The sequence below is a fragment of the Camellia sinensis genome, chromosome 12 (genome assembly GCF_055761805.1).
Source record: "Camellia sinensis isolate YWXY chromosome 12, ASM5576180v1, whole genome shotgun sequence".
Classification (NCBI taxonomy): Eukaryota; Viridiplantae; Streptophyta; class Magnoliopsida; order Ericales; family Theaceae; genus Camellia; species Camellia sinensis.
The window spans coordinates 89,472,507-89,540,000 of NC_138972.1; the positions used below are offsets into that span (position 1 = coordinate 89,472,507).

Sequence of the window (67,494 nt, forward strand, 5' to 3'; positions counted from 1 at the left end):
AGTACCTTTTGGACTCTTCTCAATGTTTAGGTTAGTTTTAGGTGATTCATGACTTTAAGTATTAGCATATAAAACCAATTTCACTATCTTATTTTGAAATTATTATGGACCTCATTTGTTTCTACTTACTTATAATTTATTTAGTTTAAATTCAAAAATGGTACTTAAGACATTTTTCACCGTTAAACTTTGAGTCAAATTCATCTTCTAATTACAATAATTAAGTCTTCAAATTTCAATTGTCCTTCGGTGTGGTTCTCCTGACACCTCTACCGCTTGAAATTTGAATGAAAGTTTAAATATGAAGGACCAAACTACAATTTGAATAAAAGTTAGAAAGTGAAAAGTGCAAATTTTCATACAAATTTTTCCTCTAATTCTCCTCAAATATGTTTACATGCCTCTCACGTGAACACTTTCGGTCCAAATTTTTAATGAAAAGTGATGGGAAGATCGCATTAAAACACTAGTTAAAGTCTGAAAACTTAATTGTTGCAATTAAAATATGAAATACCACAATTAAATTGGCATGAACAGTGTAATTTACACAATTTAACATTATATACTTAAATAGTTGTACTTCAATAAGATAAAGTGTTTTGTTATGCTTTTTTAAGTTTTTTTATTCTTTTTTTCTTTTTTTCCAGCTTAAAAACCTCAAAAAACTCACTTTGTGTAAAGCTGAGTATTAATGTTTAAAAAAAATAAATCTAAAATCAACATATGGGGCCAACAATCAACTTGGATAATAACTTTCTTAAACCAAACTCTTTATTGTTTTCCCTTGTTCCTGCTTAATATTATTTATTAATTATATAATTCGACCAAAACATTATTCTTAAGGTGAGCTATTAAATATTTATTTGTTAAGAGAAAATGGGATTTGATTAAGCCTTTAAGGTGAGGTTGTTGGTGATATTCATTGGATGTCAACATCCAACTTGTAATCCAAAGAAAAGTCCAAAGGTAGTTGAAGAAAGAAGATCCCAAACTATAGAAAAAAATTTATCTTGCTTTTTAAGCATAAGTTACCTAAAAAACTGTATACGCAAACTATGTAATTCAACTTAAAACATCTAAAATTTCATTGATCCAAACATACGCAATTAACACAATTATTTTGGGAGTGTGATATTCTTTTGGCTTTTTATGTTCTTTTTGTGATGACGAGTAAGATCGACAAAAGATAAATATAAAAAAGTGAGACGTTAAAAAGAAGAGCGTAAGCATCATTTGTTATTACTTCGTTTCTTTCAATTAATTAATATTGATAATCTAAATAAGTATATTTTTAACTTTTTATGAAAAAATGTGTAGAAAAATAAAGAGGTAATGTGATCTAAATAAGCGTACTTATCAAAATAAATACAGTTATTTAGTTTATGCCAAATAATGCATGCATTGATTGATGGATCGATGCTAGGTAGAGTAATGAATTTTTGTTGAGTTAAATAATTTTTCTAAATGCTTTGGTTGTTTAACTCATGTAATTTAAGGGAGTGGTTTGGTCATTCCAAAATCAATAAGGTATGGTGAGTGCAACCTCAACCCATTAAGATGAAATAAAAATGATTGTGTACATTGAGTGATTTGGTCATGCCAAAATTAATAAGGTAGGCAAAATCGAGATCAATTTTTCATTTGCATATACCATTTTCCATCTATTTGAATTTTTTTGATTCATAAAATCAGTTTTGTTGATATGAACATTCTGATGACCAATAACAAGTGGAGTGATGCTAGGTAGTCCTAATTTTTGTGGCTCAACTTAGCTCAAATAATGCAGCTTGATGATGTTGAAAATTATTATTATTATTATTATTATTATTTTGATTAATTAATTTATTTATTTATTTTTATTATTTATTTATTTATTTATTATTATACTAACTTAGTTGTTCTTGATAATATATGATTTCTTCAGATATTTTATCAACTCTTTTTCTAATAATTTCTATACCTTTAGTAGTACCAGTACTTAGTTGATTTTGTAAAAATTTACGCGTTGGTGACAATTTGCTATTAATATTATTACTTGATTACAATCTAACAACAGGTCTTGGATATAAAAATGATGATAAAAACTCATAAAAAGGAAATTTATTTTTATTTTTTTTTTTATAGGCCCATTATGCTTCCAAAATAAGAACAGTATCTAAAGATTTTGACCATTACCTAAACGTAGTCGACGTAGGGCTCTGGCATTGGCAAGTTTCCAGTTTACAGAGGTAGCTACCCTCAACCTTTCCTTCCTTAAATCAGGCTTAGTACAGATCTGTTTCGTTTCCTACCTCAGACCGTAACTTCAAAAACTGCTTCTGTGGTTATACAGGAGACCTAAGATCAACAATTTGATATATAGTAATAACACACTCTCTTTTAAAAATGAAAAACTTTTTTATTTATTGAACAAAGATTTACAAGAAAATGAGTGTCTATAGACTGTTGGATTGATAAAGTATTGTTTGCTCTAAGAGGGCCTGAGAACCAGATTTCTTTCTTAGTGTCAAGTATACTCTTTCATAATCTGTCCCCTTTTTCTCTCCCTCAAGGCCTTTATATAGGCACCTTATGGACTTCTTGTTGGAAATGGTTAATTTTTTCCTCAAGTTTGGTCTATTTTTTAGGTGGGCCCCGAGTGTCGATTTACTCGGGTCAAAGTGGTAACGCGTTCTATGCCGCGTTGTGATTCACGTGGTATATTTGGTTGCTCAAAACCATTACCGAGTGAATTGGAAATTGAAGCCAAAGTGTGCTCCATGGAAATGGAGTTTTGGTGGAAATTCCTTAAGGTTGTAAATTGGCTTGTCCCACATTGATTTGGTGGGAAGTTTTGAAAGGGTTTATAAGGCTTAGGGTGAGATACTTGGGGTGTGCCCCAAGGGGTACCCAAGTGTTTTAGAGGGAGAGGTTATGGGCAAAATGGGCTAGACCCATTGGACCCAAAAATCACCACACGCGCGCCGCCGCCCGTCCGGTCGGGCGGGCTGGGCTTGGGCGCGGGTGTGTGGTTGGGTTGGGCTTCTAATCTTTTTGGGCCAAAAACATTTGAATTTAATTTTATTTTTTATTAAAATAAAATCCATAATTCAAATTAAATTGGTTTGGATTATTTGTTCATCCAAACAGGGCCCTTCCCGGTTTCAAACAGAAATAAACTGTTTTGGAATTAGTGCACACCCAAACAGGGCCCTTCCCGGTTTCAAACAGAAATAAACTGTTTTGGAATTAATGCACACCCAAACAGGGCCCTTCCCGTTTTACTATCTGTTTGAATTGATTCAAATCTGTTTGAATTCAAAACCCAACAGGTATGATACCTGTTCAATTCAAAACCAAGAGCTACATACCTGTTTAATTCAAAATGAAGAGCCACCTTCACATCTATAAATAGGACCACCCTCATTTGATGTTTGCATTCAGAAATTTCGTATTTCACTTCTGCTATTTATATTCTTCATCTTGCTGCATTTTATTTTCGAAAGAAAGAGTGTAAACACTTAGTGTGTTCGTAAGGCAAACAATTTGTAGTGCTGCTATTGTTTGTGGTAGATCATTTCATCCTGGGAGATAGACGTCCAAATTCTGAAAGCACCGTGGAGAGGACGAATCTGTCTTAAGGACACAGTGTTAAACACTGGACTTGATCAGAAAAATAATTCGAAGAAATTAAATCAAGTAAGTTATTTAATTACTTTCAGTGTTGTTTTTATTTGTTTATTTATTCAGATTTTAATTTTGTTTTTGTAACAAAATAAAATCTGTTTTGGTTTTTATTTATTTTTTTTTTTTTTATTTCGAGTTTGATTTTTGTAATCAAACATATTCTCTCCTTTACTCTATTTCTTTTATTCTTGTTGTTGTTTTGTACACAACAGAATTAAATCCTTTTAAATACAGTGAAGATTGTCCTACAATCTTAAGACAGAATCCTTTTTGGGTATCTTCATTGTATTTAATTTTCTGTGTTTTCAAATTAATATTCTGGTTGGAAAAACAAATAGTGATTTATGCTATTTGACAGATAGTAGTAATATACTGTCTCTTTTCTTTGACAACAACTAGTAGTACGATACTGGTGTCATTAACAATTCAGAATATTATTTGGTATTACAGAAAATTCTTGTGATATTTTATTTTTCTAGTTTTAGTAACAAGGAAAATAAAATTATTTTGTTGTTATAATTTATTTTCTGGTTTTAGTAACTAGAAAATTAATTTGTGTTTTAATTTGTTCTGATTTTTGTAATCAGATAGTTTTGTGGTATTTTATTTTCTAATTTCAGTAACAAGGAAAATAAAATTGCAGTATTTTCTAGTTTTAGTAACAAGAAAAATAAAATGATTTTGTGTTATAATTTATTTTCTGGTTTAAGTAACTAGAAAATTAAGTTGTGGTTTGGTTTTCTGATTTTTGTAATCAGATATTATTTCGGTATTTTATTTTACTAGTTTCAGTAACAAGAAAAATAAAATTATTTTGTATTGTAATTTATTTTCTGGTTTTAGTAACTAGAAAATTAATTTTGTTAATAGATCATGTAACTCTGTGACTCGGTCACAATCTGTTATTTTTGTAAGTAACTTATGGTTTCGTTTGGTAGACCACTTATTTTTGAACCCTTTGTGAAAATGTGTTAATTATTTTAACTTTATCATAGTTCATCGTGAGTATACATGGAAGAATTTGTTTCTAGAATAAAATATTAGTTTTACAAACTAATTTTATTTTTATTACAATGTGGATTCATAGTCTTGAATTGTTTCTGCACTTGAGTCGAAATATATATATATATATATATATATATTCACAAGAACATTTTAATGCATATTTAATTTGTTTATTTATGTACAAATCAAACTTATTAAATGATAAATTGTTTTGTCATTTTGAAGTTTAAAGTTTAAATGCGTTGGATTTTATTTATGATTTGAGAATCCTTTTTTTTTTCATGATGCAAGTGATGGGATCGTGCATGATTAATTTATTTTGTTAATTCATTATTTTTAGTTGATGCGTTTGATATGCATGTATGATATCAACTCAAGTTATTTCTTAACATTAATTTCAAGTGATTTGGAATGCTAAATTGTTATGTCGACTTTGGACATAAGCATGTTAATTTGAATATTTCTAATCATTGAATGGGTGTTTATACACCAAAGAAATTTAAACATGAAGATGTATGCATTATATCGGTCTGTTTAATTGGGAAGTAATTTAAGAAATTTTTATGTTGATTATTGAATTATGTGACATGAGATGTCATTAATAATTATTTTACTTGCGTAGTAGAATTTGTTAAACTATGAACCATTTTATTAATATGGGGGTGTATCTCTTGCATTAGTTGAGATAATTTAATTTTCTTCTGTCACAAATATTTTTATGACAGTGACATTTATTTGTTATTGAGTTGCAAGAATGTATACAATCAAATGGGTTTTTGAATTGTTCGATTCTTAGGCAAAATTTTTATGAGGATATGATTTTGTCAAAACATTAATTCTGACTTGAGTAGCCATAATTATTTTGGTTTTTTCTTGAATTTGTTTTAAAATTCATTGATTTATATCAGAAGTGATAGGGGTGGTGAATATGATGCACCATTAAATGAATTTTGTGCACAACATGGCATTATTCACCAAACTACAGCCCCTTATTCTCCACAGCAAAATGGAATTGCTGAAAGGAAGAATAGAACCCTAAAAGAAATGATGAATGCCATGTTACTAAGTTCAGGCTTACCACAGAACTTGTGGGGGGAAGCAATATTGTCTGCTAATTATATTCTTAATAGAATACCCCACAAGAAAACCAAAAGCATTCCTTATGAAATTGTGGAAAGGTCGACCACCTTCCTACAAATACTTAAAAGTGTGGGGGTGTTTGGCAAAAGTTGAAGTACCTGTTCCTAAAAAGACTAAAATTGGACCAAAAACAGTAGATTGTGTGTTTATTGGTTATGCTCAGAATAGTAGTGCATATCGGTTTCTGACTTATAAATCAGATATACCTGATATAAATGTGAACACTATTATAGAGTCAAGGAATGCTGTGTTTTTTGAACATGTCTTTCCTTACAAGAAATGACAGGAATTAAGTTCACAGAAAAGAACTTATGATTGTACACAAAGTCAAGAGACTAGTGACAATCAAACACAAGAGACTAGTAATAGTCTCGACCAACAGGATTTAACTAATGATGAACCAAGACGAAGTAAAAGAGCGAGAACATCAAAATCTTTTGGTCCAGATTTTCTGACATACTTGTTAGAAAATGAACCTCAAAACTTTAAGGCAGCAATGACAGGTCCTGAAGCACCTTTGTGGAAAGAGGCTGTTAATAATGAAATTGAATCCATTATGCAAAATCATACTTGGGAATTGGTGGATCTTCCACCAGGTTCTAAACCTCTTGGATATAAATGGATATTCAAGAGAAAAATGAAAGCAGATGGTTCAATTGACAAGTATAAAGCAAGACTTGTTGTTAAAGGTTACAGACAAAAGGAAGGTCTGGACTATTTTGATACATATTCCCCTGTGACAAGAATAACATCCATTCGCATGCTTATTTCTATAGCAGCGTTGTTTAATTTAGAAATACATCAAATGGATGTTAAGACAGCTTTCTTAAACGGTGATCTAAATGAAGAGATCTATATGGAACAACCCGAAGGGTTTGTAGTATCAGGACAAGAAAAGAAAGTTTGTCGACTTGTAAAATCCCTTTATGGATTAAAACAAGCACCTAAGCAATGGCATGAAAAATTTGATCATGCAATGCTTACTAATGGGTTTAAGATAAACGAATGTGACAAATGCGTCTATGTTAAAAACACTGACCAAGGATATGTCATAGTTTGTCTTTATGTGGATGACATGCTTATCATTGGAAGCAGTCAAAACATGATCAAATCAACTAAGCAGATGCTTAACAAAAGATTTGATATGAAAGATATGGGGGTCGCAGATGTTATATTAGGAATGAAAATTACTAAAACATCTGACGGATATGCATTATCTCAATCTCATTATATTGAGAAAATTCTTGATAAATTTATCAAGGATGATTTGAATTTAGCTAGAACATCTGTAGACATCAGTCTTTATTTATCAAAAAATAAAGGTGATGCAGTGTCTCAGTTAAAATACTCCCAAATCATTGGAAGCCTAATGTACCTAATGAATTGTACTCGTCCTGATATAGCTTATGCTATAAGTAAATTGAGTAGGTACACTAGTAACCCTGGAGAAGACCATTGGAAAGCGATCATTCGTGTTCTTAGATATCTAAGATTTACTCGTGATCATGGTTTGAACTTTACTCGATATCCAGCAGTACTCGAAGGCTATTGTGATGCCAATTGGATATCGGATACTAAAGATTCAAAATCCACTAGTGGATATGTCTTTACTCTAGGAGGCGCTGCTGTTTCTTGGAAGTCCACGAAACAAACTTGCATCGCACGATCCACAATGGAATCCGAGTTCATTGCTTTAGACAAAGCAGGTGAAGAAGCAGAATGGCTTCGTCACTTCTTAGAAGACATTCCAATGTGACCAAAACCTGTGCCAGCTATTTGCATTCATTGTGATAGTCAATCTGCAATAGGCAGGGCACAGAATCACATGTATAACGGTAAGTCACGACATATTCGTCGTCGACATAATACCGTAAGGCAATTATTGTCAAACGGAATAATCTCAATAGATTATATAAAATCTAAAGAGAATATTGCGGATCCGTTAACAAAAGGTTTGACAAAAGAGCTAGTGTATAGTTCATCGAAGGGGATGGGATTAAAGCCTATTACATAAGAGTCGTCATAATGGTAACCCTACTTATATGACTGGAGATCCCAAGAACTAAGTTCAAAGGGACAACTAAGTTATGTATGGCTCGCCAGAAATCACCAAGGGATTAAAATTCCTACCCATTCCTATGGTGAGAGTGATATCTGCAACATATGTTGTATGCAGAGGTATAAGGATAAGCTTTGCTTTTAATGATTACTTATATCTTGATTAAGACATAAAATCAAGACGAGTATAAGGAGATACTCACAATAAGAATCACCTATATGAGTGTTGAACTGGGGCCGGTTCTATGAGAATGCAAAGGCTAAATTCTCTAGAAACACTTATGAAAACCAGGCGCGTTCAAGGCCAAAATGAACACAACAGTGAGAACCACGATGTGTTAGAAGATATTTTGTGTGAAATCTATTGTCTTGGCTTACACAAACGGCTGAACAATTCAAGGCATCGCGTCCATTGGTTAGCCAGTAAGTCCGATAGGTTATCACTAGGGAAGGTTCAAAGCCGAAAACTACCTATCCTGATGCAAGATATTTTCGACTTATACTCTTTCGTTAAGTCTGCATATTGTTGCATTTCCGTTGTCATCAAATTCCATTCATGTGGGGGATTGTTGGAAATGGTTAATTTTTTCCTCAAGTTTGGTCTATTTTTTAGGTGGGCCCCGAGTGTCGATTTACTCGGGTCAAAGTGGTAACGCGTTCTATGCCGCGTTGTGATTCACGTGGTATATTTGGTTGCTCAAAACCATTACCGAGTGAATTGGAAATTGAAGCCAAAGTGTGCTCCATGGAAATGGAGTTTTTGTGGAAATTCCTTAAGGTTGTAAATTGGCTTGTCCCACATTGATTTGGTGGGAAGTTTTGAAAGGGTTTATAAGGCTTAGGGTGAGATACTTGGGGTGTGCCCCAAGGGGTACCCAAGTGTTTTAGAGGGAGAGGTTATGGGCAAAATGGGTTAGACCCATTGGACCCAAAAATCACCACACACGCGCGCCGCCGCCGCCGTCCGTCCGGTCGGGCGGGCTGGGCCTGGGCTTGGGCGCGGGTGCGTGGTGTGTGGTTGGGTTGGGCTTCTAATCTTTTTGGGCCAAAAACATTTGAATTTAATTTTATTTTTTATTAAAATAAAATCCATAATTCAAATTAAATTGGTTTGGATTATTTGTTCATCCAAACAGGGCCCTTCCCGGTTTCAAACAGAAATAAACTGTTTTGGAATTAGTGCACACCCAAACAGGGCCCTTCCCGGTTTCAAACAGAAATAAACTGTTTTGGAATTAATGCACACCCAAACAGGGCCCTTCCCATTTTACTATCTGTTTGAATTGATTCAAATCTGTTTGAATTCAAAACCCAACAGGTATGATACCTGTTCAATTCAAAACCAAGAGCTACATACCTGTTTAATTCAAAATGAAGAGCCACCTTCACATCTATAAATAGGACCACCCTCATTTGATGTTTGCATTCAGAAATTTCGTATTTCACTTCTGCTATTTATATTCTTCATCTTGCTGCATTTTATTTCCGAAAGAAAGAGTGTAAGCACTTAGTGTGTTCGTAAGGCAAACAATTTGTAGTGCTGCTATTGTTTGTGGTAGATCATTTCATCCTGGGAGATAGACGTCCAAATTCTGAAAGCACCGTGGAGAGGACGAATCTGTCTTAAGGACACAGTGTTAAACACTGGACTTGATCAGAAAAATAATTCGAAGAAATTAAATCAAGTAAGTTATTTAATTACTTTCAGTGTTGTTTTTATTTGTTTATTTATTCAGATTTTAATTTTGTTTTTGTAACAAAATAAAATCTGTTTTGGTTTTTATTTATTTATTTTTTTTTTATTTCGAGTTTGATTTTTGTAATCAAACATATTCTCTCCTTTACTCTATTTCTTTTATTCTTGTTGTTGTTTTGTACACAACAGAATTAAATCCTTTTAAATACAGTGAAGATTGTCCAACACTTCTAAGTCCTAATTTCAACCTATTCTATACAATATTTTATATATTATATATTTTATTGTTACTAGAAAACAAACATGAGACAAACAAGCAGGTGGCTTAACAAGAGACACCTGGTAGGGTAGTCACATAGAAATGTAGTTTTCAACCCATGGTTTGCCAAACTGCCTATGGTTTTGTCAACCCATTACATTGTCTATATTCCACACCCCTTCATCACCCATGATATTACTAAGACCATAGTTCTCATCATACTGTTCAAACATCTCATCACATCCTTCTAGATCTTGTTCCATAAGATATTTCTCCAGAATTTTACATCCTCTTTCAAATAAATATGCCCCTGATTCTACTCATTCCAAATAATCATAAAGTACTTTTTATTCCACTGATTATGGATCTTTCAAAATTTTGTTGTCTAATATCACACAAAAATGCATATATATCTATATCTTGTCCTTTGTCAAATAACGGTATTATTTGTATTTGTACACTCCCTATATGCGTATATTTATATTTATTATCTTTATTATTCTTTAATATATTTTCATAATTTATTAAATTTATTTCTCCTACATCATATTCACAATCCTTAATTTCAATATCTCCTTCCATCCTTTCACATATATATTTACTTTTTAATTTGAATATTGATTTCTGATATATTTCGTCCTTTCGTATTATTAGTAATATCCAATCTTTTTCTATTTCTTTTTCTTGAGAATTTTCTATGACAAATTGTCCTCTTCTCAAATTTTCTATACTTATTTCTTCTGTCATCATAAAATTTGACTCTTCCTCGGTGTCGCTATAGACTTCGTCTTCTATTTCTATTTCTTCTTCAATTAATTATATTATTCCTTTATTATTCTCTAAAACTAATTCTAAAGCTTCTTCTATATCTAATTCCACATAATCCAGACTTCCTAAGGCTTCTATTATTTTATTATTCTTTTTATTTCTACATTGATTAGCAAAGTGGCCTATTTCTCCACATGCCCAACATTTACAGGTCTTTTATCCTTCTGAACAATAATTATTTTTTCTAAAAAACATTCTTCTTTTGTTGAAATTATAGGGTTTTTTTTAATAATATTTTCTTTTATATTTTTCTCCTCTTTGTTTACTAAAACTTTTTCTTTTATAAAATGTTTTCTTTTTCTTGTTATATGTTTTTCTTCTTGAAGGCTCACATCCTCATGAATTAGATGTTTACCAGCAATGTAAATGTGGAGACATAATTTTTGAATGACGACACACGGCCGAGGTGTCATCAGAGTGCCAGTCAAAGTACCACGTGTCATGTCATGATGCCGAGGTAATCTCGACTAGGCCAAGGTTATCTGTGAGAATACCGAAATCCGGGGTAAACGGATAAGGGACAAGAGTCCTAGATTGGGAGAGGACTCCAGTTTGGGTAAGGATAAGACTCTTAGAGAGTTTAGCCCAATCTTACTGAGAGTCTAAGATTAGTAGTAATCCAGAATCCATTGGAGCTAGGCTTCTATTGGGATTAGGTCAGTGTTGGCTATAAAAAAGAGGCACCCTCTTGGGTCTAAGGTACGCTTTGAATATTCTGAATAGTGAGTTAAGCACTTTTGCTATCTTTGAGAGATAACTGACTTGATCGTCGGAGGGCCCCCGGGTGGACGAACCACCACCAAAATCTCTTCTTTTTGTTACAGGTCATTCGGGCTTAATCTATTCTACCAGTGTTCTCTTGCTGAGTACTAGTTTGGCAGTGTGGTCAGAAAACGACTCACACAATAAATATTGTTTTTTCATTTTTCTTCTTTGATTCATTTTCATGCATTCTTACTTTACCCATTCTCTTAGATATTTAATTCTATGACCCAAGATGTCACTTGTGGCATCTCCTAATTCTTTTAACCATTTTTTGATAATAATAATAGGAGTATTCACATATATAATTTTCTATATATTTCATATTACATATTTCTATGTTACTTAATTTCCTGACTCATTTTCTTTTTCTTTTATCATCATCCCACTCTTTTCCTACAAATTCTTCTTCAATATATTTTACAAATATATTTAAGATACCTTTCAAGGTAGTTTCTGTTGTTATTTTTCTTTGTCACTTTCTCTTAGATTGTCATACCAACTTGCTACTATACCCGTAAGGCTATGTTCAATATAATTTAAAAAACTTTGCGCGCTCCAACTGCTGCTATGGATATTTAAGACATGGTGCATACCTCTTTTCCATGGTTTTATTACCTCACTTGTGTTTGTAGCACAATCAATATCTAATAAATACCATGTATTACTTATTGGCTTTAATGCTACCTCCCGTAAGAATACTTCCTTCCTAGGGGCAAAATCAGCATAATTTGATGTTCCTCTAGCAAAAGACCCTCTATTTAGATAACTATAATGTCCTGTTCTTCTTCTATATTCATAATTTCTTGTATCATTTTCTAGCGGTTGTCTAGTAAAATTTCTAAAATCTGGATGATTTAGATTAGGTAGGGCAGACGAGCTACTTCCTTCTTGTTTTACTACTGCCATATGCATATCATTAACATTATTAGTTTCTTCTTCTAAGGCATTATCTTTTTCTATGTCTTCAAAATTTTCTAGTACATTTTTTCTTTTTCTGCATCATTATTTCCCATTACTTGTTCTAATTCTTCAAGGGAAATGTGTTCTATTTCTTCCAAGCTGATTAATCATAACTGTTTATAGATATCTTCTTCTAATTCTATTCTTTCATTATTTATTTCTTCTATTATTTCTTTATCTACCATATCTAATAGTTCAACTATTTGTAATATTATTTTGTATTTTATCTCATTATCATTTTCTTTTTCAACCATTTCTTCTAACTGCTTTAAGCTATTGTTACTTAACTCCATTATCTTTTTGTTTTGCAGGTGAGATTAATTCAAAGGGCTCTTCCGGATTATTTCCTTCATATGGATGGGGATATAAGTCTAATTCTTTTTGTTTTTCTTCAAAAAAGACTACTTGTTTTTCTGGATCTTGTACGAAATGTCTAATTTCGTTTATTATTTCCAATTGATTAGTTTTAATTTTTTTCGTTAATTTCTGTTAATAGCCTAGTTAAGGTATTATTTTGTTCTATTATTATTTGTAAATAAGTATTGTTATTTAAATTATCAGATTCTACTTCTTCACTATATTTAATACTCATGCAAGAGTTATTGGCAACGCCGAGAAACCGAGCTCTAATACCAATTTATAATTTTTTTTTTCTTTTTTACTGGATCTAATTTAATATTAACTCCTATAATAATTTTCGTTGATAATTTACACTTTCCTTTTCTAAAGATATTTTATTTTTTATACTAACAATTCTTTGGCTATAATTTATTATAGATTGTCTAGAGATAATAGTCAAAAGAGAATTTAATCTATTTAACTCACTCTCTAATTTAGAAAATAATCTAAACTATCTTTTATTTCAGCTTTAAGGGTTGTAATTAAATGCATATACTGATGAATTTTTAATAACTATTTATATTTTTATAATTTTGTAAGATTTTTGTGGTCAATTTATAATTTAATGAAACTTTATTGGTGATGTGGCTCTGAGTTGGTTTTTGATATGTTGATTTGACCTTCCATCTAGGATTTGGGGCAATTTTGAGCCAAAGAATTCGACCTCTTAGTAATTTCTGTAACAAGTGCATAGCAAATAATGAGAAATAGAATAAAATTAAAAAATTAAAAAAAAAAGAAAGAAAGATAGAGCAAGTGATCTAACGGATTCAGATCTTGTCCATCACCGTAACGTCCCGCAAATATAACAATAAACCAACTCACAATATTAATTAGATAACAATATGAGACAAAGTAATTATCTTTTATTCATATGATTCAATTGTATAAAAGATGGCACATGCAACTATGCATTCATAAGTTCTAACCTTGAACTTATAGCATGTGTCATGAGTAAAAGATATGAAATAAAACATAATCAAATAAAGTGATGCCCTATTGACTACAACTTTCCAAGACGATACTTGGTTACAACAAAAGTGAGTTTGAAAACTCAATATAGATAAAGCCTTAGGCTTGTACAAAATAAATACAACAAAAACAAAACAAGAAGCTCTCGACTCCAAGTGCTCCCAAGCTATGGCCTTGGTGGAGGCATATCATCAGCACCTGAAAATGGTTTTCCACATAGGGTGAACCAAAACCAAGTAAAGATACTCTAACATAGTGTATGAATCTTAACAGAGTTATAAGGTGAATGCATATGCAATGCTCAAATCAAAATATTTTATATCTCTTTCCAAAACCATGCAAGGCCAAGTTTATGTCATAGTTCATGAAATCATTTCTTTTACAATAGAAAATAGGGCAGTGCACACAACACTGGGAATCTCTAGGATGTGTTTGCAAAGACTACAAGCACTACTAATTGTCATTTTTACCAATACTAACCGGAAAGCTCGGCACCTATCCACTCGGATTTCTAGATTTTCACCAATGACACACAGGCCAACTTAATACCACCACTACACTCCTTATCCAAATTCACTAAGGTATTCATCCCTTTTTTCAAAACAATAAACATTTTCAATGTGTTAAATATGTTATAATTAGGGCTACAAACGAACCGAGCCGAGCTGAGCCGAGCCGAGCTTTGCTGAGCTCGAGCTCGGCTCGTTTACTTATCGAGCTCGTTTATTGAGCTCAAGTTCGGCTTGATAAGGAGCTGGGCTCAAGCTCGGCTCAGCTCGGCTCGTTAATTTTAATGAAACTCGAGCTCGACTCGGCTCGGCTCGGCTCGATAATTTTTTTTTTAATATTATTTATATTATTTAATATATAAAAATGTATTTATATATAATATATAAATTATATATTTATTATATAATTTAAATAAAGATAAACGAGCCCAGCTTAACGAGCCCAGCTTATGCGAGCTCGAGCTCGGCTCGTTTACTAAAGGAGCCGAGCCGAGCCGAGCCGAGCCCTTAACGAGTCAAGCCGAGCCGAGCTTGTTCATGAACTGCTCGGTTCATTTGCAGCCCTAATTATAATGCTCAATGCAAATAGATAAGAAATTAGTTTCAATTTACCTAATTATCATGCAATTTCTACAACAATCATAGTCATCCTCTACCGATAGCCCAAAACTAGGGATGGCAATTTAAACCCGGCCCGATGGTGACCCGACCTCCCGACCTCGATTGGAATGGGTTTTCTCTGAAAATTATCCATATAGGGCCAGGGATGATATTGAAAATTAAATCCCCGATGGTTTTCGGGCCGGGGACGGGGATAGGTTCCCTAACCCCGGTCCCGGTCCGGCCCCGCCCCGCCCCGACTTAATCCCCGACTAATCCCCGTATATATATATATTATATGTTTAGGGTTATTTTATCAATTCTCTCAACCTTTCTCTCACTCACATCACACTCACTTCTCTCAGCCTCTCTCCCTCTCTCTCTCTCTGTTGTGTAGTTCTTGTGATGAAGATCAATAGCGGACGTGCAGATGGGCAAAACAGAGACGACGAATCAGACCCTCTGACGAAGCAAAGAGCAAAGACAGAGAGAGAGAGAGACCACCGAATCAGACCCTCCGACGACGACGATGAGCGCCACCTCCGACGACGACGACGTTCCCTCTGCCACGCCAGATCTGAGCAAATGGATCTCTCTCTCTCTCTCTCTCTCTCTCTCTCTCTCTCTACTCAGATTTGTGTGTTGTTGATGTTGTTTGATGATATTGTTGTTGATGATGTTGATGTTGAGGATGTTGTTATTGCTACTGTATTTTTTTTTTTTTTTGATCTTGGGAATTTTCAGGGTCGGGGAAACCCGATCCCTGTTAGGAGACGGGAACGGGGATGGTAATAGGTTCGCCGTAACGGATCGGGGCCGAGGACGGGGACATTTTTACCATCGCGGATCGCGGACGAAGAGGGTGATCCCCGACCCCGCCCCGTCCCGTTACCATTCCTACCCAAAACAGATATCTCTAAATAGCTAAATAAAGGTATACTTTTCAACATTTCAAAATATGAGTGATAATTCTTATCTAACTCCACTACCATCATCATCATCCTTCCAATTTCATAAAATCAACATCAATTCCATTTTCTCTTTACAAAATTCAACATTCACATTTTAGGGTAGAATCCCCTTTCTTTGAAAATCAATTTCAATGATGAAAACCCATCATTTAATCACAACTTTCACAATTATTTTCAAGAATCCATTTGAAAACCCCTATTTCAATTTCAAAACCAAAACCCTAGATTTTTATTGAAAATTCCCAAATCACAATATCCTTTTTAAAAAGACAAATAACTAAGTTAAAAATATAAAAAAAAAAAAAGAGTCTAACTAATCCCTACCTCAGAGAAGAAGACACAAAGGAAATATGGGTAGAACTCAATAGTACCAAAAAAGTGAACTTCTTCGATTAAAACGAAACCCTCAACGTGCTCTACCTTTTTGTCAAAGGGACTAGGGTGAGGAAATTTATGGATCAATAGTATTGGCTCAAATGTTCAAGAACTAAAGAGAGATCTAAAGTTTTGAATTGTTTAGAGAGAGAGAGATATATATTAAAAAGTGACTCAAAAAGTGACTTTTCAGAACTGATATACGCGCAGACCGCTCGAGTGACCAAAACACCACTTAAGCAACCAAACACAAAAAGTGAGACCGCTCGAGCAAACAAAGTACCACTTAAGCACATAACGACATACTCTCAGATGTTTTGCAGACAAAGGTTAACCGCTCGAGTACAAAAAGGACCACTCAAGCCAACACTGCTCGAACGCAAAAAGGATCGCTTGAGCTAAAAACACTACCCTCCCAGTAGTTTTGCAGGCCTGCAAAAGTACTGAGAGTTTCAACCACTCAAGCGCAAGAAGCACGACTCGAGCCAAGACTTCCCGAGCATAAGAAACATCGCTCGAGCGAAGAATGCCATACTCCCAGTAGTTTTGCAGACCTACAAAAGTGCTAGAAGTTCTCAAAGTTCGCTCGAGCACAAAAAAGTTCGCTCAAACGAACAAGCCAAAATCTAGGCAACACAATTTTAAAAAAAAAAAACTAACTCCCAACCTGTTTTACAACCAAGACACTCTAATAACCAAACTCAACAAGGAATAAGATGAAAAAAGACATGAACAACCATTAAGACAAAAAATCCCGGATCCAAAACAATGAAGGGGTCGAGTTTAAACCAAAATCGTTATAATTACATTACCCTAGTGCTATCAATCAGTCATGTGCAAACATTAATAAGCTTTTATTTTATTTTATTTTATTTTTTTGGTTAAAAGGGAACTTCATTGAAAATTAAGAGTAGCAGTATAGTTCTAAGATAAATAGCTCCACCAGCATCATCATACAATTGACTTATAATAAAATGTGGCTAGTAGTGGAAAATGTGCAACTTGTCAATAATTTTTGCTCCATAATTTGCTAGTGAGTCCGCACAAGCATTTGCTTCTCAAAAGATTTGATCAATTGAGCGGATGCTCAACTGCTCCAACAGGTACCTGCAATCATAAACCAAGTTATGAAGATGGTGGTTCTCGTTTGATTTACCCATGATCAGTTGAATGAGGTTAAGGGCATCAGTTTTTACTAGGAGGTTGTTAATGCCATTATCAAGTGCCAATTTGAGACCATCATGAAGTGCCCAGGTTTCCACAGAAATACTGGTTGTGGTGCCAATATTTCTACTAAAACCTATCACCCAATTACCCAAGCTATCTCTTATGAGGCAGCCACCACTAGCAGTTCTAGGATTGCCTTTAGCAGCCTCGTCGGTATTGAGCTTGTACATTCCAGGAGGTGGAACTGTCGAACCAACGTTGATGGTTTTGGGGATTTTACTACCGTGAGTGTAGATAAAAAGATGTTTCCAATGGCAATGGAAAGAACTGAGGTAGGATTGAAAGGTGAGGGGTTGGTTGGGTTAAAGCAAATTAAGTTCCTAGGTTTCCAAATATTTCAGCACACAAAGGGAAAAAGTACAACCCAACGAGTTGAGGATTGGTGAACAATTTTGGACTAGTAATTGGTCTTAATCCAGTCGGAGAGTTTTGCGAAAGAGAATGAGGGATTATTAGGCAGGATCCCTATGTTGTTCAAAATGGTTTGGATGAAAGGACGTTCTCTAAGGAGGTAAGATATGGTTTTAGGGGCTTACAAATTGATGGGGCAAAGGTCAGATGGGGTGATGTTTCTATAGTGGATAAAAAATTGGGCTTTGAGTCTGTTGTGAATGCAAAGCCAAAAGAAATGGAGGATTCGAGGGTTTGCATGAGTATGCCAAACCTAGGACCAATTTGGAGGTGGAGAGGAGACTTCAAAGTGTTTTAAGATGAGGTAAGCAGATTCACTGGAGAAATACCCATCTAGCGAGTGTTTCCAAACATAAGAATCCTTAGTCGATGAGAACCAAGAAAAGGTAATGTTACGAATGGCAGTGAGAATGGTGGATGGTAGTGTGATGGTGATCTTAGAGAAATCCTAGGAATTATGAGTCTAGCAATCTCTGACAAAGAGTGATTCTTCAACTGATGTGAGTGGTCCTTGTATTGAGTTACTGGTGGGACCACTATCTAACCAATTATCAAACCAGAAAGAGGTATTAAGGTTGCTCTTGAAATTCTTTTAGCCCAATTTGATGATATTTTGACCTTTTTGAATGCTTTTCCAGGTGTTTGAGGCACAAGTATAGAGTCTACTAGTGTTGGGATATTTGGAGTGGACAATTTTGGTCCAAAAAGATTTCCCATCATTTTGTAGTCTCCAACCTAAGTTAGTGCCATGGTAACTTTGTTGGCTAGATCAAATTATCTGATACCTAAGCCACAGTGGCTTTTGGGTTTAGTGATTGTGCCAGATGATAAGGTGGATTTTTCTAGCTTTAGGTGTGGAACCTCAAAGGAAATCTCTCTTGAGTTTGTCAAGAAGGGTGTGGGTGATTGATATAGGGAGGTAGGTACACTACATGATGTAAGAAGGAATGGCAGCATTGATAGCTAGAATGAAGGTAATATGACCAGCAAATGATAGGAGCTTACCTTGGCTGCCCCATTCACCACTTTTGAATTTGAAACTCCTTATTCATTTTTATTTTTTATTTTTATTTTATATCATTAAAAATTATTTGTCATGATAGTGGTGGTGTAAAGATAAAATTTGGATAAAGCACCAGTAAATCCTAAGTTGAGATCTTATAAACCATTTAGTCCTACCTTTTTTCTTGTGGACTAAGAAGTTCCATTTTAATGTAAAAGACCCTTTTGTATATTGGCCCCTTATATTTTCTTTCAAAAATGTAGGGGTAGAAAGGGGTTTTTGATGATATTGATTTTACAAATTTGTACAAAAGCTTACTGTATACGTTTTTGGATTTCCCTCCCACCCGATCATTCCGAGAGAGTTGTCAATAGCAATGTTAGGGAATGGTAATGTTACTTCATAAAATGGTCCTGTAGTGTTCAATGATTTGGGAATGTTAGGTTGATATTCGAAGTTGCCCCAATTAACATTTGTCTTCCCTTCCAAAACCCTAGAAATACAACACTCCATTTGATGTGTTGTAACATTGAATCGTCAAAATCGAATGGGGCTGTGTAAGTTTACTGCATTCGTTGCGGTTTGCATCGTGACAGCTAGAGTCGTGAAGTTAGCCACGACCCAACATCTGTGTCTTTGATTGTGCTAGTGAACGATGGTATCAGGTATGTATCATCCGACTTCTTATTCTACTATGTTTTATGGATCATTGTCGGTAGTGTGTTTGAATGTGTTTAGTTAACGTTAAAGTATTCGATGTTAATGTTTGGTGGGTTGGGATTTGGGGGATGTATTCCGAGTAGTGTTGTTTTGGAGGGAAACTATGGTTGATGTTGCGGCGTTGTGTGTGTTGTGAGATATGAGATTGCTGTCAATTTGGTAGCGGTGTCATTGTAGGGTCTGTTTGTGTTTAGTTGTTGTATTAACACAATGCGTCCCCTATTTTTACAGTTGTATATGTGGCTGCAATTTTGTGGAATACGTATACCTGCACTTCCTACAACATTGTTCCCTTCTGATCACGTAATGGTGCATGGTATAACATTGAAATGTGATAATGTGTGACAAGTTTGCGGAATGTATGGTATAACATTGAAATATGATAATGTGTGACATGTTTGCGGGTTGTGTGTGTGGGTCTGTTATCTCTGTGTTGGCGATGTGTACATCACTCGATGTTTGTCGGTCATATGTTGAAGTGTGAAGTGTGAGTTTTTGGGTGTAGGTTTTGTCAATGTTTAGAGACGGTAATGGGGGATTTTTGTGGGCTAACAGTGGTGTAGATTATGGTTGTCGGTTTGGTAGCTTGGGAATGGTGTCGGTGTAATGTCATGTTTAGGTTAATGTTAACATGAAGCTGGGAGTTATTGGTTTTAGTTAGGTGTGTGTACATTGCTCTGTTGTTGTTGATAATGTGTATGTTAATGGGAATATTCGATGCGTTTGGGATGATGTTGTTGACATGGGTTTTTTGTTTTTTGGGCACACCATCTATTGTGTTGATGGTATATACTGAATGGGGTGTCAATGTCACCTAACGTAGGCGTTGAAGCACTTAATAATGTAGTGTTTACAAAAGTTTAGTCAATGTAATGATGCATGTGTGATTTGGTTATTCTGTATTAATAGTTTATGATATGGAAGCATGACAAGCATATTTTGATCGTGAACATGAGAACCCAAGACGGGATTGGTGGAGTTCGACAATGTTGAAGAGTATGTTTTGTTCTGTGGGTTTGAATTACATGTTTGACGTGTGGCATATGTGACATTTACAAATTGGAATCATGTGTTCATCCAGGTGTTATTGCGTGAGTTGATGATGTTTGCTTTTGGGGGGGTTCAATTATTGTGTTTTTGTGACATTATGTTTAGATCGTTAATTTTTATGGACAGTGTGTTTGATGTTTTGCGGCTGCTGTTGCAGGTAGCAAGCGGAAGCAATCACCACGGAAGAAAACCACCAACGTAGAATATGATGCGATGGGTGCTGATTTTTTGTCTACGAAATTGGCAGTTAAGAAACAAGTGAAGATATCATTTAAGAACAAAAAAGGTACTGTTCTGATGGTTAAAAAATCGATGGTTGAGGCAGGAAGACTGATGTATCACTCGAACATAACCGGGATCATTAAAACTGTTAGTGAGGTTGAATTGGGTGAAGGACACGTATGGCACTTGAAGAGAACAACTTTTTGGATGATGATTAATGCGGCTTGTAAGCATAATTTAGAGCCAAACTCATTCAAAAAGTGCGATGACATGGTGTCCTGCATTATACAAACATATAACCGTTCGGACGAGAAGTTCTACATTGATGGGAAAGGTGTGTGACTTAGAAATAGCGATATACGTCTTATTTTTGGTATTGAATGTGGCATAGACCAACTGGATTTGGCACATGGGTTGAGACCCCCTTCTGATTTGGAGTTACGATTGTGTTGCCCAAATGTAATAAAATTACAATACGTACATTTTCAATATGATAGTGTCATTTTGCGATGCGGTGGGTTATGTGTAATGTATACCGGTATGTTGGTTGGAGGGTCGTGCTTCTTGAGAGTGACAGTGAAGCATAAATGTCAACATCGATACATTTACTTTATATTTTGTGTTACACCGCAATGTGAGTGAGATTGAATGCGCAATTGATGGTGTCGTTTGGTGGTGACGTTCGTGTTGGTGTTCCTGGTTGGAATGTGTGGCGTTGACAGTGATGGTACGTGACGGACATAGTTGGCAATTTTTTTTTTTATTGAATGTTAGTTCCCATATTTGGACAAGAATGTACACATTACCTCCATCTCTGTCACGACCCAAACCCACCTCTAAAGGTTTAGCGTCGTAACCAACTAGTAATCCTTGGATTACCAAAAGCTTTTGAACAAAATTACAAATAATTAGGGCTGCAAAAGCAAATATACAAAATATACGTAGTCCATTGAGCTATGTTGACATACATGGCACAGAAATTTGAAACTTTATATAAAACATACATATATCACGTCATATTACATAAGGCTTATGGCAACATGCAGATACAACCAAAAAGGTACTTAACCCAATGTACAAATAGATAGAAACAAACAAAAACATCTTTCCCAAGATTCACAACTTGACTTATCAAAAGGGAATCTCCCCAGGAGGCATGGTGGCTGGTTGACTCAAAACCCTCCAGGCAGCAGCTTAGGCCTAGTCACGCGCTTGCTCACCTACATACATAATATAAATAGTAAGCAAAAGCCCAATGAATAATAACAGAGTAAAGGGTTAAAGGAATGATGTCCCATAATTAATTTAGTAAACAAAAACAGATTCATATGCACGTTCTTGTTCGAGTCATAAACAAAAATCAGAGTTCATGCTTAATCTTACATAGTACATCTGTCAGCGCTAACAGCTCACATATAGAGCATCAAAGGTCATACTTGTTAGTTCCATAAAGGAACCTCTGGACTGGGAACAAATAACTTGTCAATTCCATAAAGGAACCTTCGGACCAGGAACAGATAACTTACTTGAGCTACAGAATTGTTGCCACGAATACTTGTCAGAAATTGGACAATCATTCATTGTACAAAATATATATAACATGTCATAAAACAGATCTTATTCCATATATAGAAAATAAATAAAGTTGAACATAGCTTTACTAAGTTATTACTCACTGTTGGCTCCAAAGCAAACAGATAGAGTAGGCAAATCAGATATCTTATGGCGCGTGACCTACACAAATACTTAACGAATACATACTGAATTACACACTTGGAATCATTGACTTAGTTCTTTCTCATCTTGGTATGTTTCTACTTCTTCTCCTCATTACTATGTCTTAATATTGGCCTAGGAATGCCTAGGACGCAATGAGGATGCTAAAATGTACTTGAAAACACTTAACAAAACTTGTTAAAAATAGGGGTCTCGTTCGAGCGCAACTTTCTTCGCTCGAGCGGACGTTCCAAAATATGAGTGGACGCTCGATCGCAATTTCTGTCGCTCGAGCGGCCTATAAACTCTGCAAAAGTACTAGTTGCTTGATTTTTCCACTCAACGCTCGCTCAATGGTCGCTCGAGCGTGAGATTGAGTTCCTCGCTCAAGCGCAACTCTTGTCGTTCGAATAAGTTGTAAAAATTGAAAACTTTTAGGAGCATGCATTTTACGCTTGAGCTAACTTTTGGTCGCTCGAGCGGAGGCGCAAAATACAGAGTGGTCGCTCAAGTGCAAGATCTGTCGCTCGAGCGGAGAAGCAGAATCTAGAATTTCTAGATTGCTCTACCAAGCTTCAAACTCAAATTCCAAAGTTGTAAACATGTTCCTTTGGGCCAAAAACTCAAGAAATCACTTGTAAACTTGCAAAACATCATGAATTAAGAATCATTACTCAAAATCAAGGCTCAAAAGCAAGTGGATTCTTCAAATTCAAACTTGAATTATGAGTATACATACCATGCATATATTGACTTGGGTTTAAAACTTCCAAAACATAATCAAACGAGATAAGAGGATATAAAACATGATGAATTCCTACACCTAAGCTCAACTTATTACATGCATCATGCATGAGAGAATTTCTTAGAAAACAAGCTCCAAATGCAATGAAATGCATATGCATGTACGAAATTGATCTTTCTTTCCACTTCTTAAGCTTAATTTTTGCATCTTTTAGCTCAATTATCTTGGATTCATGTATGAACTAACTCAACTACAAAACTAAAGGTTCAATTTCTTACCTTATGTGTTCAATTGGATTTAAGATGCTTAATTCTTTGAGCTAGGAGGTCAAATTTCTAAAGTTCCTTCCAAATGCTAGCTTTCCTCCCTTGAGTTTAAACTTCTCTTCACTCTCTCTCTTCTCCCTCACGTTTTTGTCTCAAAAATGATGAAGAAAAGATGAGTCTAGGTGGTGTGGAGGTCTTATATAGGCTCAACTAATGAAGCTTAATTAGTTTGAGTCAAAGATAACTAAGTGAGATTATTTTTATTCTACTTTATTCGTTCTAAATCGAATTTCAATTGAACCTACTATAAAATTCTCAAAATTCTAAATAACTTATAAATCAAGTCAATTTCTTGATCGGATGCCGATAAAGCCTTCAATTCACTACATTTAACAGAATCTCAAACAGATATTCCTACGATAAACAAATAGAAACACAAATAATGCAACACATATGCAAATAATTCAAAATTTCATCTTAATTACTTATTAGGCATCTTTAATCGTGGGTTAGCAGTTAATCATAGGTCATGGGTGTTACAGTCCCTGTCGCTAACAGTTCGTTATTCTTCCGTAGGTGACAGGACAAAGTGAAATGTTCTATTTTTTTAATGACGATGATAGGGTGTAAAGGGAAAAACAATTTGCTTGTTATAATATAACAAAAGCGAGCATATACGTTTCATTAATAATTTTGTGGAACATCGAAGGATATTCGCAACAGCTTATATCATTCCCTTAATTAGGCGTGCTTATGAGGAAACTGTGTTTTGTGATATGCTGATGATATTTGCATTTGTGTGTAAGAATTGTAAATTTTTGAAAGTACATGTTATACATTAGTAACGTGAACTAAAAATATGGTGTACTCATACTGATAATAAATATTGTAATGTTAACTGTATTGATATTAATGAAATGTAGCGTCAGTATCATTTTTTTTATTTGTTGTGTTGTAATATACCACTTATTCTCCTGTTTTTTGAGTGTATGAATGTTGGTGGTGATATGGAATGTTAATACGATTTGTGGTAGTAAAAATGTAATGTTAACTGTATCGATGTTAATGAAGAAAACATTAGCAATTGAAACACATCCACCGTATATCACTCTACAAAAATAAACATACAAAAATGGAAATGTAAAATGTTACCATCTCAATCATTGCACACAAATGAGCAAAAAAGAATCTACCAAAATCATAACAAGGGTAAATGTGTAAACTCCACCCATGCCAAATCAAAAGAAAATATTCCTTATCAATTAAATAGGACCCAATGGTTTATAAGAAAAAACACAGGACTAAATGAATCATCATTCCCTAATTTGGGATTTACTGGTAATTTCTCCATAAAATTTTGTGTAACATTACATTGAATATATTTGTCCATCTTAAATTAAATTTAGTTACCATATGAAGAAATGAATTTAAATTTTTTTTATACCTTTACATTGAATATTTGACTTTTTAAATAAATTTAATTTAATTACCATATAAAGAAGTAAAGTACTAAACATTGTCAAACATTTGCAGTCAACAAAAACATTGTTAAACCCTTGCGTTTGAAACTCCTCATTCATTTTTCTTAATTTTTTTGAAATTTTTATATCATTAAAAATTATGTATAATGTTATTTGATTTGGATAAAGTTTTGTATAACTTTACACTGCATATTTGATATTTTAAATTAAATTGAAATTAGTTACAAGAATGAATTGGGAAAGTTTGCACTAACTAACATTAAATTTTTATACATTAAATATTTGAATTTTTAAATTAAATTAAATTTATTACCCTTCAAAGAAGTGAATTATAGAAACTTCCATTAATTACCGTTAAATTTGAAAAAATATATACGTCCCTTCTAAATCCGTTAAATTTAATTTAGATACCATATAAAACACGAATTATGAAAGTTTCGGCCTGACTTACTCCACGACACAAAATCCACTTTTTTGTACCTCTCTTTGCCTTTTGATTTTTGTATTGAAATGCAATTCCCTCTAATAATAAAGGATATGTAACTATTTTTTAGTAAAAATAAGAAGCATTTTTTCATAAATCATTTTTTACTTATATTCTATTTAATCTACATTATAACTCTTATAAATGATATAATTATCAAAATATTCCTAATAATATTCATATTTACAGTGTGAATGTTCTATGATGTAAATGTTCACGTCATCAATGTGAATATTCACATTGTAAAATATGAATGTTCACATTACTAAATTACTAACCGTTCAAAAAATATTTGTAAGGATAGAAATGTCCATAAAATATCTTAAATATGATAATTAAGATTTGATAGATTAAATGTTTAAATAATAAGACTTATTGGGATACAAATACTTGAAAAATGATTTCTACTAAATCTCCCTAAAAATAAAGTAAATTATAGTTTGTACCCTGTTCTTTTGGGAAGTTGCCAAAAAAGCCAACTTTTTGGCTTTTCAGCTTTTTTAGCTAAAAAAAAACTAGTTTTTTTTTACCCAAAACAACCCAATTTTTTGCCAAAAAAACAATTAAAAAAGTCAAAAAGTTAAAAAATTAACTTTTTATTAACTTTTCAAAACACTACCAAATCTCATTTTAGTTCCTTAATTTTTAATTGTAACAGTTATTCTTTTACATTTCCGATCAAGTTGCAATGACTTTTTCGTTAATTTGGTATTAGATTGTCTAACGTAATTTGTCATATGACTGAAGGCATTTTTTAAGGTGGAAATGTAATATATTTTTTATTTCTTATATATATATTTTTTAATTTTGTTTTCTAAACATACCAGGTGTTGGTATATTTAAAAAATATAATAAAAAAAATATTGTGAAAAAATATAGAATAAATAAAAAAAATATTTAAAATGTTCATAATTTTACCTTAAAAATATCTCGTGTGAGGGTCACATCACATAGTAATTTTTGTTAGAAAACGTCATTTCAACTTGACCAAAAATTTTAAAATAAACTTCAAAAATACAAAATGTAATTTACCCATAAACAATATAAAATAAATTAATTAATAAAAAAATGAGTGATCACAGGCAACCAGCCACGTTTGAATTCTCGATCCACCTCAAAAATTTTGATTATTAGCAAAAAAGATCTCAACCGTCCAGATATTATTGATACGTTATGAAGAATTTCAGAGGGTGGTTGGAGAGAAAAAAGAATGCATCAGACGGTCAGGATTCAGCAAAGAGGTCGTCACTGTCGGAATTTTGTTACGCAAAACATGTTTCTGCTTTTTTGCTTTTTTGCTTTTTTTTGTCGCTTTTATTTCTGCTTACGCATTGACCTCTTGTCTATAGCTTCCACCCCAAGTGCTTCTTTTAAGTAATAAAAATTTACACCAATTACTAATTTTTTTTAAAAAAAATTAATTACTTTTTTTAATACCTAGACTTGCTTTTAAGTAAAGTCTTAACATAATATTGTATTACAATGAGTCATGGTAGGGTTGTCATTTGATGTTTTCGAGAATTGAAACTTTTCATTTTATTACTATATAAATTAATAAATTTTATAAAAAAAAAATTATTGTTCTTGTGACGCTCTCTTTATTTAAAGGCAAGTACGTGAGAAAATATAAGATATGTAAGAGTTTAAATCGCTAAAGTCATGAGCCAACTCATATTGTTTTATTGTCGATTATTTGAAATAAAAGTCTGAATCTTTTTGTAATAAAAAGAATGGTGAGAACAACAACATTGTCGGTGGAACTCTTACAATTGAACCCTAGTATGTTGTCTACTAGAGATAGGTTATATAGTCATGATTCAATTCTAGGTCCACTTACTTTTAATTAATTTCTCTTTCTGATCTAATTGGAACAGCGGAGAAGTAGGAATCATAATAGATAATAATTTCTGTCAGAAAAAAAAAAAAAAAAAATGCCAAGTAGTACTCACCTTGTTTGGTTTTGAGTTTTTAAAAATAATTTTATAAATTTTTAATTTGTATTTTTAATAATTTTTTAAAATATTTTTATCAATTTATTTTTTTTAAAAAAAAATTAGATCTATTATTCTTAATATACTTAAAAAATAAGAAATTTATACAAAAATTTTAAAATATTCATTGAAATGTATTGAATTTTTGTTTATTTTTTATTTTTATTTATATTTTTGTTTTTGTATTTGGTGAATTTTTTTATATTTTTTTCATAAATATTATACTTTTTAAGTATATTTAGATTAAGTGTATCTAAAAAATTAAAATTTGCGTAAAACATTTTAAAAAATCACTACAAACAAAAAAAATACTAAAAAATTTAATTTTAATTTTAATTTCAATTTCTTAAAAATAGACTCAATTCTCTTATATTATCCAGAGATCACAACATAGGCAATTGATTTTCATTTCTTTGTTGTGATCTCTAGGTGACGTAAGAGGCTTGAGGAACATGAATCTCATTTCAAAGAAATCTCTATGCGTATGGGCAGCCATGGTATGCACAAAAATCTCATTTCAAATTTTTTTTGAAATAAAACACTCATATGAATATGACTTGTATTTAGAGAATTAACATTATCACATCATTGTTATAGTGTTTTTTGAACATGGCGGCACTGTTATGCATCAAACACAGCACAGCATAGTGGTGACTGTTGTATAGTTAGTGAGACTCATTTCAAATATTATTTTGATGATCTGAATTGTTCAAATTTTAAAAAATATCAAGAAAAATATACTTATAAAAAATCAAGTCAATCGAATATCAATAACTCCTTCATCAAAGCACATCTGTGTATATATAAAAAATAAATATGTATATATCAAACAGAATACAAATGTAATTCGATAAAAATATTGTCAATATCCGATTAACTTCATTTTTATAAGTATATTTATTTCGATATTATTTAAAATTTAAACAATTCACATCATTAAAATAACATCCGAAAGGAGTCCAACAAACTACACAACAATCACAGATGTGCAGTAAGCACAACAGTGACCCAAATCCGTTTTCTAACGTATGCTATATTATATATAAGTAACAATGAAAATTGAGAAATTAGGCATAAAGTAGGCCACGAAACGTGCACAAAAAATACTTTTTTTTGAGTCTTTTCAGAAAGTGGCAATTGAATTATGTTTTTAGATATTCTTTTGGAGTATTCATGATTTCATTAACCTAGGTTGGATTTTCCAAGGTACTTGCCTCATATCACAGGTTATTGTCCTATTCCATATTTCTGTTACCATGTCTATATTTGTATTTGTTTGATTCTCCTTTTTTGTTTTTATTATTTTTCAAAATACACCACAAATATCCCAAGTTTGATTTTATTTGAAATAATTCATACTGGACTTTGAGGTGTTGAATTCAATGTGAAAATTTATCTATAGTTATATCGAGTTGTACTAAATTAATTAATAGATTGACGGCCTCATTAGAGTTTTAGACTATTTTAATAACTTTTAACTTTTTATGAAAAGATATGTAGATAAATAAAGAGAGTAATGTGATAACTTATAGAAATTTTTTAATTTTTTAACTAAAATAAGTTAGCCCCAAACGAAACATGGAATATAATAAGAAAGTTTATTTGAGATGGGTATTAAGCAATAGAATTGATTACATGGAAATATGATTTAAACCAATTATGAGAACATAATCAGTAATTTATGTGTACTTCTTGTTTATTATATAATTATTAACAATAAAATTTGAAAGTTTGGGTTGTGAAAACCCAGATCTTAACCAAATTTTAATTTGGGTTCATAAATTTTAGCTCAAGCTTGAACAAATTTAAATTATCCAACACCTTACCAGTACACAAGCAAGACAACCGAATAAGTGGACTAGGTTGTGATGAGGAATATACACTTACCTCATGTTTGTTTGGGCGGATTAGATTAGCATTCTCTGACTAATAGTTCTAGGACTACGAATCCGTTGGATTATGTATCCTATTTTAACTAATAGTCAAGTTTAAAATAATTAGTCCGTACTTCAATTGTTTAACCAAACATCGGATTAATAATTTTATTGGACTATTAATCTAATCCCAATCTCATGTCCACCCAAACAAACATGGCCTTGGATTAATCTCTGAATCTGAAAGAAACCATAGTACGTAATCTATGAAACATCGGGTTCATGCTTCATCGGAGAGAAAATGAAACCTTCAAAGCCAAGATAATGCACGTATAGATAATTAACTATTGCACAAGTAATGACCAAACATGTGTTTCAAATGAAGTGGATTTTGATATGAATTATAATATAGACATTTTCTTCCCATCTCTTTCTCAAAAGGTAAACTAGGTTTTACCTGCTGCAATCCGGAAACCAATTTGATGACCTTTCCATTAAATGCCACGTATTAGAGGTAAGCATAAAATGATCAAACTATGATCTAACTCTGGCAAGCCGGGCCCTAATTTCTTCAAGTTCTTCCTCATCGTCAGCACCCTCGCCTGTTGCTTCATCCTACAAAAATCAAAGGAAATTCAGCTTCTTTCAGAGTAAATGATAGGCTAAAATGGAAAATGCATCAGATGATAGAATTGTTGCCTATACCTCCGGCACAGCTCCTGCGGGTTCCTTTAATTTCTCCTTCCTGACTGCTTCCGGAAGTTCAGCAGCAGTCTCACCAGCAAGTGTAGTCAAGACTTTGTCAACTTCTTCATCAATCTCCTCTTCCATATCCTCCGTATCCAGTGCTGAGTCAATAGCATCATTTACAGTCTCCTCAATTATCCCTGCCTATATATATATATATATATATATGCACGTGACTCAGATTATTTTGTATACTTGGAAGTTAATATTGAGACTCATTACCATCTGGGTTTAATTCTATATATAGATGACATTATTTCAAACCAACATTTATACAGAATTAACTAACAATGATATGTTTTAAAAACTTAAAAACACTAAAAAAGCTAACAATGATGTGCAGAAGAAATGATACTTCATTTCCTTAGCCTTCGCAATCCATGAATTTTTCTATTAAATTGAAGTCAACACCAAGAGGATTAGATAGAATGACAAAAAGTATGGCATTTCTAGTGTGAATTAGGCCAATGAATTTCAAGTAGCTGTGCACATCGACGTTGGAAGTGTTTTATAAGACATTATCTACATTAACTAGAAATAAGGTCATTTAATAAGAATATGCATTAAAATGCAACCAAAAACACAAAGGACTCAATATCTGTACACAGGCTCCTAAAGCTTTAATATATTAGGGAATGTGCAAGAATAATATTTGTCAGGCTCTCATATACTCTGTTGCCTCACAAACCCTCCCTCATGTGTGAACCCTCCTCGCACATGGAGAGTTAAATAGACAAAAAAAAAAATAGCTTGCAAAACATAGAATGGGGGAACATAAGCAAATATCGAGACCTGTACTCCACACAAACAAACATATAGACCTGTACTCAGAACCTCTAATAGCATGCCAGACAGTGCCCAAAGCTTAAGGTAATGATGCTGTTTGGTGTAGCTGTTAAAACAGATTATACATTATAGCTTAACAAATTATAGATTATTACTTTAATCAGAAGCTGTTAATCTGTTTGGTATAACTGTTGGATTATAGATTTAAGTTGCTGAGTAATGTTTGTTAAATAAGCTGTGAAGTAACTTTTTCAATTAATTTTTATTTTTTATTATTCACTATTTGTCTACATTTCTCATAAAAAATAATAATAATATTTTATAGTCCATTTGGGTCTTTTTCTATTTTTAAAAAAATAAAAAATAAAAAAATTTAAGAGTATAACCGTGAATTAACATCTCCACAGCAGAAGCTGATAATCAGAAGCAAAGGGTGAGCAGCTTCTCAGAATCAGCTTTTTTGACTTAAAATAAGTTGTTATAATCAGAAACTGTTTAAATTAAGTTTAACCAAACAGTCCAAAATAACTTTTTAAAAGCCAGAAGCTACAAGTTGGCTCAAAAAAACCCTACCAAACACCCCCAATAAATGGGCCAAACAATGGGGGTGTTTGGTGGGGCTTTTTTGAGCCAACTTATGGCTTCTAGCTTTTAAAAAGTTATTTTGGACTGTTTAGTTAAACTTATTTTAAACAGCTTCTAATTCTAACAACTTATTTTAAGTTAAAAAAATTAATTCTGAGAAGCTGCTCACATCTTACTTCTGATTATCAGCTTCTGCTGTGGATATGTTAATTCACGGCTATACTCTTAGATTTTTTATTTTTTATTTTTTTAAAAATAAAAAAAGACCCAAATGGACTATAGAATATTATTATTATTATTTATGAGAAATGTAGACAAATAGTAAATAATAAATATAAAAAAAGTTAATTGAAAAAGTTACTTCACAGCTTATTTAACAAACACTACTCAGCAACTTAAATCTATAATCCAACAGGTACACCAAACAGATGAATAGCTTCTGATTAAAGTCATAATCTATAATCTGTTAAACTATAATCTATAATCTGTTCTAACAGCTACACCAAACAGGACCAATGTTCATCAAGCTGTCATACTCATATTCCATCTCTCCCATCTTCGAGTTTGAATTAATAAATGTAAAATGGTAGTCCAAAGTACAAGAGAACTGCTAGATTTCTATAATATGTTCGCAAATTATTTTGGTTTCACATAATTGAAATATGTAATGGTTGTAGAAGTTCAACACGACGAAGTAATTTTCTAGAATTCCTGTAATTCATGATTGTTCCACTACAGAAATGCTTGTAGTAGAAGAGATTTTAAGTGGTAATATTAAATTTCTTCAAAATTTTTATTTTTTTTTCAATTGTTGGTAATATCAAATTTCTAAGAAATAGAAATAAAGGCAGATGCGAGTTTAATAATTAACCTCAAATAAAACAATCAAACTTTCAAAATTTAACTGAAGAAATATAACCAAACAGAACACAGGAAAGATTTTGATTGTGGAAAATGCACATTTAAAAGAACAACAAGTGTGCATTTCAAAAAGATGCAATGCAATAAATAAATAAATAAAAATTCATCCTTACTTCAATAAGACGCAATGCAATAAAAAATTCCATCCTCACAATTGACGAATCTTTGATATCTTTGGTTTTTGAAAAACACTAAAAGCAATACCTTTAGCATTTCCTTGCTGAATTCCTGCATTGTGATAGCAACTTCTGGGGCCTTCATGAGGTTGTTGACAAGCTTCATGACATCAGCACTCTTGGACAAGTGCCCCACTGTGCGGGCAATTGCTGCAAAATCAACCAACGATATTAGTGAAAGAAATTTCAAACCAATAATCAAGATAACTCCCAAGATTGGAAGAGGTTCAAACAAATAATCAAGAGAAAACATACAACATAAACAATCAAGATATTGGCCACTTCCCTATTATAAGTTCAGATAGTCAAAGCTGATTCTAGTTACTTATGATATCACATGTAGGGATGTGCGTGATGCGGTTCGAACAGTTTGAAAGTAAAATTATAAACCAAACTATGAATGGCGGATTGAAAAATAACCAAACTGCGGTTTGGGCAATTTGGGATGGTTTCAATTTACTAGTTAATGGAAGAGTATTCATAAACAATTATCAAGCATTTGCATAATATAAAACACTAATTTGCATAATATTTTTTTATATATATAATACAAACTAATTTTACATGACATTTTTCATATATAACTACTAATTTGCAACAAATTTCACATCTTAAATCTCTCTTATACTTTTACTTTAATATTTCATTAGAGGTTAAAAAAATATATGTATTAATTATAGCGGAGAGCAGATTATAAATTTCAAAATTTAATCCACGGTTAGCAGATTAATAGAGCGAATCGGTGCCGATTGGATGGTTTTAACAGATTGGATTATTTTGCATAGCCCTAATCACTTGTTAACTAAACATAATTTACCAAAAAAATTATAATAAATTAATAATCATATCAGACAAGGAATTATATTTAAGGTTGCAACTTGCAACTTATGATCGTGCAATTCATTCCGTGTGAATTAAATTTCCAATAAACTAGGTCAATGCATTTTTCTATAGCTCCAAATAAACAAAAAAATTGAAGAAAACCAAGCTTATAACACCACTAAGAGACTGATAATTTCACTATGCATCCACATTTGAGTCCCAATTTCTGTATGACAAAAAACTATAGCTAAGCTTGAAGTTGAAGGTCTCTTTCTATGCTTGAATCTGGATTGATTTAACTGTTTAGCAACCCGAAGCCGCTAAGTTCCCTTAGTAAGTAAGCTGTGCAAGCTTCCTGTCTGTAAATGGGCAAATGTCATTTTGCAATTATCCACCGGTGCTGCCTGTTAAAACCTATCACCTACTTCACCCACTTAAACCTACTCCACTAAACCTAACCCACTACACTACTACCACCTCACCTACTCCACTAAACCACACCCACTACACCACTACCACCTCACCTACTCCACTAAACCTAACCCACTACACCACTACCACCTCCACTTCACCTACTCCTTACCTACTACACACTCACCCTCTTCTATATATAGGAATCATGAATCATTGTAATAGATATCAATATATCAAAAAACATCAATAATAATACATACAATTTATTCTCTCTCTTTCTCTATACATTATTTCTTACATGGTATCAGAGCTGGTTTAAAACCTAATATTTTCGCTTCCCCGGCGGGCGGCAACCTCACCTTAGCCGCCCGCCGGACCTCAACCTATTCCGCTGATAAAATCAACAAAGATTTGTGCAACTGTAGTCATGTGTGAGGCTGATGGAGAAGAATTCTTCACCTCATATGACGAGACAGTCTGGAACTAGAAACACTGCAACATTCTGCTCTGGAATTCTGCAGCAGCTAGATTATAGCTTGGTTGAGTGCCAAGCTTTGGTTCTTCCACCCACTCTTGAACTTGCCCAGCAAAGTGTGAAGGTTCATGCTTGTGTTGGAGGGACTAGTGTGCACGAAGATCAGCGCATTCTCTCCAGTGGGGTTCATGTTGTTGTTGGTACTCCTGGTCGTGTGTTTGACATGTTGCGGAGACAATCACTTCGCCCTGTTTACATCAAAATGTTTGTCTTGGATGAAGCTGATGAAATGCTGTCACGAGGTTTTTAAAAATCAGATCTATGATATTTTCCAGTTGCTGCCACCCAAAATCCAGGTTGGGGTGTTCTCAGTTGCTGCCACCCAAAATCCAGGTTGGGGTGTTCTCTGCCACAATGCCACCAGAGGCTCTTGAAATCACCAGGAAATTCATGAATAAGCCTGGAAAGAGAAAAAGCTCATGCTAGGATTTGCGAAGTGATTCGCTGCAGGAATTTTGGCTTTGGATGAAACCCTTACCATACTCCACTCATTCTCTCCAACTGTTCTAACTTTTTATTTTTATTATTATTATTATTATATCAAATAATCAATGCACTCATGTTCCCCACTAACAGTGTCCACTTTTGACCCAAACCATTTTCAATCCATCATTTCTCCTTCACCTTTTGCACCCCACTCACCGACTCTCTCTCCACTTTATCACATGGGTTTGTCCCTCTCTCTCCTCCATTTGATTTCAAAAATCACTTATTTTTATTTATTTTTTCCAAGTCACTTTTCCTCTTTTTTAAATACCCCACTTTATTTTGAAACAATCGCACTGATGTTTTTCATATAATCCATCTATAAATATTTTTTATCTATTTTCTTTCTCCCTTGTTTTCTTTCATTTTATTTTTATTTTTTCAACAAAACACTCCCAAAACAAAAAAAAACAAAAAAAAGAAAAAAAAAAAAACAACATTTTACAAACTTGTCATTTCTTCATGCCGGGGATCAACCCCGATCAGCATTTTACACCATAAAAAAAAATAAAATAAAAATAAATAAAAATAAAAAAACACAAAACAAAACAAAACACAACCAACACAAATCGGAACAGTGGGATTTTTCTTCTCGCCTATTCCGCCGGTCTTTTCTTCTTGCCACCGTCTTGGGCGGCCCTTGCCGGTGTTGCCTCCGTGTTTCCCACTCCACTGGGCATGATCACTACTCCCTGCTCCTCCACTGCAGCATATGGCGGCCCTCCAAATCGGAACATAAAACTGGCCTTCCGCTTCAGCTCCTTGTTTTCCGCCTTTAGCACACTTATCTCTGCTCGCGCATCCTTATACATGCGTTGGAGCAGAGCCAGTTGGGCGTTTAACTGCTGCACCTCATTTGTCCTACTCTGCAGCCGGTTCGACAAATTTGTAACCGCAGTCATGGTTTCCACACATGACTTCAAGGTATACTGATTGGCCTCCACATCCGACTGCACCGCCATTTTTTGCTCCACCGACCGCATCGGAAAGTTCAACGGAGCAAAACCAGAGGTGTTTGGTTGAGGTTCACTGGCCACCGCACCAGTTATTTCTCTTGTGGACTCGTTCAGTTCTGGAAAGAGCGTGAGCAGACCACGGGAAGAGGAGGCCATGTTCTGGGTAGCTGGACGGGAAGAAGAGGCCATGTTGCTGAGTGTTTCAGAGACGGGTTGGTTACAGAGTATTACAGAGTTTCTTTCTCAGCAAAGGAAGAGTTGTTTTCAGAGGATTTTCAGAAGTTTTTTTGTCTTCGCTTCTGCCTCAAGCACAGCCTCCGCATTGGTTTATATCGACACTGACGACGCGGCCGACACGCCACTCTGTCGCTCACGTGCCTCGCTGCGTCTCCGGCTCACCTTTTGATGGCTCGACGCTTTCTGTCGGGCACGACTTTTGATGAAGTGGGCGCGCCTTTTGAGGGCGCAACTTTTGATGGCACGTCTTTTTATAAATTGGGCACGCATTTTGATGGCACGCCTTTTGAAAGATTGGGCACACCTTTTGAGGGTGCGACTTTTTAGAGGTCCGACAAGACTCTGTAAACTGTCCCGACATTGATTCCGGTTAGCTCCTTCATGGGTCCGACAAGACTCTGTAAACTGTCTCGACATTGATTCCGGTTAGCTCCTTTATGGGTCCGACAAGACTCTGTAAACTGTCCCGACATTAATTCCGGTTAGCTCCTTTATGGGTCCGACAAGACTCTGTAAACTGTCCCGACATTGATTCCGGTTAGCTCCCTTATGGGTCCGACAAGACTCTGTAAACTGTCCCGACATTGATTCCGGTTAGTTTCTACAAGGGTCCAGCAAGACTCTGTAAACTGTCACAACAACTGTCACAACATTGTCTGCTACAACGGTCCGACATGACCCCATAAACTGTCTTCTACATCGGTCTGACACCACCATACAGTGTCCTCTACAACGTTATGACACCCCCATACCGTGTCCTCTACAACGTTATGACACCACCATCCAGTGTCTTCACCAATGGTCTGACACGACCATACAGTGTCACCTATCCTCTTTTATTTTTATGTATTTTCTTGTTTTGTAACTCTCTCCAAACTCAAGTTGGTTAGTTCCTATCCCCCTTGAGTTTGCGGGGGGCTGTTAAAACCTATCACCTACTTCACCCACTTAAACCTACTCCACTAAACCTAACCCACTACACTACTACCACCTCACCTACTCCACTAAACCACACCCACTACACCACTACCACCTCACCTACTCCACTAAACCTAACCCACTACACCACTACCACCTCCACTTCACCTACTCCTTACCTACTACACACTCACCCTCTTCTATATATAGGAATCATGAATCATTGTAATAGATATCAATATATCAAAAAACATCAATAATAATACATACAATTTATTCTCTCTCTTTCTCTATACATTATTTCTTACACTGCCTATGGAATAAATTGACTTTGAGGGGTTTGAGTCAATATTTGGCTTTAGTAACCTTTACTGAGAATTGCAAAACCATAGACCGAAGAAAAGAACTATACGCCAGCCCAAGTGCAACCTAAAGTTCCAGTTGTTCCAACTATCGGCTACCTCTCTTACTACCGGAAGTGGAGGGCCATATTCTAATCCAGTGATCAAACTGGACGAGATTAGCTGAATGACTAGCTGACTTGACATGGCGGGTGCTTGAATGCCCTACTTGCAAGACAACAAAATACCATGGTTGGAGTTTGTGAACGTATGTTTAAAGACTGGACTTCCTTTTAAGTATTAGAAGTGCAATGGAAATCCAATAAGGATTTGGTTGGATAAATGACGCAGTAAAGGGCATTGGGAAGAGTCAACACAATATAACAAAGCCTTGTCTGAACTATTTGGACGCCTAGATGAGTCATGTTATGCCAAACAATATCAGTTACTTAACCAACTCAACACTTATCAGGCTGATGAAGAACTGTAAAGGATACAGACACTAAAGCACAACAAAAGCAAAGTCGGGCTTTGAATGTAGCATTTTCCAAAAATATTCCTTGCAGTTGGATTTCCCTTTGCTATTGTTTGTGATTGCATGGAGGCATCTTTTAGCAAGGTTATCCAGACCCAATCATTTCATTGGAGGTGGATTTAGAGGACTTTCTGCTCACTTTGCTACCTGAGACCTTACAATGTCATGAAATTATACCCAGCCAGATATTATTGTCAAGATATTGCTTTATTGGGTATTGACCTTTGCTGAGAAAGAGACAAGGCATAGATATATCATAAAAGCATTTTTTTGCACAAGGACATTTTATAACCTAAAACAATAGATAGCTTAGGGCCTTAGGTTACTGACGTTATAGAAAAGTCAATAAGTATACCAATATATGTATAGGACTTCCAGAGGACACCTGAGCTAGTTGAAAATGATAGATAATTATAGATATCTAAATATGACGAGAATCAAATTCATAGATATCTTTTGCTGGTACAAGATGCTCACTTAATGTTTGATGAATGTCTTCACTTACTATTTAGGCACTATTGGTTAGCCCGCAATTCATAACTGGAGAAACCCAACTAACAAATGTTTAAAAGGGAGCAGGTATAGTCAATATCATATTTTCTTCAGAACATAATGACTTGGGTGATATAGAAATAGGTGATGAAATGTTTCTTTACATTAAAAACAAATAAAATAAAAACATATCCGGAAATATTTTATGAAAATGTCAATTTTTTCACGAGAATGTAGGCATGTAACAATTGGGCAAAGATTACTTTCTAAGAAACCTAATAATATTTATTTCTGTTCCAACCTTATTGCTTAATGTATGTATAGTTGGATTTTTCCCTCATTGATGAGCAGCACAATTTTATTAATTAATCATGTTTAAAAGGCAGTGGTCTTGCTCCACTGTAAAGAAATGAAAGACTACTTCCATCTCCAAATTTACCTCAAACATAAATTCCTGCTTTTTTAATACAAAAACAAAAAACTTATAATAGTGATAAAATACACATGAAAGTAAACCATAAGCTTAGATATGTGAAGAATTGTACCAACACTCTCCCCAAGGTGCATTGATATTGAATTTAGTTGTGCCTTGTTTTCGTAAAGGCGGTTGACAGTTTGCCTAGACATCACAATCTCCTTAGCAAGTGCCTGAAATAAAAATTCACAATGAAAATACTAAATAAAGAAAAGAGAAAACAGAAGAAAGTTGAAATACAAAACAAGGCATTCTTGTAAGAAAAACAACAGCATTCAGTGGTTTAACATGTCTATGAGCTTAAAGAATCCACGACATTCAATACATGGACAGTGTGATGCAGTTAACAAAAAGGAAAAACCTAAAGAAAATATATCTTAAAAAACACTTCGTTTCAAGGAACCCACTTGGGAACTCCTAGAATCAAGTTTTGGTTTCAATGAATTCTATCTACATTTCCATTTAACCAGAGCCTTGTGCATTGGGTTGTCCTTTTTTTCCCCCTTTCCCTTAGGCTGTGTTTTGTTGAAAAATTTGATGAGGGAAATGGAAAGGGAAAGCAAAATAGAAAGAAAGGAGAAAGAAATGATAGGATTTGAATTCCAAGTTATGTTTGGTTGAGTTGGGAAATAGAGAAAGAAAATAGCCTAACACTAAGTTTGGTTGAGAGATTTAGGAAGGGATTTGGAAAAGGAAACGAAAAAGGTAGATGAAATGTGAATAAAATATACCAACATTTCACCTAGTTTTACCTACGTTTTTCCTTTTCCTTTTCAAATCTCTTCCCAAATTCCCCAACTAAACATAGCGTCAGTGAACCCAAAAGACAAAAAGTAAGATTACATTTCCCTCACACTTTCTTTTCCCCTATGTTTTCCATTATAACCAAACTAAAAGTGGGATTGCATTTTTTTTTTATTTTTCTATTTCTCTTATCAAATCCTCAAACCAAATACAACCTTACAAAATCTCAAAACCAACAATAGTTGTTGTTCTAGCGCAATCCTCCTAATAATTATTCGGGATGGATGAAATGAAGGAGTGCATCAAAAAGTGCTTACTTGTGATGGTAAGATTCCTATTGAGTTGAAGGGAAAAATTTTGTAAGACTACTACAGGACCTGATAAGATTCCTATCAAGTTCAACAGTGGGTGGGTCAAGAGAGAAGAAAAAATAAGAAAAAAAGTTTTAAAAAATGGATGTAACTGAAATGAAAATGTCGAGAGACAGATGAGCGGTGTAACAAAAAAAAAAAATTAAAAAAAAAAAATCATAAATGAATCTATAGAAAAGAAGTTAGGAGTGGCGTCAATTTGAAGGAAAAATTATTCAATATTTCCGAAGTCCTCCCTAACCAATTATCATTCAATATGTCCCTTATGTTCCCCAATCACCCAATACAATACCTCACCTACTCAACGACCCACTTTCTCCACCACTCCTAATATGAAATACCACGTGTCCATACTCCATAATTACTGAATAATTACCCCTATTGAAGATAAGACCGGAAAGTCATTTGAGATGGTACCGGTCATGTGCGTTGTAGACCAATAAAAGAGCCTATAAAGTTATTAGACCCATGTGACGGGTGGTAAAGAAAAATGGAGGAAGACACAGTTGAGATGATAAGAAATGATATGAATATCCATCCATATATAGGCTAGCCGACCCCAAATAATTGGACAAAACATTGTTGACTTGTGTTGAGTAAGTTGAAGGTTGTAGTAGAAGACCTTCAAGTTGATTTCATGAGCAGATGGGTACTAAAATGGATATAGAAGGGATTTAATACTCCTAATTGATGAGTCCTAAATCTTAATGCAAGTATGATTAGATTGCAATTTGATCTGTCACAAATAAAAATTAATTAAACCCTACAATATATCTTCAGTTGGGATGAAGGCAAGGGTTAGGAGATAAGAGTGGGGGCTGGCTGGGGGTTTACCTTGGCAGAGCCCATATCATTTCTCTTGGCAGCTTCTTTAATTGCTTTCTGCACACTTTTCTCTTCTCTCTGTATATCTATTATGCCCAACACACACACACACACAAAAACAAAAAAAACAAAAAAAAAAAAAGAAGAAGAAGAAGAAGTAAGATTTAAAAAACTTAATACAACAATCTAAAAGATTCAGTAGGTATGAAAATCAAAAATTGCCTCGGATTTGGCGTTCGATATTGCGGCACTCTTGGCGGAGACGACGCTGCCAGTCCCTCAATTGCTCTTGGGGATTGGCTTTTGGCTTCAACATATTCTTCATTTTCTCCATCTTCCCAGATTAGGATCAATGGAATGATCGGATCTTTCTGATACGTTGCGATCTACAGTTGGTTGGTTGGTTGGTTGGTTGGTTGGTGATTCTGAGTCAATCGATCGATCAATTTTCAAAGCCTCTCACGCTTCGAACTCGTTGCGGATTTTGGCTGAGATGATGAGACTAATCTTCCATGGAAATTATTCGGACCTACTTTTTTTTCTTTCTTGCCAGTTCAGAGAGAGAACGCGCGTAATGGGTTGAGTTGAGCTTGGGCCGCTATGTCCCGCGTCTCAACTGATTTGGGCTTTCGAAGATTCCTTTCCTTGTGCCGCCGACTAAATTATGTGCCAATAATACAGGACTAATAAAAAATTGAAAAAAATGCATTTCAATAACAGAAATGCCTTCCACCCTGCGTGAGGATCCTCTAGAGTTTCTTCTCTAGAGTGATCTCTCTACAGTGAGATCCAATGGTTGATATTAAGAGATAAAAAATGACATCGTTTGATATTTTTTTTAAAAAAAAAAAAATTCAAATTCAAAACCAAAAACAACAACAACAAAGACTAGGCTCTGTTTTTTTTTTCTCTTCCTGACCCAACGTTTTTTTTTTCCTTTCTTCCTCACAGATTTGAAGGACCATGCTTTGTTTTGTTTCTATGGTACACTTTGATTCTTCAAACTTCAACTACCCAACTGCTACTAGCAGTGAGTGAGAAAAATAAATACAAAATAAAGTCACTCAACATCTTCACGACTCCTCTCTCTCTTTGCTTCTTCTCTAATCTCTACCTCAAATCTTAAATTTTCAATGAAATCTGAGATGGGTATCTCAGAAAACTTTTGAAAAAGGAAAAAAAAAAAATCAGATCTCAGAGCATTGCTGTTCAGATTCAAGAAATTGATCGGTTCAGATTTGCAATCAAAATAAAGAAAGAAGAATCTATCTTTGATGATGTTTTGAAACCTGATTTTTTTTTTTTTTTTTTCAAAATTGCTCACGAGGCTGAATCTCAAGCTGTTCTTCAAGTTCTTTCTCAGCCCCTTCTCCCTTTCTTCCTCTCTCTCTCTCTCTCTCTCTCCTCCTCTTGCGTTCAAACTGTAAAACAAAGAATTTTTTTTTTGGGATTGATCTCAGCCATTGGCTTCATTAGTGGGACAGGTGTCGGGCTGTGAAGGATCACTCTAGAGGATCGCTTCACCACTTCACTCTAGAGGATCCCAACGCTTCGAGCCTAGCGGTTACCTCACCACCCCCACTGTGTTTTGATTTGAAATAATAATTGGAGAAAGTGAGAGAAGATAGAGATGAGCGAATAGAGAGAGAGAGAGAGAGAGAGGCACAATTGTTTCTATGAATTGTACATGTCTATTACACAAAGAAGGCACTCTATTTATAGAGGATGCCTTGGATGCCTATGAACAATAACATAATGCTACACTAACATAATGCACTAACATAATGCTACACTAACATAATGCACTAACATAATGCTACACTAACATGATAATGCACTACATAATGATACACTAATATACACTAACATCCCCCGCAAACTCAAGGAGGGGAAGCATCAACCAAGTTGAGTTTGGAAACAAGATCATTGAAGCGGCCAGGAGGATGAGCCTTAGTGAAGATATCAGCGGGTTGATCGACGGAAGCGATAGGGAGAAGACGAACAGTACCACAGGTAACATGCTGGCGAATGAAATGACAATCAATCTCAATATGTTTGGTGCGATCATGAAAAACATCATTGTGAGCAATCTGAATGGCACTCTGATTGTCACAATAGAGAGGGGTAGGATCAAAAGAAGAAACACCCATATCAGCAAGGAGCCAGCGAAGCCAGAGAAGTTCCTGAGTAGTATCAGCAAGAGCTCGGTATTCAGCTTCGGTGCTAGAGCGGGCAGTGAGGGATTGTTTTTTGCTACGCCAAGCAAGAAGAGAGTCCCCTAAGAAGAAGCAGAATCCCGTGGTGGAGCGTCGATCCGTAGGATCCCCAGCCCAATCAGCATCGGAAAAGGCACGCAGTTCAAGAGAGGAGGAAGCAGAGAAGTGAAGACCATGGAACAGAGTGCCTTTGAGGTAGCGAAGGATGCGGAGTAGAGCAGTATAGTGGGGAGTGCGAGGAACCGACATGTACTGACTGACAATGTGAACAGCATAGGCAATGTCAGGACGAGTTACTGTGAGATAGACAAGGCTGCCGACGAGTTGGCGATAAAGAGTAGCATCAGAGAGAAGAGTCCCATCGAGAGGAGTGAGACGAATCTGAGGATCAACTGGAGTAGAGGTAGTTTTGCAATCAGTCAGACCAGCACGAGCCAGAAGATCGGATGCATATTTGGCCTGGGACAAATAGGAACCAGTAGAATCATGAGAGACTTCAAGGCCTAAGAAGTAGTTAAGAGTACCAAGGTCCTTCATCTCAAACTGGTGGTGGAGAAACTGTTTGAGGTGGAGAATACCAGCTTCATCATTACCAGTGATAATCATATCATCCACATACAGAAGAAGAAGAGTGGTACCATGAGAAGTAGTCCGGATAAAAAGAGCAGAGTCATAGGAGCTAGAGGTGAACCCAAAATCATGAATGGTAGAACTGAACGTAGCAAACCAAGCACGAGGTGCTTGCTTGAGGCCATAGAGAGCACGCTGTAGTTTGCAAACCTGATGAGGGGGAAAAGTGGACCCAGGTGGAGGTTGCATGTAGACCTCCTCAATAAGATGACCATTGAGGAAAGCATTTTTGACATCCATCTGAAAGAGCCCCCAGTGGCGAGCAGCGGCAACAGCAAGTAAACTGCGAACAGAGGTTAGCCGAGCAACAGGAGAGAATGTCTCCTCATAATCAATACCATATTCTTGGTTGAAACCCTTGGCAACAAGACGAGCTTTGTAGCGTTCAATAGAGCCATCAGAATGTGTTTTGATTTTGTAAACCCATTTGCAGCCAATGGCAGTCTTGCCAGGAGGAAGATCAACAAGATCCCAAGTATGAGCTTTGTCCAAGGCCTGTAGTTCATCGGTCATAGCTTGCTGCCAAAGAGGATTAGTACAAGCCTCACGATAGGAGGTAGGTTCATAAGTAGAGAAGACAGCAGATCCAACAATATAATCACGAAGATGGATAGGAGGTTGAGTGACCCGGCGTGGTCGACCCGTAGGAGGATCGGTGGGAGGAAGAACCGGTGGAGAAGGAGGTGTGGCAATAAGAGGTAGACCTTCAGGGAGAGCAGGCTGGACAGGATCAGGAGTGAGCAAGGGCGTCTCGATGGAGGAGGAACCTGTATCAAAATCAGCAGAGAAAAGATCGACAGAAGGATTAGTAAACAGGACAGTAGTGGAGAGTGCGGGTAAGTGAAAAGAGGATAGCGAGGAAAACATTTGGTGCTCCCAGAAAACGACATGGCGGGAGATGCGAAGACGTTTAGAGAGAGGATCCCAACAGCGAAAGCCTTTATGTTCAATTCCATACCCAAGAAAACAACAAAGACGAGAACGAGGTTCAAGCTTGGTGTGTTCATGGGATTGAAGTAGAACAAAGCAGGCAGAGCCAAAAACCCGGAGATTAGCGTAAGGAAGGGGAGTGCCATGCAGACGTTCAAAGGGAGTTTGATTATGGATGACAGGAGAAGGAGCACAGTTGATAGTGTAAACAGCAGTGAGGGCAGCTTCCCCCCAAAAGTTTTCAGGGCAGGAAGAAGAGAGAAGAAGGGCGCGAGTAGTGTCAAGAATATGCCTATGTTTCCGTTTCAGCACGGCCATTTTGCTGGGACGTGCCAACACAAGAACGATGAGGCAGTGTACCATGATGCTGAAGAAAGGAAAGGAAATCAGAATCCCGATATTCCATAGCATTGTCAGAGCGAAAAATTTTGATGGTTTTGGAAAATTGGGTGTGGACCATTTGGGCAAATCTATAATAAATGTGTTTAAGTTCAGACCTAGTTTTCATGAGAAAAAGCCAAGTAAACCGGGAAAAATCATCAATAAAGACAACAAAATAGCGGGATCCCCCCATAGTAGTAGTAGGGGAGGGCCCCCAAATATCGGAATGGATAAGATCAAAAGGTGCAAGGGAAACTGAAGTACTTTTATTAAATGATAAAGCAGGTTGTTTGGCAAGTTGACAGGGGATACAATCGAAATTATCGGGAATTACATGACCCAACTGTCCACTAGAAACCAAAGACCGTAAGCGATTAACAGAAATATGCCCTAAACGACAATGCCAAAGATGAAAGGGAGATAATGAGGAAGTAGATGTAGGAGCAGCAATCGGAGGAGAGGCAGGAACATGAAGGTGAATGAGTTCATAGAGACGTCCATGCTTACGGCCGATCCCAATAGTCTGCCCCGTCTGAGGGTCCTGTACCAAACAATCAGTAGCAGAAAATGTGACAGTTAGACCAAGTTCACATAATTGACCAATGGAAATAAGGTTTAAGGTAAGAGCAGGGATATGATAAACTTGAGGGATAGATAAAGAAGAGGTGGAAACAGTACCAACATGACGGACAGACATGAGGGAACCATCAGCAGTATGTATTGAGGGAATATGAGGAGATGAAGAGAAGGAAGAAAAGATAGTAGAACTGGAGGTCATATGATTACAACAAGCAGAGTCAAAATACCAAGAAGAGTTACCTGGGATTACAGACAAAGCAGTAGGAGGAGGTGTACCAGATGGGGAGAGAAGTTGTTTGAGCATGGCCTCTACATCCGTTGGAGAAAAGCGAGGGGTAGACGGAGCAGACGACTCAGAGAACCCCGCAGAGGTGACAGCATCAGTGTGGGGAGACTGATTCCCGGAAGCAGCAGCAGCAGTGGGATGAGGCTGATTCCTAGAAGCAGTAGTAGCAGTGTGATGAGACTGATTCCCGGAACGATGAAAGCTTCCCCGGGCAGAGCCACCGCGAGAGGAGTGGCTATTGGACGATGATCGGGATGGATTGCGAAAACAATCCTGTTGCAGATGACCAGGACCAAGTTTGTTGCAGTAGCGGCAGGATCTGACGGGGCAATTGACCAGGAGATGGGTTGAAGGAAGACCCCGATTTTGACAATAGAGGCAAGCAGTGGTCCGTTGGGTAAATGATGGCCGGTACGGAGGAGTGGCCAGAACAGAGTCCACATGATGAGTTTGAAGAGTACCGAGACGCGTCTCCTCTGATAGCAACTCAGAAATTGCTTGTTCAAGAGTGGGCAATGGATGGCGATGAAGCAGAGAGGCACGTACGGGCTCAAAGGAGGAAGTAAGAGCCATAAGAAAATGCACCAACCTTTGCTGGTTGCGATAGATAGTAAATAAAACAGCATCTTCAGGGGTATGCCAAGTTGGTTCTGAAAGAGCAAGCTGATCCCAAACAGAGTACATTTGAGAAAGGAAGTCATTAATGGACTGAGTGGATTCTTGGCGCATGCGATGAAGTTGGTTCTGAAGTTGATATTGGTGGGCAAGACCAGTAGTCTGGTATCGTTCTTTCAAGAAATCCCAGATGTCTTTTGCAGGAGTAGTTACAGAGTCAAGCTGAAAGCGACCAAACTGAAGACTGATAGATGTAACAGAGGTATTACGAAACCAGGTAATGATTTGGTAATTCTTACTGTCCCATTCCTCAAGTCGGTCTTCAAATGTAGCAGTAGGAACAGTAGTTTCATTAGTGTCACTGTCTTTCACCGGTTTAGTCACATCCCCGGTAACAATTCGCCAGAGCTTCTTCCCTTTTAGGAAGGAGGACATGGTTTGGGCCCACAGAACATAGTTTGAACCATTCAAAATAACGGAAATAGGATGGGAGGCATCATGACGATCCATAATACTAGTTGAATAGGGTTTAAAGTAATATGATAGACCTGTAGGAGCAAAATTAGGTAAAACAGAGTGTACCAGTGAGTCCGGAAGGTCGAAAATAGCCAGGAAAGGTATGCTGGACAGAGATGATGTCAGCAAATATGTCAGCGGCGCACGTTAGCAGAGTGCAGGAAGGAACACGTTAGCAGGAAGCGGCGGTGCACGGTAGCGGCAGGCGCAGACGCGGTGCACGGTAGCGGATTCGGCACACGCGGGTGCACAGTAGTGAAACGGCGCACGAGAGGCGCACAGTAGCAGGCGCGGCGTACGGGAGAGGCAGGGCTGACGTCAGCCGCGGGTCGTGTGGGCGCGTGTAGGCGCGTGTCGGAAGGGAGAAACAACGGATGGTGCGTGCGGGCGCGTGTGAGAGTGGTGGCGGAAATGATGACGCGCAGTGGACACTGGCGGCGCGTGTGGGCGCGTGAAAGGTTTTCTGAGGCCGGGCTTGGTGCCGTTGGAATCGTGAGGAAATTCCGAGTGGTTTGATGTAGTGCCGCTGTGGATGGGACTAAACACCAAAATCGCAAATTGCCAGAAATGTAACACTGTGCTCTGATACCATGAAATAATAATTGGAGAAAGTGAGAGAAGATAGAGATGAGCGAATAGAGAGAGAGAGAGAGAGGCACAATTGTTTCTATGAATTGTACATGTCTATTACACAAAGAAGGCACTCTATTTATAGAGGATGCCTTGGATGCCTATGAACAATAACATAATGCTACACTAACATAATGCACTAACATAATGCTACACTAACATAATGCACTAACATAATGCTACACTAACATGATAATGCTACACTAACATAATGCACTAACATAATGCTACACTAACATGATAATGCACTACATAATGATACACTAATATACACTAACATGATTGATTGAATTTTTTTTTTTTTTAGTCTTGAGCGCACAGCAGGCCACGTGAGCCTGCGGTGCTGGATCCCAGCACGGTTGTTTCAATAATGTAAACTGGAATATTCCTATAATTAAGATGTCGTATGGCAACTAATATTTTAACTTAAAAATAAAATAAAATAAAAAGTCATTAAAAAAATTATTAAAAAATTTAAAAAAAAATTATTTTTTACACATATTTTTATAAAAAAATTAAAAATTTATTTTAAATATATTAATTTTTTTATTTTATATTTTAGTCAAAAAAATAAAAATTTTACTAAAGTAATATGTTCTCAACTGAGGTCTAAATGTTTCTTAAAGTAATGTTTAATTTTAAAATATAAGTCTCAATACAATCACATTATTCTATTTATAAAAATTTATATATTTATAATGTAATAATAATTAAGGAACTTACTAGTAAATCTTAATAGGTGGAATTATTATCTAATAAGTCTTATGATAATTAATGACGTTTTTTTTTTATCAAATACTATTACAAAAGTTACTAATTGTTAATTTTCAGTGACAATTTCAACTTGGTGTCACAAAAAATGTCACTGACTATAAGTTTTAACAACCGTTTAAAAAAATCGTCACAAAAAAGTCATTAATTTTCAACTTTCAGTTACAGTTTTAAAAATTCATGATAGAAAATCGTTACTAAAATTTATAAAAATCGTGACCAAAAAAATCACTAATTTCAATTTTTAGCAACATACGCAAAATATCATCACAAAAAATTATTTTTAATAACAATTTTATTATGATTTTTTTTAATAGGACTTGATGAGAATTAACTCCAACTATTACGACCTAAGGTATACTACCAATATGTCCTTATAGTTAGACTTAATTCTCATCAAATCCTATTAAAAATAAGTCTCAATAAAATCATCGCTAAAAATAATTTTTTGTAACGATTTTTTACATGTCTCTAAAAATTAACAATTAGTGACTTTTTTGTCACGATTTTTATAAATTGTCACTAAAATTTACAATAGTGACGTTTTTCGGTCAATTTTTTTTCAAAATATCGCTGAAAGTTAAAAATTAGTGACTTTTTTGTGATGATTTTTGTAAACTATTGCTAAAAGTTATAATTAATAACATTTTTTGTGACAATTTTCAAATTGTCGCTGAAAATTAATAATTAATGACTTTTTTTTAATAATATTTGATATAAAAATCATTAATACTCACAGCACCTATTGAACAATAAGCTCACTTATAGATCTTCATATAATTCTTCTTAGAATAATGCTTGAGACCACTAATTAGTGGTGACACTAATGATGTGACAGTAGTGTTGTTTTTCAATGGTGATTGATACCACTAATTTGGTACTACTAAACCACCACTAATAAGGTGAATAATAAATAAAAAAAAAAAAAAAAGCACAACAACACTGTGGCAGTGGGTGGAGCCCACTGCCACATCATTACACTAATTAGTAGTCTCAAACATTTTCATTTTATTTATTTATTTATTTATTTATTTTTCACCTCATTAGTGGTGGTTTAATGGTACCAAATTAGTAATACCAATCACTATTATTCTTCCTAATATTTATTGGTAATTTACCCTAACAACTAGTTGTAGCCTCACCACACCTAAACGTTTTTATATAAAAATAAATAAATAAATAAAAACTAGATAGTTGTAAAAGTGAAATAAAAAGTGCACTTGATCAGATTGATAAAGATGGTATCAATACACTATTGTACTGAAAATTCATTCTCATGTCGAGTATTGTAGTTTGAACTTTGATACATCATTTACCAAGTAATGCACAAAAATAAATAAATAAATAAATAAAACCTCACACACAAAAAATAAATAAATGTACAGATTAATTATGGATATAGCTGAATGAGCCGCACTATTTTTATTTTATTTTTTTACTTTTTTTTTATACACTTTTTCATGCACTTAACCTTAGGCATTATTTTCCTCAAAAAACACTCTCTGTTCCTATCATTTTGTTTCCCTCAATAAATGCTTAAATGGATTGGGGTGACTTGACGATATGGGTTGGAAAAAAATCTGATTTCTTTTCCCCAAATATTTCATATAATAATCAAATTAATTAATCCATCTTCTTGATTATTTTTTTTCAAAAAAAATATAAATCTAAGTTATATACTTCAATGTTAATGTAAAATCCATTCATTTGAAATGCAGAAAACTAAAACACTACTGTGCTCACCTCCCCACAGCAATCTTAACACCACTGGTCATAATTAGCTGAAACAAAGAGGTTGTTTGGCAAGAAAAAAATAATCTAGTTTAGGCTAAAATTTACAAAAAAAAAAATAAACTAAAATAGCTAATAAGACAAAATATCACAGCAAACCCATAATTATTTCACTTTTTCTCTCACAAACATCATATTTAACTATAAAGAAAAATCAATCATCTTCCCAACATAAAAATTTTAGTCTACTAAAATAGTCAAAAACTAAAAATAGCCTACTAAAATAGCAACTTCCCAAACGAAGCCAAATTTTACCGGCAAGAAGACTGATTCAGAGGATTAAGGGACTGATTAGAATTTAGGGTTGCAAAAGAACTATGCGTTCGTACACAATAGTAAGAAACGAGGTGTCTATACAAGATAGTGTATCAAAAGAAAGACAGAAAATGATCAAGGAGAGACTTCGTCGAGTTCAATGTCGCCTTGTTTTTGTCCGTTGCTGCTCACAGTAATCAACACACTGGATTGTCCATTCTTGCTGTCTCCCGCAACATTAGTATTGTCTGCCTTGTTCTGTAAAAAGAGTAAGAGATGAGACCAACTTAACATTGTGATCATGGCTGAACAGACGGCACATGTGGTATAATTGGTTAAATCAATTAGTAAGTAAATAAATTAAACACTTCTACAAGATTATAGTTCACAGGAACAAATAGAAACCCTATCAGTGAGCAAGCTTAACAACTCATGTTAGGAAGAATATAAAGCACAAACTTTTTGTTGTGTTTACATATGAAATATGGTTTCCCAAAAACATGATTCACCTTGTTTAGTTCCAATTTTCGAACTCAAATTTTCTAAAAATTGATTTTTTTTTGTTTTTCATATTTGTTTTGTTTTTGAGAAAATTAGTGAAACATCCCTCTAACTTCGTGTAGTAGGAGAGGTCTAAAATGTTTTTTATTAGCTAAGGTCCCTCAACATTTTCACAGAGAAAATTTGACTCAAATAAATTTTGCCCGACTTAGAGTTTCTCTGTGAAAAGTGAAATTTCTCTGAGTCGAGGCCAAATTTCTCTGAGTCGGGCAAAATTTCTTTGAGTCAAATTTTCTCTGTGAAATATGAAAATATTGTATGTCAATTGTCTTATAAAATATTAATTTCAGAGACCTTAAAAAAATTCCCTTTTGTTTTTAGTGAAATTTTTTAATATTTTCAATAATTTTTTACTTTGTAGATGCACCTAACCTAAATGTACCTAAAAAGTAAAATATTTTTAAAAAATCAATAAATACATAAAAATACAAAAATATACTGAATTTTTGTATTCTGTTTATATTTTTGGTATTTAGTGATTTTTTTTTTAAAAAAATTCCCAAATACTATAATTTTTAATTGTGTTTATATTAGGTGTATCTAAAACTAAAAAACTTTGCTTAAAATATTTTAAAAAATCATTAAAAAAAAAAAAACACTGAAAACAAAAAACTCAAAATAAAACAAATGTGTACGGACAAACTTTATTCTCAAACTATGGTAAAATGTGATTAACAATCACGTTCTTAAAAAATGTTATTGCTCATAACATTTTTTACTTGAATACAATTTGTTAACCACGTTTTATCACAGAGTGAATAAAGTTTGTCCGTATACTATTTGTTTAATTTTGAACCCAAAAAGGCCTGAGAATAAACGTACCTTTTTGGTTAGACCTTGGGATGCCATGAGTTCATAGAACTTGCGCATCAGCATTTCTTCCTCTACCTGCAAACATATAGTCAATAAAAGTTCAGCACAGCTGCATTAAAATCAGCATTCACAAACATAACAATCACAGATATATATATATATATATATATATATCATACACAAATGAACCATGTGATAAAATCAGAAACATGTGAACATAATATGCAAGTAATATTTCAGAATTTAAAGCGGAAAGTTTGTCGTACAGATTTGGTGTGAAGAAAAAACATGTTAAATAAGCATTCTCACACCCTACTCCATCTCTTGAATTCATAGCGTACACCACTAAAGAACGTTTCCCCAGTTTTATTAAAATAGCAAACTACTGAAGCAAGCCAACCAAGGCCCCATTGGTCCAAAGAAGCTGTCCATAGTAGATATCATATAAGCAATGCCATGTATTATACCTGTCATATTATTGTCAATGGATTGATTACTACCTACATATTTCAAAAATAAAAAATCAAGAATAATTAACATTGGCAAACCTGAAATTAATAACCATTTCAAGAATAGTTCTCTTACTATTGTAGTGTTCCCAAATCTAAAACAATCCCTACCTATCTATATAACAATGAAGGGTTGTTTTTGAATCCTGATGGAACTTTTGTCCCTCTGTCAAAATGTGGACTATCAGACTGATTCAATCCAATAGCTGAAAAATGTCTAAGAGGCATATTATCTTTCAATGGTTGAGATTGTTTATTCACATACATCCTACGGTGGATATACATCTCCCTCCCTCCCTCCCTCCCTCCCTCTCTCTCTCAAAAATTCAAAATTGGGTTGTCTCCCTCATCTCTCACTCTCAGAGCTCACTCTTCATCTTCAATCTCCCTAGCAACTGTCACGGCCTCACCCCTATTAGTCACTCATTCCACCGAAAACCCAATACATAGTAGATCGGCAACTTCCCAGATGGTGGGTTTGTTGGGTGCTAGCCTTGCTAGATTGGTGGGTCCAAATTGGCAACATCACGGCAACAGATCGGATGACAGGATTTTCTTGACCTTAATCATCAATTTCTCAATGCTCAATAGGTCAGCTATCTCTCTCTCTTTCACACACACAGAGTTTCTTCAATATGACTATATTTGTTCACTCCTCATGAGGTTCTACTTCTCTCTTTAAAATTTATTAGAGCATTCCATTTTTGGTACTTAGGTCTCACAGTTTCTTCAATATGAATATATTTGTTCATTCCTCATGAGGTTCTACTTCTCTCTTTAAAATTTATTAAAACATTCCATTTTCGGTACTTAGGTCTCAACCCAAAATTTAAGAAATTAGGATACTTTGTCAATGTTGAATTTATCTGTGAATAGAATCAATAATCAACTTATCTTTTCCCTACAAATTTGGATACTTTGTTTTTGTTTTTTTTTTTTCCCATCCCATCATCCTCACCATCACCAACAAAGCTCTCACTCTCTATCAAATCAAATGAGGGTTGAGGAAAAAATTGGTTTCATGTTAATACACATTTTTATTTCAGGTTAGTCAAATGGGTTGAGAGTTGTTAACATTAAATGGGTTAATGTGAAAGGTTAACCTCAATGTTAACATTAACCTCAAGGTTAACCTCATAGTTTCAAATTAGACAAAATATTTTTAGTATTTATTGAATACTTTTGTATTTACTTAAGCTTTATCTGGCACATTGTTCAGTGGTGATTTGCAGAATGATGATGAGTTGTGATGCACAGAGGATGTGAGCAGTGGATTTTGTTTTGGGAAATGTTCTTATACTTTAAACCCAAATGAAACTATAATTTTTCAAGGCCATTAAAATCCATTGGGGTTTCTGTTTGATAATTTGTCGTTGTATTGCTTTGTTTTCACTTATAAATTCAAATGGCTTTGGTCTGGTTTCCTTTGCTTATATAGAGTTAAGAACCATCATATTGGTTTTCATTTTTCTTGACAATTAATTATTTTCTTTTATCCACTAATGTCAACAGCTATTATAGGCAGTTTGGAAGTTAATTTCAATAATTTCTGACTTTTATGATTCATTGATTTTGAAGACCAACACATGCTCTACATGGTTGATTTGTGGTGATTCTCTCTCTCTCTCTCAAGATTTATATTTAATGGGTTCAATAACTTTTTCGTGGTGAGAACCCAAACTTAGATTTTTAGTTATATTTTTCATGTGAATGGGTTGTTATTTCATGCTTTTATTAGTATATTAATATGGGGATTTTGAGATTTTTAGTATGTTGTTATTGCATTATTGTACAAAGAGATTTTCATTTGAACTTTTCTCACCTTTGTTTTTTTCCCTCAATATTTAATATACATTTGTAATCTCATCATACACCACTAGTTGAGCCCACGTGTATTAGGATTTTGTTTTAGGCTGAAAATTCATAATGGAATGATTCTCACTCACTCCCACCCCCCATCTTAGATAAATCTAAATACAATTTTGATTTTATTTAATTGGGTACAAAAGTATTCAATTTCCATGAAATTCGAAACTTTACCAATGTAAACAATTTCAGGTTGAGACATGAGTTATTGATATAAAAGGTAAATTCATGAGTTAATTTGTTTTAAACTTATAGAAGTTGAGTCGGGAGTTTTTATTTACTAAGATTTCAAATTTATGGCTTCTTTGTGTTAATGATAGATATTTGAATTTTTTTTTTTCAGTTAATTGGTTTTGAATTTCATAACTCAATTATTTGGACTTGTAATACCATCCTGTTCAATCCTTGATTAATCTCATTAACAAAAGTCTTCTTATTTACATAGAATCCTCTAATTGGTTGTTTAGAATTTCATCGTAATCGGTTGGTTTAAGAAAGAAGCCTTCTATTTGTTAGTCTACTTCCAATTTGATTTTCAAATTCTGTTTTTGTTCACAGTGTAATAATTTAACTATGTTTATTGTGGAATCTAATCTCTTTTTGTTCTTGGTATTATTGATTGGCAGGTTATTGATATTGACATAAAACAGTGCATCTTTAGCTTAAATTTTATATTATTAGTTTGACATCTACATATGTGTGTTGTTTTGATTGATTGATTGCTTGAATTAGATGGTTTGATTCTTAGTCTAAATAAACTAACAAAATGCATAGGAAAACAATGTACAATAGCTCATATCTTTGTCAGATTGATTCAATTCAATTCAATTGATAGTATTGAGTAATAGCAAAATCAACTTATATTGTCTTTTGGGTATAAATAGTACAGTTTTATGATTTCATCGTAAAAGAACCACCCGTGCCTACGACACTCTATGTTAAAAATAAAATAAAAATAAAACCACATTCAATTTGGCCCTTCCCTCCAAAAAAAATTCCTTTTAAATATTTAGTTTATACTTGAGACTTGAGCTCATTTCCCTCTTTAATATGTATGAGATTACAAGATATGCTTTTGTTCATGTGAATACAAGATATCTTTTTTTTCTTCCTTCTTTTTTTTTTTCTGTTTTTATGTGAAGGACTACCTTTTTTTTTTCTTTTTTTTTTCTATTTCTTAATCTCAGACAATGTTAAAAAGTTGAGATCTTCAAAATTGAATCTGAAACTCTCACACTCAGATTTTAGTTGGTTTTGCTGAAGGGAAAGCATTAGTTGCTATAATTGAGAAGACCGATGACGGTAATGGACGCATGGTAATCGACTTTCCGATTGATACATTGTTAAGCTTACTCATTTTCGTTGTTATTTTTTTCTCATTTGACAATGCCATTGTCTATTAAAAAGAGAAACCATTGTGTGATAGTGTGTGTTGTCCACTATTAATACACCATTACAACGGTTCAATTTTGCAGACAAGTGGAGTGAGATCAACCGACGACGCTAAGCTAGGATAAGTTTTATGATAATTTCTTTTTTTACTTTGTTTCCCAATCATACGCACTATCGATTTAATTTGTCATTACATACATAAATGAGGGATTTTAATCTCTAATTTGTTCATTTTATTTAATGTGAAATTTGTTATTTCTTTATGATTTTGGGGTTCTTATGTAGAGAGTTGTACTAAATATAATATCTATGTGGCCAATTGGCAGCTTGACAATAGGATGGCGTCACTTGCTTGAAGTCAATTGCTTTTGTTGAGTTGATTTTTTGAATTCTATGATTTTGTCAAAGATCATTTACTCCACTTAGTAGCCCAATAGATGCCAAGTAGGTAGATCAAGTACTACTGGGAGCACATCCTCCTTATTGTTCCTTTGCTGGGACAAAATGTAGCATCACACGTAAATTGAGACAACTCTTCCTAAAAGCTGGTTAATGTTTTAAACTGAGTCCCTAAACATAATGATAGTTTCTTTGTTCTTGATGTTGTTTATTGTAATTTTATATTTCTATTATGATTTCAATATATTAGTTTTCGCAGGGCATAGCATTAGAACAATATTTTCTACTTTTATATTCCTATTATGGTTTTAGGACATAGCATTAGAACAATCAAGCCTAGCCTCATAATTTAATTATATTGCCACTGGGTTTAGTGGCAAAACCAACATTTTGGCTTGGGGGCAACATTAAGCAAAAACCTAAGTTTATATTGCCAATGGTTATAGTGGCAAAACAATATTTTGGCTTGACAAAGTTTTGTCCAGTTTCACAGGCTAATTCCTCACTCAGTTGTGTAGTTATGGATTTTACAGTTAATTTTACATTTGATCAATTAACTGGTTTAAGGATTCCCAGTGGCAGAGAATATATGAGGGGAACTGCGTACAAATCAATTTGCTTCTTTCCTTTTCTTTCTTGGAAGTTTTCTATTTGATTCTCAACTGCAACCATCTGATTGGGGGTTTGATTGGATGAGGGTAGGTGATGATTTGGATATAATGTCTACTTACCAAACACAATTCATACACATTCTTGCACAAACTATAATGTCTCTCTTAATGTTTATGTTTGTGATTAAGTAATGGTTTTCAATTTATGTATTTAATCAATTAATGAACTGGGGTGTTTAGAAGCAGAAGGAGAATAGAATCTCTTGATCCTTTCGTTAATTGTTAATATGATAATGAAAGAGTTGTTTAAATTTGGAAAATTTGACTTAATTCACCCTTGATTGTTTAATGTTAGTTTGATTTTTATTTTTCAAATTTTTATTTACTTTAAGTAAGTTTTTTTACACAACGTGCACGGTTTTTGTAGGGAATGTTTTAAATCACAACTTTGATCACTCAAGTAGGATCTCTTCAATCATTCCAGTTTTTTTATCTTATTGAGGTGGTAGTAATTTTCACTTATTGTTAAACCTTCTAATTATTAAATTTAAGAAAGCCTTCTAATCGTTTCATTAGGCACTACCTAATAAATTGTAATATAAAAATTTATTATACATAAATTGTTTGATCTCTTCTCATCACTAACATAAATTGTTCGATCTCATGTAATTGTTTTATTTTTTGTGAATTCTTGGCACTTGATTAGAGTGATATATTTTGACTTTGACTTTTATTTTTGTTTTTTTTCTTCAAATTTCAGGTGTATAAAAGTGGCAATTGTTCATGATATTGCAGAAGGTAAATCTTTGTATTTAGATTTTTTTATTGGATTTCTCATTACACATTTTTTTGCTGTGATGAGTATATTGAAAAAAAAAAACAATGATAGTGAGAATTTTGAGTAAATTGTTGTATAATGATTAATTGGGCAAAGTTTTTTGTCATGAGCCTGCCTGTAATGGGATTCCAAATTAAATGTAATTATTTATTTTCATTTGTTTTCGTGTATTATCTAAATTGTTAAATTCTTCGTGCTGAATTGAAAAAAGAAATGAAAGAAGAGTTATACTTAGCAATTGCTAAATTGTGAATTCCTATACTTAGCAATTCATATTCATTTTTTTTTTCTTTTTTGGATACAATATTCATATTCATATTCATATTCATTAAGCAGCAACATGTGAATTCACAAGTCATGATATACACTAATCAAGAGACTTGGGAACTAAATTGAAAGGTGCTTGATCATATGTATCAAGAAGGGTTATATTAAAATATTTTTTTATGTTCAATTCCTGTTAATTCATAGTTATTGGTTTCTCTGTTTCTCAAAGGTACTTTGGTGTGATTTTTCCTGTTATGATTTCTTTTAATTGATTTTTTAAAGTGAATTCAAGCATTGGAGTGATTTTGTTGCAGGTGACCAATCCACCTTAGAAACGTTGGGATTGTGTTGTTTTTCTGTGTGTTGATGGTTGGCTCTTTCATTCTAAATTGGATGATTAATCTTTTTTCTTTTTTCTTTTTTAAAACTAGGATGATTACTCTTTTGTACCAAAATGTTCATTCACCATTTCTTGAAGCTTTGAAATTCGATAAAGCGAAAAGGTTACTCAGTTATAATACTAATTTAGACACATTCTTTTATTGAAGGTTGTCCCATTCTAACTCACTATACATGTGTTATTTTGGCGTGAATATCTTTGCTTATGTTGTACACAACAGTTTTATATTATAAATTTGCTATTTAAACTTTAATTATGAAGTTTGCCAATACTGTAATTTGCTATTTCAACTTATGTGTGAAGTTTTATATTGCAATGAAATTGTTATCATTTTGAATTAATTTATTACAATTGATTTCTGTAGCAATAAAATTGTTATCATTTTGAATTGATTTATTTTAATTAATTTTTGTAAAGTACATACACTAGTTATTTAATATCAAAGGGTGATAAAATCAAGGTACTGCTTAAACACAAAATACACACCCACACAGATATCACAGAGAGAGAGAGAGAGAGAGAGAGAGAGAGAGATATCCAAGTTTGGGCTTGGTAAAGAAGTGTATTTTGCTTTTACACTAGTCAATTAAACTATTTTGACAAATACTAAAATTTTTGGTAGATGAGCATATCCTACTTTTACCAAGTTGTGCACTTTCAACACAGTAGGGGTGAGTCCAACCTAATGTAACTAGGTGCCTAAGTACCAATCTTAAAGAATGGCCAAGGCACCAAGGAGGCACCAAATTCTCTTCTTTTATGTCGATATTGGACTAGCAAAGACCATCAACTGATTTCTCTTGGCAAAATCCGACATATTAACACAGTACCAAACATTTTATATCTAGATCATATAATTCCAACTACTCCCACCACAATATATATATATATATATATATCCAGACCTTGTTCAAGAAATATCTAAGGATCTCTGGCAACATTAAATTGATTTATCATTCTATGCTTGCATAAAGCAAGGAGTTTCTATGACTACTTGTGATTAAGTAAAGGACCCTTATTCCAATCACCATAACAGAAAATCAACCACGTTGGGACATTTTACTATCTAACAAAATTAATCTAAAACTGGTTTCACTAAACCAAGATCTTCTCACTAGACATGAACTGAGTGACTCTTCACTATGCAACTTTAGAGTTGCCTTTCTCTCAAATGACATTAACCATATTTGGGTGCATTACTTGAACTAAGTCATTGAATAAGCTCAATCTTCTGCACTTGAAAATGTAATATCCTGGTTATGAACCAGTCAATTTTCACTCCGGGAAAGTCTTAATTGGTAGACACTAGAGAGTACATGTTCGTTTCCTTTGACAAGAAGCAGATGCTTTACACTTCCACTCCGATTCTTTAAGCCCCAACTTTATCATTCAACAAAGATCTTGTAGGTTTGTACTAGCCCTCTATGAGATAATAAAATTCAATACCCTGTAGTTTTGGCCAAGTCCTTAATGTACATTTAAAAGGTCTCAATAACCGAAAGAACAGACTTTTGGGCCTGATCCTAGCCTTAAAATATGACATCCTTAGTCATATATAACTAACTTTTCAATTTTTTTTTTTTTTTTTTTGTTTTGATGACCAAGAGTCCGGACTAGCTTACGCACCGTAACTAATCTCGGATCCACGCAAAGCGCCCCCTCGTAGTGGGAGTTGAACCTGAGACCCCAGGTCCTAAGCGGCACCCAGTAGGCCAACCCCATGGGTTATAACTAACTTTTCACATTCAATGTCCCAAAAACTTAAACAGTCATAAAATGGGTCCAACAATGTATGTATATCAATCTAACAGCCATAATTCACAAATTAACAATATCCATGCTAACACAAACTCGAGTAATTTGGTTTGTTTTACGGCCCTAACACAAATTAACAATATCCATGCTAACACAAATTAACACTATGTTTATATTTTCTTCTCTCTCTCTCTCTTTTTTTTTTTTTTAAGAAAGATTCGAGCAGCGAAAGCAAAATTAAATTGAAGATATAAACAAGAAGGTAATCAAAAAAATGAATTAAAGATTGAAGAAAGCACCTGGAGTTTATGCACTTCGTGGGAGATAGATCTATAGGCATCCATAAGGAGCTCCTCCTGCTTCTCCAAGTGGCTGGCAAATAACAGAAATCAAATCAAATCAAAACAATTCGAATAATAATCATGTATATGCATATTTCTACAATAATTAGGGTTTTACCTTAAGATCTCTCCTGTGTATCTAGGATCCATTTCGATTTAATTAGACATTAAACTTGACGCGTATGATCAAACCCTAGTCCCCGAATTGAAACCAAGTGTCAACACAGTTGAAAAGTAGATTAGAAGGCAATCGAATCGTCGGAGAGTTGGATAAAACCAGTGCAAGATTGTTAAGAACTTGATAAACAAAATCACAACACTCGCACACCAAACAGAGCCTTTGTCATTTTGGTGTGCGAGTTAATAAACCACCAAAATGACAAAAAAATATAAAATTAAAATATAACTAATAAATCATCAAATTCTCCTTCCATCAACCTCAGCAAATTTTTTCTAAATTAACATTTTCTTAAATTTGTTATAATACCTCAACAACTTTGTTGAGATACTCTTCATTCGTTATATGATTTATATTATATTTTCTGCAAGAAAATTGGGCCAAAAATTATAAGTCGGTCATCCACTCGGATGTCCCGTGAATACTATAGCAAAAGAAAGAAAAATGTCAAAAATTAGCCTAATCGGTCAATCAGCCGGTCAATGACATTTTTTTTTTTTTTTACATTTTTTAGGAATTGTTTGGGTGGCACCTCATCAATTTAATAAATAAAAAAAAGAATAACAAATACAATAAGAAATTAATATTTTAATAAGATTGAGTTAGAATATAGAGTTTAATGCAGTGAATACTAAAAAGGTGACTAGTTAAAATAGAAAAAGTGAATTTTGGGTTAAATTAGCCTAAAAATTTGAAGAGCCTGATGCGGATACTCTTAGGTAGGGGGAATACGATTTCAATTAACGACAAATGAAAGTAATTTCAGTTTGTCGCAGAAAAAATGTACGTAACTATTTTTGGAAAAAAAAAGAAAATAAATATATATATATATATATATATGGGCAGTTCAATCCAGCTCAGTGGGAATACTTTTGGGTCCCGTTTCGATAATTTAAATTGTTCACATTTTAGAATTTGTCGAATATGTCATTATTGTAAAAAATCAAGTCGATCAGATAACGGAAATCATGTGTTTGGATCAATTTTGTATGAACTGTTTATTTTCTTACCGTCTATTTTCTTTCATAAAAAATTGATTCAAATACGTGATTATCATTAGGGATACTTACGTGTAGATCCTAATAAGTCGGCTTATAATCTAATAGGACCTCTGAGAAAAATTTGTCATAAAAAAAGTAACTAGTTGTAAGTTTTAACTACAATTTATAAAAATCAGGACAAAAAAAAAGTCAGTAATTGTCAATTTTTAACGACATATGTAAAAAATTGACACAAAAAAATATTTTTAGCGACAATTTTATTAAGATTTATTTTCAATAGGACTTTATGAGAATTAAGTTCAACTATTAAGACCTATTGATAGTTTATTCCTGGTTTTTTGAACTTATTTTTTTTTACATAAATAATATACTTGATAAATTTTAAAATATGAAATGTTTGAATTATCAAAAACGAGATTCAAAATTGACCCAACAGGCCAGATAGCACCTATCCAGCCTGATTTAGGACCAGAGGAAAACAAGTCACAAAAATAAAGCACAAACACATTTTCTCAGAAGAGAAAATTTAAATTGTTTTACACAAAATCACACCAAAATATATGTTGATTTCCTCTCAAACCTATCACCGTGCTATGCACGGAATAATTATAAATATTTATATTTATTTTAAATATTTTTTAATATATAAATTATGTTTTTAAAGATTTTTTATAAAAATAATTTAATAATCTTATCACTAACCATAGTGTATATGAGAAATTAAAAAGGCTACTACGGTAACTATGCACGGGTTGTATCTATAATTATTTGTATGATGAGATTTTAAATGCTGATTAGGGATTTTGACAAAATCAATAAATACAGGCATGTGGAAAGACATTGGATTGAAAAAAAATTAATAAATACTGATCAGGAGATTTTGACCAAATCAATAAATGCTGAGTTTTTTTTTTAAATAAAAAATTTAGAAAATTAATTTTGGGAGATTGGAGCTCTATGTGAATTGTGATTTTTAAATATTTTTTTTAAATGTCTTCTTTTTTTCGTTTTTTATATTATATTAAAGTTTAATATTTTGATAATAATCATATGTGTTGGACCTTTCAAGAAATTAAATGTCTTTTTTTATTATTATATTATATTAAAGTTTAATATTTTGATAATAATTATATGTGTTGGACTTTTCAATTTTTTTTTTTTTTTATACTTGTTCTTAATGCATTAAAGTGTTATTAAGAGAGATAATAATCATATGTGTTGAGACTTTTCAAGGAATTCATATGTGTTGGATTTCAAAGAATTTTTTTTATGCTTGTTCATAATTCATTAAAGTGTTATTACGAGGGTAAGACTTTAGAGTTGGAAGAAGTTAATAAATGCTAAGATTTTTTTTTTTAAATCAAAAAATCAAAAAATTTAGATTGGGAGATTAGACCTCCCATAAGGCTTGGGGTTAAAAACCCCCTTTTGCTTAATATATAGTACTAGCATATCACCCGTGCTATGCACGGATTGTGTTTACAATTATCTATATATGTGAATTGTGATTTTTAATTTTTTTGTTTTAAATGTCTTTTTTTTTTCATTTTTTATATTATATTAAAGTTTAATATTTTGATAATAATCATATGTGTTAGACTTTTCAAATAATTAAATGTCTTTTTTTTTATATTATATTATATAAAAGTTTAATATTTTGATAATAATCATATGTGTTGAATTTTTCAAAAAATTTTTTTATTCTTGTTCTTAATGCATTAAAGTGTTATTATGAGGGATAATAATCATATGTATTGAGACTTTTCAAGGAATGTGTTGGATTTTAAAGAATTTTGTTTATCCTTGTTCTTAATACATTAAAGTGTTATTATGAGAGTAAGACTTGGGAGTTAGGAGAAGTTAATAAATGCTATAAAAAAAATTAAATCAAAAAATTAGGAAATTTAGATTGGGAGATTGGAGCTCTCACATGGCTTGGAGTTAAAAACCCCCTTTTGCTTAATATATAGTACTAGCATATCACCCGTACTATGCACGAATTGTATTTACAATTATCTATATATGTAAATTGTGATTTTTAAATATATATATATATATATATATTTTGTAAATGTCTTTTTTTTTTCTTTTTTTATATTATATTAAAGTTTAACATTTTGATAATAATCATATGTGTTCGACTTTTCAAGGAATTAATTATCTTTTTTTTTATTATATGATATTAAAGTTTAATATTTTGATAATAATCATTTGTGTTGCACTTTTCAAGATTTTTTTTTTATACTTGTTCTTAATGCATTAAAGTGTTATTATGAGGGATAATAATCATATGTGTTGAGACTTTTAAAGGAATTCATGTGTGTTGGATTTCAAAGAATTTTTTTCATACTTGTTCTTAATGCATTAAAGTGTTATTATGAGGGCAAGACTTGGGGGTTGGGAGAAGTTAATAAATGCTAAGGTTTTTTTTTTTTTTAAATCGAAAAATTAAGAAATTTAGATTGGAAGATTGAAGCTCCCACAAGGCTTGGGATTAAAAACCCCATTTTGCTTAATATATAGTATAGATAATTATCTACATATATGAATTACGATTTTTAAATGTCTTTTTTTTATATTATTTTTAAATGCCTTCTTTTTTTCCTTTTTATATTATATTAAAGTTTAATATTTTGATAATAATCATATGTGTTAGATTTTTCAAGGAATTAAATGTCTTTTTTTTATTATATTATATTCAATTTAATATTTTAATAATAATCATATGCGTTGGACTTTTCAATATTTTTTTTTTTATGTTTGTTCTTAATGCATTAAAGTGTTATTATGAGGGATAATAATCATATGTGTTGGGACTTTCCAAGGAATTCATATGTGTTGGATTTTAAAGAATTTTTTTTTATGCTCGTTCTTAATACATTAAAGTGTTATTATGAGGGTAAGACTTGGGGGTTGGGAGAAGTTAATAAATGTTAAGTTTTTTTTTTAAAATCAAAAAATCAGAAAATTTAGATTGGGAGATTGGAACTCCCACAAGGCTTGGGGTTAAAAACCCTCTTTTACTTAATATATAGTATAGATAGATCAGATTTTTGTATATACCATTTACAAAAAATAAAAATAAAAATCAATCAATCAAATAATCGTAACATTTATATTTTATCACGTTTGTTACACACACACAAAAAAAAAAAACAAAAAAAAAACAAAAACAATGGAAAATTTTAAATATGTTTTTTGAGGTTCGCTTGAAATACATATTGTTTCATGTGGTTTAAAAAATTATAAATACCTCTTTGTCATAATTTTTTATTTAACAAAATTAATTAAAAAAATAAAATTTTTAACTGCTCTCCTATACAATGATAAAATTACTTGAATTAATAATTAAAATAAATTTATAACATCATTAAAAATTATTAATTGATTTAATAATTTGTTAATAAAATAGACCATTTGTTGTAAAATTAGAAAATTCAAGGAGGGTGATGTAATTTCCATAAACACATAAATCGTATTTTAAGCAAATTACAGGGGATATATTTATAATTTATCTAAAAATTAAATAATAAATAATTTATCCAAAATAAATAAATAATATACTTTTAAAGTAAAGAGAAATTTAGGCAAAATCTCTCTATTGCACCTTATTTGGTGAAAATGACCGTCCAATTTATTTTGTTTCATAAACCCTCTAAGGAGGAGGCGCACAATTGAGTAAGAACAAAGTAAAATATCTTCTTCTTTTTTTCTTGGACAATATTGTCAGAGTAACATGTTACTATTTACATCAATTTCGACAATAATAATTTTTTTTTAAAGAATTTCATAGTCAATATGAATCTTATTTGATAGATCTTGATGAGAGGATTCTAGAAATACTAATTTTATTAAAAACGGACATCTAGATCAAAAGTTATATTATTTTAAATTAAAATTTAATATTTTGACAATAGTGATATGTGTTGGACTTTTTAAATTTTTTTTTTTAATATTTATTCTTAATATATTAAAATTTTATTATGAGATGATTTTGACCAAATCTTTCAAAAGGAAACCATCGATTTTGTGTGTATGGGATAAATTTGATAATTTAGTTGTTGATTGGTATGGGTTTGGGTTTGGGTTTGGGTTTAGGTTTGAGTTGGGGTTGAGCCAAATTTGGGTTGGGCTTAATAAGCCTAATTGACAGCCAATGACTAGGCCCGAAGTCTGAGGCCGCACAAAAGACCCGATTATTTTTTGCATGAGTAATGTTGTATAAATAAAAAATTTATATACAACTTTTGTACATATAATATAATTTATTGTGTACATTGCATTTTAAAATAAAATATTATTAAGAATTTATTTATTTATAATAATGATATTATCACACCATTCTTATCAAATTTTTTTTGTATAAATTCTATGTAAAATTAAAAAGTATTACTCATAAGAAGAGCTTCATCATTATAGTTGTTTTTTTTTCAAAGGAAATTATTTAGGAGAAATCAAATCAGTGATATTTACAGAAAATAGTTACAAAATAATGATAAATTTTATAAATACTAATAATTATAATTATAATTTTTTTAATTATTTATTCATTACAACAAAATAAATTCGGAATTTTAATTTTATCAATTTAAATTATAATTTAAACCATAAGTCTATTTTCATTAAGTAAATCAATGAAACAATAATATTTTAGTCATAAAATTCAATGTGTATGTAAAATGTCTAAAATATTATTTTTTGTTGAGTTTAATGACTAAAATATATATATATATATATATTTCATTATTTTTATTTAACGGACATAGACAGACGAATTATATTGAAAACAAATTAAAATTTTAAGATTTAAATTAATAAAATTAAATATCAAAATTTATTTTATTAAAGGGATTAAACCCTTGATTTTTTTATTTTTATTTTTTTGTGTGTGTTTTACTTTCTATTTAAAAGTCACAAATCAAGAATCTGATTCGAGCATGATATCAAATGATCTTATATGCCAATCCACATGAGCACAAAAAAAATTGAAATCAATTGTAAGCAACAAATATCATATAGGTGTATATTATTGGGTTTCCAACTATTTATAGAAAATAATATATAGGATGAGAATAAAATAATTCAACTTGTGAAATGACCAATAATTTGTAGAAAAATCGATCACCGTGACGTGATTTACATAGCATTTGGGGAAACCTCTTCATGATCATAATAATAATAACTTGATAAATGTACCAAACTTGCAATATTTAAAAAAAAAAATTGACAAATGCAAAATATCAAATGGCCCTATACTTTTTGGCGGTATGAGACAAAACTTCATTTTAAAAAAGATTAAATATTCTTTAATTATCAACCAATCATTTTCTTGATACATTACTGAATTTATAAAGTGAGTTTAAAAAGTGAACTTATATATCATTTTCCTTTAAAGAATTCTTATTCCTAAATGGTATGGTTAGAAGTAGCTTTCCTTCTATGGAAAGTCCAAACACCCCCTTATTAATTTTGTAGTTTTTTTTCTTGGCCAAGCACATTACCTAATTGATCAAAGGGCTATAAGAAAGCCACATCAACATATCTTTATTTGAAAATAAAAAATAATTAAAAGAGATTTTAATATTAAAATTGACAAAACAATTGTAAACTGTTGATTTCGAATTTTGATGATATATTTCCACATTATGCATTACAATGAAATTCTTCATTCTAACCATATAATATATAATATCTGAATACCTAAGGAATCGTTACTTCTCATAGAAATTGAATAATTATTTTTTAAATAGGCACAATTAAAAAATTCACTTGAATTTTAAAATAGGAAAGGGTTCATTCAAAGTGTCGGCTAGGCATTTCTTATATTCTTTGTGTTTTGACTTGTAATAAGATAATTATAAATTTATTAAAATCAAGACTAGACTACAAGTGGAAAATTAATGAAAAATGAAACATATCACTGATAGCAATCCTTTAAAAATATACTTTGTAATCTATATATAGCAAGCTTGATAGAGAAACTTTTGTTAGTTACTTGTATTTCAAATCCATATAATTCGAAGAAATGCCAAAGAAATGTTATAGGGCAGTTAGGATGTAACGGTCATAACATTGTCATAGATTCGAACCACCATCAAATCTACTAAAATTATTAGTCATAAAATCTTTAGCAAAAATAATTTTGAAAGCGATGTTCCACATCGGGCAAAAATCCAACCATACACAAACTTCTTTTTCATGATT

The 67,494-nt window shown here is 33.3% G+C and overlaps 2 protein-coding genes across 2 annotated transcripts; both read right to left on the reverse strand.

The window, feature by feature from the left end:
- Positions 1-29,718: 29,718 nt before the first annotated feature.
- On the reverse strand, positions 29,719-41,493 carry LOC114306188 (vacuolar protein sorting-associated protein 24 homolog 1). Its single transcript, XM_028251381.2, has 6 exons — positions 40,982-41,493; positions 40,769-40,845; positions 38,890-38,992; positions 32,637-32,758; positions 30,099-30,284; positions 29,719-30,008 (listed from the first exon to the last, which is right to left on the reverse strand). Exons 1-6 carry the CDS (start codon positions 41,091-41,093, stop codon positions 29,928-29,930), a joined length of 681 nt encoding a protein of 226 aa, XP_028107182.1. The 5' UTR covers positions 41,094-41,493; the 3' UTR covers positions 29,719-29,927.
- An 8,725-nt stretch (positions 41,494-50,218) lies between these two features.
- On the reverse strand, positions 50,219-60,613 carry LOC114306182 (uncharacterized). The gene is made up of 4 exons (XM_028251367.2): positions 60,230-60,613; positions 60,070-60,142; positions 51,743-51,808; positions 50,219-50,617 (listed from the first exon to the last, which is right to left on the reverse strand). Exons 1-4 carry the CDS (start codon positions 60,259-60,261, stop codon positions 50,495-50,497), a joined length of 294 nt encoding a protein of 97 aa, XP_028107168.1. The 5' UTR covers positions 60,262-60,613; the 3' UTR covers positions 50,219-50,494.
- Positions 60,614-67,494: the final 6,881 nt, after the last annotated feature.

What these genes read in the sequence shown, in the direction of transcription:
- LOC114306182 (XM_028251367.2), bottom strand. Translation starts at nt 60,261, where the DNA reads ATGGATCCTAGATACACAGGAGAGATCTTAAG. An exon ending in TACACAGGAGAGATCTTAAG is followed by an intron (nt 60,143 to 60,229) that starts GTAAAACCCTAA and finishes GTTATTTGCCAG; the next exon opens with CCACTTGGAGAAGCAGGAGG. An exon ending in ACGAAGTGCATAAACTCCAG is followed by an intron (nt 51,809 to 60,069) that starts GTGCTTTCTTCA and finishes ATATGTTTGCAG; the next exon opens with GTAGAGGAAGAAATGCTGAT.
- LOC114306188 (XM_028251381.2), bottom strand. Translation starts at nt 41,093, where the DNA reads ATGGAGAAAATGAAGAATATGTTGAAGCCAAAAGCCAATCCCCAAGAG. An exon ending in TCAGCAAGGAAATGCTAAAG is followed by an intron (nt 30,285 to 32,636) that starts GTATTGCTTTTA and finishes ATATATATATAG; the next exon opens with GCAGGGATAATTGAGGAGAC. An exon ending in CCGCAGGAGCTGTGCCGGAG is followed by an intron (nt 30,009 to 30,098) that starts GTATAGGCAACA and finishes TGATTTTTGTAG; the next exon opens with GATGAAGCAACAGGCGAGGG.